General features: G+C 37.1%; 1 protein-coding gene across 1 annotated transcript; it reads right to left on the bottom strand.

Moving 5' to 3' along the window:
• Positions 1-38,712: 38,712 nt before the first annotated feature.
• LOC114117289 (histone H2B type 2-E-like) lies at positions 38,713-39,148 on the bottom strand. The gene has a single exon (XM_027976109.2). The coding sequence runs from the start codon at positions 39,091-39,093 to the stop codon at positions 38,713-38,715; it is 381 nt and encodes a 126-aa protein (XP_027831910.1). The 5' UTR covers positions 39,094-39,148.
• Positions 39,149-72,089: the final 32,941 nt, after the last annotated feature.

Genomic DNA, 72,089 nt, shown 5'->3' with positions numbered 1-72,089 from the left:
GATATGTGTATAATTACCACTGACTCGAGCTGTTCCATGGCAGAAACCAATACAACAGTGTAAAGCAATTTTCCTCCAATTAAAAAATAGATTGAAAAATAAAATTGTTTTAAAATGTAGGGTGAAAAAATAATCCTGCTGAAGATGACAACTTCTTTAAATTTCTTAAATATTTTACAATAATGATAGGATCAAAATTGTTGAGGGGCTTTATTTGCCTATAAATAAAATATATAAAAAGTAAAAATGTTTTAAACTGCAGGATGGTATAAGCTACTTTTAAAAAATCTACTCAGTGCCTTTCCATAGTCTGTGCAGTAAATACACAAAATTTGTAGATGAAACAACTTATAGCAGCAAAACTTACAGTGGTGAAAAATTGGAAGGAGTGTCCTTGGAAACTTGTGACTTAATTTTCACATAGCCATGACTTTAATTGTTGCCATGTAAATTACTAACGCATAATGTGTAGGCCAACACATTTCAATTTCGGTTTTCTTTCCTCCATAAGAAATAAACTCAGTAGCTTTATTTTCCATCAATTGCAATAAATATAATTAGTCTTAAATACTAAAATTACAAATCTTTCTTTTCAATCAAACCTTTCTAAACTTGTACCAAAAGAGTGCTTGTGTTCTGTGTACAATATCTAAACAAGTGTCATTATGACCTAAAAGCTTTGTGCCTTTTATGTACTTTAGTCTAAAACGTTTACTGCTACTGTTACATTTTGCAATTACAGTGAAGTGAGGCAGAAAATAGCAGTTCGAAAAATGTATTCAAGTAATGAAGTTTGAACCATTAGTTTCAAGGCTGTTGTTATTTTAGTAAATATTTAATCTTCCTAGCAGCATGGGTTCCTAATTGATCTTTAAGTATTATTGTTCCTGGACATTTCTAATCGACTCCTAATTGCTACATTAAGGCAGTTAGGGAATAAAATGTAATGGATGGTGGAGACTTTTATAGTACACTAAATCAACAGAATACAGTAAAATTTACAACTCATTTTTTGTCATTGAAAATTAAAACAGAGTACACTAATGCCCACATATATGCCCATCTTCTTTATTTTGAAGAGTTCAATGTAAAGAAAAGTATAGGTGATATATTATATTTATGTCAAATGAGATATCACATGTCCAATAAATTTTAAGGTGATTTAAAATCTCTTAAGAATAGCTATTTTTGGTTTACAGGTTTCTATGTATTTTATCTTAAGTTTTATTTGGATCATGTAAAATATATCTATTTGATAGCAAATGAAGAGCTTTCATTAATTTATGAGGACTTTATTGAATATCCACATAATATGCAAGATACTGCAAACTAGAAAGATATAACATAAACTCTTTCAGATATTGCTAACAAGAGTTACATAGACACATGGAGACAACTCTTACATCTCACATAAGATCCATTTCTCCCTTGCTTTAAATGCATTAATGTCACCAGTTATCTTTCCTGTATGCAGTAAAGATATGAAATAGGAAGGTAAGGTATACCTTACTTTCTTTTCCACTGTATGCAGTTATTATAGTTAGTAACACTCTTAAAATGTAATACTGTGAGTATATGACTCTTTTCCACAGGATTTCTAACTATTGGTACATGACAGCATCCCTTATTTGGTTAATCCTTGATATAATAATTCAAGGAATACAGTCCTTTAAAATAGTTACCTTTTGTTTCATGAAAACAAAACATTTTTCTGGAGAAACACTGCTCCCCAATACTCAGTCAGGAGGGGGCTCACCTCATGGGCATGGAGATTTTTTCAGAGACAAGCACATTATAGACTTAATGCCAGTCACAGCCATGCCTCTGCCTTTTTGTGCCACTATCAGAAAGACATTTTGTTTTTCCTAGGGTTACAATTTATAAAACTAAAGTGGCTGGAACCAATTTTGCCCTTACAAATAAAAAAACCTAAAAAGAAATATAACAAAGAAGGAAAAAGTTCTGGGGACACAACTAAACTGGGTGCTGTGGATTCTGTTTGATCTCCTATATTCAGCTCTGCTTGAAGATTATGAAGCACTCAACTTCTCAGTCCCATGAGTGAATCCATGAGTTCACTTTTTGAGACTTAAATTGGATTTTTGTTACATAAAAAGATTAGTTAATAAAAATAAATGAATTGGTAATGATGCATAGACTGTTGGTAGTAACAGATGTAATTTTCTAAAGTAACTAGTGTTGGGGATAGGAAGGTAGAGAGTCAGAAATCCCTATCAAGTAATAACAAAATGTCTGTGTGTTATGTGTGTGTTTGTCACTCAGTCATGTCTGGCTCTTTGTGACCCCATGGGGGTGTAGCATGCCAGGCTTCTCCATCCATGGGATTTTCCAGGTAAAAATACTGGAATGTGTTGCCAATTCCTTCCCCAGTGATGGAACCCAGGTATCCTGCATTACCGGCAGACTCCTTGCTATCTAAGCAACCAGGAAAGCCCAACAAAATGTCTAACTAATGCAAACTTGGTTGTTTCTTGTGGCTTAGATCAGAAACTTATTGATGCTACAGGTTTTGATGGTATCAGGGTAAATATCAAAATGTCAAGGGAGGTTCACTAAGAATTTATAAAAAAGAGAGAAATGATGGTAACTGGCACATGTGAATTGAAAGATGAATTCCGCCCTCATAAAGAAGACATTATACCTGAAGTTACTGAACCAGATGTTTGTAAGAGAGGGCCACACACCTTGTAGGGATTGAAAGTGAGATTCCCTTTCTAAAACTCATGTAGGTGTAAGAAAAGGCACAGAAGCTAGAAACAGTAGGAAATGTGACTGTGACCCATTCCAGCTGTTTCCTCAACGTGAAACTTCACTGTAAAGACTAAACCACCAATCTTTACCCTTTGTCTATGAGTTGGTATTTTTTTAAGAGTCTACATTTAAATGAGATCATGCAGTATAGTTGGGCCCTCCTATCCACAGATTCTACATTTGCAGATTCAACCAACCAGAGATCAAAAATATTTGAAAAAAAAAATTTCATGAAGTTCCCCGAATCAAAACCTAAATCTGCCATGCCCAGGCAACACTTACATAGCATTTACATTGTAGTGGGTAAAATAAGTAATTTAGAGATGATTTAAAGCATACGAGACAATGTGTAAAGATTATATGCAAATACTACACCATTTTACATAATGAATTGGGTGGCTCCAGATTTTGGTATCCATGGGGATATTAGTCCTCTGTGGAGACTGAGGGATGAGTGTATTTGTCTGTCTCTGATGTAACGGTGGTCAAAAGGCACAAACTTCTGGTATCAGATAAATACGTTTGTGGATGTAAGGCAAAGCACATTGATTATGGTTTCAAATTGTGTATTTGAAAGTTGCTACAAGAGTAGATCTTTCAAGTTTTCTTGATAAGAAAAATTTATAACTATGTGTGCTGATTGATGCTAATTAAAATCACTGTGGTAATCATTTCACATTATATACATGCATTCAATCATTATTGTGTATACTTAAAACTAATACTATATATTAATTACATCTCATTAAAACTGAAAAAAAAAAGGTTAAGCCATTAGAATATAGCAAAGGGAAGGAGGAAAACTATTCCTATTCTTTTAATAAAATGACCAAAATGATAGTGGCCAAGGTATCAGTGACTTGGCCTCAGGAAGAAAAGTGAGTGGCACACTAATACCTAAAAAGACATCTTACTTAAGGATGGAAAAACTGAAGCAATGGCTCCCAGGAGCACATGGACTGGAAAAAAATGAAAACTGACTAAAGACTACCGAGGTATTTTAGGGAGTCACAATTTGTCAAATGTTGGCTGGCATGATGGTGATGGAGTGTGAAAATAAGGCAACACAGGGAAGAAAAGAGATAGAGTGAAAGAGAAAGAGTGTGATGTCATCTTCAGAGACCTGTAGCCAGCTCTGCAACCAGGGTCCTAATTATAGAAACATTAATGCAGCCCCAGCCTTCCCCTTCCACACCACACTGAGTGACATTCACAACCCTCTTAACAAAACAATTGCATGAATACTTTTTTTAATCAACTACCTAATAATCTTTCTTCTTCCTTTATTTTCTCTCTCTCCCTCCCTTCCATTTTGCCTTTCCCTCCCTCCCTTGTTCTTCTTTCTTTCTCAGGCATACATCTTTGAATAGTTGAAATTTGAAAGAATATTAATATCTAGGCTTGAATGAATGATAAAAATTCAAAGATAAGCTACTTGACTGACATTGAGCCTGGAAGGAATGCACATAGTTTAGAAATTGTTTTCATTGCTTCTAGAGGTGAAAGAGGCTGAAGTGTAAATACAAACCTCTAATTCTAATAGTATTTCGGCTTAAATCAAGATAAAGTGGTTGTAGATGAATTCCATTTTTCCAAGATTTAGAAGATAATTTAGGTATGTTCAAGTATATAATGTCATTCCCTCTCCATGACATTGTTTGGTTATTATTATATCTCAGAAGTTCTAAACATGATATGGTTGGATGGCATCATCAACTCAATGAACACGAGTTTACGCAAGCTCTGGGATATGGTGGAGGACAGTGAAGCATGGCGTGTTGCAATCCATGGGACTGCAAAGAGTTGGACATGACTGAGCAACTTAACAACCACATATGTTAGTGTATTGTTGTATTACATTATTATAATCACAGTGAAGAACTTACCTTTTTTCTGATATAACTTACATTATTAATAATACTTTTGATACATATAAGATCCATGATACTTCTAAAGAAAAATATTTTAGTGTTTAATTTTCTTTGTAATTAATGTTCACAACTTTAATATGGATATATAAAGGTCCTTAACAAAGTATTCAATTATCTGTTTATTAAGTTAAGCATCAATTTTGTTTTTACCCTTGAATTATAATTTGTACTAATTTACTTGCATTAATAATTGTGAGTAAATCATATGATTAAAGCTGTGAATACTCATTTTTAAAGTATAGAGAGAAACTAGTTAACAGATTTTTCTCATTTTATTTGAGGTCACTGAACCTCTGATCTTGTTTGCATCCTGCTATTTTCTTCTCTGAAACTGTGAACAGTTTGCTAATTCAACCATTCATCACTAATGACCTTTTCATCTTAGGCTTATATTTTATCATACAAAATGGATAATAAAAAGTTTCTGGAAATGTGACAGTATATTATTTCAATAAAAATTCTACTATGCATATTTTACCAAACTTCAATTCAGATTCATGTTACCAGGGTAGCAGTTCATTATAATATTATGGCTAAAATAGTTTATGTTCAGTTTAGGGAAGCTCAGAATACTGTAAATATGAAATGATAAACTGGTCATATCCATTGACTATTAGAGTCAGGATAGATCTAGCCTTCATTGAAATTGCTTATTAAATCTGGTCAATTTCTAAAATGTAATTTATTTCCTCATTATAGTTGTGATGAGAATAGTAGCTACAGACCTGTTTAATTATGAAAAAAAAATATATGCTGAATAACTATCTAATTAAAGTCACTAAACTTCTTGATGTTTTTCTTAATTAAGCCTGCAGGAAATGGAGGAGGTATTTCCAATTACCATAAACCATGTAAATATACTGATTGCTGCAACTGGAATTTTCTCTTTACATTTAAAGACTTGGAAGGCATAGTGCACCCAAAGAGAAATAACACAATTTGATCATTTATTTTATGAAAAAATAAGCTAATAAACTGAGGCCAAAATATATAATCTTGAAAGAACAAAAAGTTGAAGAAAGTAAAGGTGATTTCAGATCATAAGATTCTTGACATCAATGACAATAAATTATGATTCTTTAAATTGTCAGTATCTAAGATAGGTAACTAAGGTCCATCTAGTCAAGGCTATGGTTTTTCCAGTAGTCATGTATGGATGTGAGAGTTGGACTGTGAAGAAAGGTGAGCACAGAAGAATTGATGCATTTGAACTGCGGTGTTGGAGAAGACTCTTGAGAGTTCCTTGGACTGCAAGGAGATCCAACCAGTCCATTCTAAAGGAGATCAGCCCTGGGATTTCTTTGGAAGGAATGATGCTAAAGCTGAAACTCCAGTACTTTGGCCACCTCATGCGAAGAGTTGACTCATTGGAAAAGACTCTGATGCTGTGAGGGATTGGGGGCAGGAGGAGAAGGGGATGACCGAGGATGAGATGGCTGGATGGCATCACTGACTCGATGGCATGAGTCTGAGTGAACTCCGGGAGTTGGTGACGGACAAGGAGGCCTGGTGTGCTGCGATTCATGGGGTCGCAAAGAATCGACACTACTGAGCGACTGAACTGAACTGAAGATATGTAATGAAGAAGGCAATGACAACGCACTCCAGTATTCTTGCCTGGAAAATCCCATAGATGGAGGAGCCTGGTGGGCTGCAGTCCATGGGGTCACTAAGAGTCGGACACAACTGAGAGACTTCACTTTCCCTTTTCACTTTCATGCATTGGAGAAGGAAATGGCAACCCATTCCAGTGTCTTACCTTGAGAATCTCAGGGACAGGGGAGCCTGGTGGGCTGCCATCTATGGGGTCACACAGAGTTGGACACGACTGAAGTGACTTAGCAGCAAGATAAGTAAGGTAAGAATTTTTTCCCCATTAAGTCTTAAAGGAAGAAACCTTGATTTGATTTCTTAAAATAATAAAAATGGGCAACATTTTTCTTTTAAAATTTTTAAAAGTTATAAAACTGAATGCTTTCTTTAGTGAAAAGTTTCTCAGTGGAAATATGTTAGGTAAAAGTTTAAATATTTTAATCAATTGATTAATTATTTTATCTCTCTCAAATAATACTAGAAAAACTGTTAATAGAATGAAATTAAACTTACAGCACTAAATAAGAAAACTATCCTGTTGCATTATCAGCATTCTCTCAGAAGGGAAAATCAAAAGTGGGAAATGCATAGCACTTTGCGGCTTGGGTTCAGGTAATTTAAGATAGGCTTTCCATGGTGGGCAATTGCTTGGCATTTGGTAAAACTGTGATACTATTTGTAATATTATTAGGATTGACAGAGTGAGGAAAGTGTCTTGAATGTTGATGAACAAACAGAAAGTGTTTAATAAGTGAGCTTTTTGCTACTGTCTTTGAAAGTTACTGGTCAAAATTTCTTCAAGTAAATTGTTATTTCTTGGTTGATGATTTAATCTTCCTTGGATATGGGCTTTTTGAAAGAAACATCTAACTCATGTTGATATGTGAGATCTACATATATCTCAGTCATAGTCTTATTGCGATCATGTTGACAAGGACCCTCTTGATTGTTGATATGTATGTCTTGTCTTGTTCTAAGTTCTTTTTAATTAACTAATTTAATTCTCATCCCAAATTTATAGATTCTGTTCTTTTTTTATATATATAAATATTTTATTTATTTAATTTTGTTTGCTCTGGGTCTTAATTGCTGCTCCTGGGCCTTTTCAGTTGCAGAGAGTGGGGGCCACTCTAGTTGTATGCAGAATTCTCTTGTTACCAAGCACTAACTCTAGATCATGGGTTTCAGGAGCTGTGGCTCTTGGGCTCAGTGGCCTGGTGACATGTGGGATCTTTCCAGACCAGGGATCAAACCCATCTCCCTCACATTTGCAGACAGATAATTATCCATTGAACCACCATGGAATTCCTACATTCTATACCTATCCTCACTTTACAGATGAGTAAATTGAAAATCAGAAATGTTAAATAACTTGCCTAGGATCAAACTAGAATATTAACATTTACACATTTATCTGTTAATAGTGTTATCTTTGAAGCAGAAGAAGTAGAGAGAAATGAGGAGAGGGAAGGAAATTTGGATAAAGAGCTATTACATTTGTTTTTCATTATAAAACTGTATAAAACATTAGATACCCTTATAAATGAAGCATATAAAAAAGTGAGACAAGGCACTGAGATATTCCTTTCAAACTTTACCTCCAATATTTGCAAACATTAAATTGATCAAAATTGTTTCTTTTATTGCAACTACATTAGTTTCAGAGTCAACTGAAAATATGGCTCAAAAGAACATTCTGCTAATATATGCCTGTGCAATTTCTGTATATTTTATTTTGAAAGTAACTGGAAAATATACATGTAACTGATGCTTTTGTTTGTTGAGTAGTCAAAGGGATTAATTTCCACATGTTTTAATATGTGATATGTGTTTGACAGGATTGTGTTTAAGAGCTGGTTTTCACAAATATCATTGCAAATGTATGGACTACTAGAACTAAGATGTGAACCTTACATTCTGAGAATTTAAAAATGAATAAAGAATAGAATGAATATATCTAAATTTTGTGGCAAAAGAATATAGGATATATTAATATAATGCCATAGAGTTATAAAAGTGCTTATTTACCTATAAATAATAAATAAAATATAATAAATTTTTGTTTTCTAATTACAATGGATATATTCTTACAAAAGACTCTTACTCTTTAATTTTTCAGTGTGTCTAAATAAAATTTATGATAGACATATCTTAGAGCTACATCTTTGGTACAATTAGATTGAAATGAAATTTTCTGACCAAATTAACAAGAAGGAGTTTTAATCTAGGCAGAGGAGAAAGACAATTTCAGGGAAATCAAAGAGACTGATCAGAAGCAATTAAAAATATCCTGGAGGTTTTTGAGGAATTACATGATGTCTAGGGTGCCTTAAGTATAGTATTTGAGCATGAGAAGAAATGGATCTGTGTAACGACAGATCAAAGAGAGCCTTGGAATATGGAGTTTAGACTTACACTGCTTAAAAAGAGCTATGAATATATTTGAGCAAGGAGGTAAAATTGTATTTGCATTTTAGAAGGATTTAAATATTAGGAAAATATGAAACTGCAGAGAATTGATTGTAGCATGGGAAGTTTCATGGAGATCAATTAGGGACAATTGAATCATTCTCATCAAGGGAAGTTGGTTCTGAACAAGACTTGAAATCAAACTGAACAGAATTCCAATTATACCTTTGCCACCTAGAAGCTACAAAAGACTTGAATACATTAACAGCATGAATGACATAGGATTACGTGAAACAATGCTTAAGATCAGAGTCCATGCTCATACGCATGCTAGATGGAGATGTGCTGTGAGGAATTTCAGGGTCAGTCCACAATTACAGTCACCAGTAGTGGCTGTGAGGAATAAAGGATGGGCAGTTTTTTAGTATTATGGTGAGAGTTTCAGTTTGCTCAGTAGGTGGGATATTGCAAACTCTTAAGTTAAAGAAGACATAAAAAAGCACAGGTTTGAGAAAAAAAGACAGGATTTAGTTTTGGATATGTAGAATTAGATATGAAAGACCTGCAGGATCTCATGAGGGGTCAAGAAATCTACGACAGAACAGCAGTGAGGAATGGAATGATGAAACAGGCCCTGAAAAATCAGTAGGTGTGGAATGAGTATGAAGTAGCTTGTGGATTATATATGAGGTTCTAAGTTCTAGAGGAGAGACTGGAAGTGCTCAAACAGCTCAAACCAGTGGTTGCTTTTCAAAATGTATTTGTAATAATATTGGATTAAAGTGAGTAAATGTTATCCAGGAGATCAGTTCAGTTCAGTGGCTCAGTTGTGCCCGACTCTTTGTGACACCATGGACTGTAGCATGCCAGGCCTTCTTGTCTATAACCAACTCCCAGAGCTTGCTCAAAAGCATGTAAATCGAGTCAGTGATGCCATCCAACCATCTCATCCTCTGTCATCCCCTTCTCCTCCTGCCTTCAATCTTTCCCAGCATCAGGGTCTTTTCCAATGAGTCAGTTCTTCCCATCAGGTAGCCAAAGTATTGTAGTTTCAGCTTCAGCATCAGTCCTTCCAAGGGATATTCAGGACTGATTTCCTTTAGGATGGACTGGTTGGATCGTCTTGCTGTCCAAGGGACTCTCAAGGGTCTTCTCCAACACCACAGATCACAAGCATCAATTTTTTAATGCTCAGCTTTCTTTATAGTCCAACTCTCACATCCATACATGACTACTGGAAAAACCATAGCTTTGACTAGATGGACCTTTGTTGGCAAAGCAATGTCTCTGCTTTTTAATATGCTGTCTAGGTTGGTCATAACTTTTCTTCCAAAGAGTAAGCATCTTTTAATTTCATGGCTGCAGTCACCATCTGCAGTGATTTTGTAGCCCCCCAAAATAGTCTGTCACTATTTCCACTGTTTCCCCATTTATTTGCCATGTTGTCACTCATCAGTTTGATAAACCTAAATAGAAACATCCAACATTATGTTCATAATGTATTATTTCCACTGATTAAAAGCAACAATTGTGAAAATATAAAGAAGTCTGATAAGTTAATATGTGGCTTATTTTATCGTATATGGCTTTGCTGGTGCCTCAGATGGTAAAGAATCTCCCTGCAATACAGGAGACCAGGTTTCCATCCCAGGGTCAGGAAGACCCCATGGAGAAAGGGAGGCTGATAGTCTATAATCCATGGGGTAACAAAGAATCGGACACGATTGAGTGACTAGCACTCTATTATATATTTAATAGTGTAATGTTTTCCTCTTAAACAACACTATAAATCTAATACAATTTAGAATGGACTCATCCTTGAAAATTGTGAAGTTTTTGCTCTACTACATTTGTATAGGAGAATGAATATTTCAACTACCAAATTTTATTCTGTTTGTTGTGACCTTATTACTCATTTGTTGTAAAATGTTTCTTGATAGGCATATTAATAAATATTTAATGAAAATAAATCATGTGGTAGGAAAATGAAAATAAAATAATTTTATTGATGTGATATTTGATACAATTAGTCAATTTTGGAAAGGAGTTATCATCATTTTCATCCATTAAAAGGTATTTTTTGAGTTGTCCCATCACTAGGTATTGTAGAAGGACCTAAATTATTATTAAAAATAATCAAAGAAACAAGGAAAAAAGCCTTGCTCTGTTGAAAAAGAGTTCACCAATAACACAAAGGAAGTAACTAACTGTTGAAACAGAGACACTCATTGATTACTAATCATAGACATAGATACTGCTTCAAATATAAAGGATTTGTTTTTCAACATTATTTAAGATTGAAGCAAACTGAATTTAGGGGTAGTCATTGGCATTCATGATTTTTTTTTTTTTACTTTCAAAATATTTAAAAAGGAAGAGATGTTTGTAAATTCTACCTCACTGAAATACTAGGGATTTGCAAAATATTTTCATAAACACTGTTTAACAAACAGAATCCATAGACTAGTGATGCAGTTTTATGGTATAAAAGGTATTTCTAAGGCAATTTGTAATGTTCAGAGCAAAAAAGAAAATTAGAATTTAAAACAAGTCTGAAATATATGAATAGCCATACTTCTACTCATTGAATTGCATATATAGGAATTGTGTTCTAAAGATTGTAAATGTGTTACAAGGAATGTGTTCACCATTTTGTTCAATATATGTCAACACAATGCATTTCATTTCAGCTTATCATTTTATCACATTATTAACACAGTTACTATTGTTTGTTAAACTTTATCTTTGTTAATATTATATTGCATCAGAGCTTCAACTCATAAAAATAAATCACTGAGTCAAAATGGTTTATTAAGTTATCCTAGCAGTGATGAAAATAAAACATAACTAGTGTAATGTAGAATTCAGCTGTAAATGTAAACAATGAAGAGAACTTAGGATAAACTTAGTTACCCTATATTTGCCTTCTGAAAGCCTTGGGAGATCACCTGGATTTTCCTTCCCTTCTTAAAGAAGCACAACCTCTTCTTGACCATCCCTGTAGTCAGAACATGTTCATTCACATTCCTGATGCATTTGGGGCTCAGGAAACTAGAGCTATCTGGCATATTCAGGAAACAGGATCCTTGAAAGCAGATGTAGATCCTACTATGACCTCCCTACACCACCCAGGACCCTTTAAAATCTGAGCAATAATAGTATTATTGAATATTATTATATGTATTTAAAATACTGAAAATGAAAGTGAAAGTAGCTCAGTAGTGTTCAACTCTTTGCCACCCCAGGGACTATAAAGTCCATGGAATTCTTCAGGCAAGAATATTGGAGCCTTTCCCTTCTCCAGGGGATCTTCCCAACCCAGGGGCTGAACCCAGGTCTCCCACATTGCAGGCGAATTTTTTGCCAGCTGAACCACAAGGTATAATTAAGTAATATTAAATATTATTGTCATTTAATAGTGATTATTATTACTACTATTAGTCTATTTTTCAAAGCCTCCTTAGCAAGGGGCTTCTTATTCCCACCTCCAGTGTCTGCAATGCACATGTTTTACCAAAAGGCAAAGGATTCTAACCAATTTTCACCAATTGGCCCAAGATTTGTAAGCTGTAAATTAAATCTTAAACCCAGATTCATTTGTGTTCCAAACACAAAAACTATTCTAACTTCCACACCCTCCACTGCCACTCCTTTTGCCACTGTTGACTTATACTGACTTCTTTCTCACACCACTTTGCCCCAACTCCCAACACCTATTTTTTTCCTTTCCATGGAAAATCATGAGTATATTGGGATAGTCACGGCCCAAGGGTTTACAGGAAGACCCAATTTATTTTGCTGGGATATTGTATGCATGTTTGAGGGATTTGGTGTTGCTCTGCAATTCGATTCTCAAACGGTATGCAGATAGCTTCATTCTTGACTTTTTTTGTTGTTGTTGTTGCCAGGTCTATGATATAGTTTTATGATAATTTACTGACAGGTTGTGTCGCAGAGTGCCGGCAGTTCTTTTTTGCAAAGCGTGAATATTTGCACAAATGCTGGGGGATCTCTGGCAAAATGATTTCTGACCACCAGGCTGGTGCTGCTCCAGGGCAAAAGTGCCTTCCTCTCTCTCCCTGGATCACAGTCCCACTGTCTCACTGCTGCTTTAGTGGGTGTTGCTCTCAACATCATCAAAATTTTTGGTTCACGTCCTGCTGAGACCAGCTCCCCGGAGTCTCATAGCTCTGACCTCCCAGGCTAGCATGTGCCCTGCAGCCGTGTGTGCTCAGGGCACACACTGCCCACCCTTACTCTAATGGCCCCATAACCACTTATCTCCACAGCCTGGGTCTACGTGTGCTTCCATCACCCAGCATCTCCTTGGCTCACAAGCATGCTCCACTGAGCAATTAGATTTCACTCAGAAAATTAATGTTCAAAGATGGAGTTTAGCATTTCCAAGGATGACAGAAAAACATTTCATGAAGGGTGGGGATGCTCCTGAAAATAAGGCTCTGTGTGACCACACCAGCTGCACACTCATGAAGTTGGTTATTCCAGAGAAGCTTTCCTAAGGATGAATTAGAGCCTCAACAAGGCAAATGCACCCCAGGGTAGGAGCCTAACCTGATCTCAGTCCCATGAGAGTTGACAGAAGCTACTGACAAGGGGCAGCTGTGACTCTGTGCTTCTTCTCTTTAATACAGGGATGCTTTTTTTTTTTTTTTTTAAGCTAATTCTATCTGTATTCCATTATTTAATAAGACGCAGCAAAAGAAAATCTTTTTTTAATTGGAAGTTGTCAGAATCAAGAAATATCACTTCTGGACTTGGATTTGAGGTTATTATGGACTGTAGCCCTATGGAGTGTAGCCCACCAGGGTATCTTCCTTAACCAGGGATCTTACCCAGGTCTCTTGTGTCTCCTGCGTTGGCAGGTGGGTTCTTTACCACTAGCAGCCCCTGGGAAGTCCAGCCCCTCTCCCCCCACCCCGCCTTATCCACAGGCAAATGGATCCAAGACTCCTGATAGATGCCTGAAATCCCAGATAGTACTGAACCCTATATATACTATATTCTTCCTATATACGTAGGGTAATGTTTAATGTATAAATTAGGTACAGTAAGAGATTAACAACAGTAACTAATAATAGAATAATTATATTTATATTGCAGTGAAAGTTATATGAATTTTGTATCTCAAAATATCTTACTGTATTGTACTCACTCTTACGGTGATGTAAGCTATGACAGCGTGGAAGTGCGGATAAGAAGAGTTACCCCACGTCCAAGGTCAGGAGCAGCAGCCATGCTTTACTGGAGCCGCCATGAAGAGATACCCAACGTCCAAGGTAAGAGAAACCCAAGTAAGATGATAGGCACTGAGAGAGGCATCAGAGGACAGATAGATTGAAACCACAATCATAGACAACTAGCCAATCTGATCACACAGACCACAGCCTTGTCTAACTCAATGAAACTAAGCCATGCCGTGTGGGGCCACCAAGATGGACTGGTCATGGTGGAGAGGTCTGACAGATGTGGTCCACTGAAGAAGGGAATGGCAAACCACTTCAGTATTCTTGCCTTGGGAACTGCATGAACAGTTGACAGAATATTACATAGGAACATGGAATGCTAGGTCCATGAATTAAGGCAAATTGGAAGTGGTCAAACAGGAAATGGCAAGAGTAAACATTGACATTCTAGAAATCAGTGAACTAAGATAGACTGGAATGAGTTTTTATCTACTACTGTGGGCAGGAATCTCTTAGAAGAAATGGAGTGGCCATCATAGTCAACAAAAGAGTCTGAAAAGCAGTACTTGAATGCAACCTCAAAAACGAACAGAGATCATTCTGTCTGAACAGAGATATTCCAAGGCAGACCATTCAATACTACAGTAATCCAAGTCTATGCTCCAACTAGTAACGCTGAAGAAGCTGAACAGTTCTCTGAAGACCTACAAGACCTTCCAGAACTAACACCCATAAAAGATATCCTTTCCATTATAGCAGACTGGAATGCAAAAGTAGGAAGTAAAGAAACACCTGGAGTAACAGGCAAATTTGGCCTTGGAGTACGGAATGAAGCAGGGCCAAAGCTAATAGAGTTCTGCCAAGAGAACACACTGGTCATAGCAAACACCCTCTTCCAACAATACAAGAGAAGACTCTAAACATGGGCATCACCAGATGGTCAACACCGAGATCAGACTGATTACATTCTTTGCAGCCAAAGATGGAGAAGCTCTATACAGTCAGCAAAAACAAGACTGGGAGCTGATTGTGGCTCATATCATGAACTCCTTATTGCCAAATTCAGGCTGAAATTGAAAAAAAGTGGAGAAAACCACTAGACCATTCAGGTATGACCTAAATCAAATCCATAATGACTACTAGTGAGAAATAGACATAAGCGACTAGATCTGATAGACAGAGTGCCTGAGGAACTATGGACGGAGGTTTGTGACATTCTACAGTGAAGACGAATCAAGACCATCCCCAAGAAAAAGAAATGCAAAAATCAAAATGGCTGCTTGAGGAGGGCTTACAAATAGCTGTGAAAAGAAGGGAAGTGAAAAGCAAAGGAGAATGCAGAGTTCCAAAGAATAACAAAGAGATAAAGAAAGCCTTTCTCAGAGATCAAGGCAAAGAAACAGAGGAAAACAACAGAATGGGAAAGACTAGAGATCTCTTTAAGAAAATTAGAGATACCAAGGGAATATTTCATGCAAAGATGGGCTCAATAAAGGAAAGAAATGGTAGAGACCTAAAAGAAGCAGAAGTTATTAAGAGGTGGCAAGAATACACAGAAGAACTGTACCAAAAATATCTTCATGACCCAGATAATCATGATGGTGTGATCACTCACCTAGAGCCAGACATCCTGGAATGTGAAGTCAAGTGGGCCTTAGAAAGCATCACTACAAACAAAGCTAGTGGAGGTGATGGAATTCCAGTGGAGCTATTTCAAATCCTGAAAGATGATGCTGTGAAAGTGCAGCACTCCATATGCCAGCAAATTTGGAAAACTCAGCAGTGGCCACAGGACTGGAAAAGATCAGTTTTCATTCTAATCCCAAAGAAAGGCAATGCCAAAAATGCTCAAACTGCCACACAATTGCAGTCATCTCACATGCTAGTAAAGTAATGCTCAAAATTTTCCAAGCCAGGCTCCAGCAATACATCAGCCATGAACTTCCAGATGTTCAAGCTGGTTTTAGAAAAGGCAGAGGAACCAGAGATCAAATTGCCAACATCCTCTGGGTCACTGAAAACTCAAGAGAGTTCCAGAAAAACATCTATTTCTGCTTTATTGACTATGCCAGAGCCTTTGACTTTGTGGATCACAATAAACTGTGGAAAATTCTGAAAGAGATGGGAATACCAGACCACCTGACATGCCTCTTGAGAAACCGGTATGCAGGTCAGGAAGCAACAGTTCGACCTGGACACGGAACAGCAAACTAGTTCCAAATAGGAAAAGGAGTACATCAACGCTGTATATTGTTACCCTGCTTATTTAACTTATATGCAGAGTACATAATGAGAAACTCTGGGCTGGAGGAAGCACAAGCTGGAATCAAGATTGCTGGAAGAAATATCAATAACCTCAGATATGCAGATGACACCACCTTATGGCAGAAAGTGAAGAAGAAATAAAGTCTCTTGATGAAAGTTCAGTTCAGTTCAGTTCAGTCACTCAGTCGTGTCCGACTCTTTGTGACCCCATGAATAGCAGCACGCCAGGCCTCCCTGTCCATCACCATCTCCCGGAGTTCACTCAGACTCACATCCATCGAGTCAGTGATGCCATCCAGCCATCTCATCCTCGGTTGTCCCCTTCTCCTCCTGCCCCCTATACCTCCCAGCATCAGAGTCTTTTCCAGTGAGTCAACTCTTGGCATGAGGTGGCCAAAGTACTGCAGTTTCACCTTCAGCATCATTACTTCCAAAGAAATTCCAGGGCTGATCTCCTTCAGAATGGACTGGTGGGACCTCCTTGCAGTCCAAGGGACTCTCAAGAGTCTTCTCCAATACCACAGTTCAAAAGCATGAATTCTTCGGCACTCAGCCTTCTTCACAGTCCAACTCTCACATCCATATATGACTACAGGAAAAACTATAGCCTTGACTAGATGGACCTTAGTCGGCGAAATAATGTCTCTGCTTTTGAATATACTATCTAGGTTGGTAGTAACCTTTCTTCCAAGGAGTAAGCGTCTTTTAATTTCATGGCTGCAGTCACCATCTGCAGTTATTTTGGAAGAGGAGAGTGAAAAAGTTGGCTTAAAGCTCAACATTTAGAAAATGAAGATCATGGCATCTGGTCCCACCACTTCATGTCAAATAGATGGGGAAACACTGGAAACAGTGGCTGACTTAATTTTTCTGGGCTCCAAAGTCACCGCAGATGGTAATTGCAGCCATGAAATTAAAAGACCCTTATTCCTTGGAAGGAAAGTTATGACCATCCTAGATAGCATATTGAAAATCAGAGCTATTACTTTGGCAACAAAGGTCCGCCTAGTGAAGGCTATGGTTTCTCCAGTGTCGTGTATGGATGTGAGAGTTGGGCTATAAAGAAAACTGAGTGCCGAAGTATTGATGCTTGAGCTGTGGTGTTGGAGAAGACTCTTGAGAGTCCCTTGAACTGCAAGGAGATCCAACCAGTCCATCCTAAAGGAGAATAGTCCTAGGTGTTCATTGGAAGGACTGATGTTGAAGCTGAAACTCCAATACTTTGGCCACCTGATTTGAAGAGCTGACTTATTTGAAAAGACCCAGACCCTGAGAAAGACTGAGGGCAGGAGGAGAAGGGGATGACAGAGGATGAGATGGCTGGATGACATCACTGACTCAGTGGACACGGGTTTGGGTGAACTCTTGGACTTGGTGATGGACAAGAGGCTTGGCGTGCTGCAGTTCATGGGGTCACAGATTTGGACACGATTGAGCAAATGAACTGAACTGAAGCTGATAAATGCCTGCCATGATGAGATGAAATGAGTTGACTGACTCCACACTGTAGGACTACTATTGACTTTTGGATGATACTTCAGTAGGAGCATCATCTGTTTCTGGTGATACTGGATCATTAACTTGTTGTGATGTCCATGGATCAATGTGAGGAACAGATGATGTTAATGGTTGGGGCCCCCAGGTAGGATGGAGAGAAAGACTTGCAATTTGACACTTGTGAATTATTTCTGGAATTTTCTATTTCATATTTTCAGACCACAGTTGACTGAGGGACACTGAGATTGTGGATAAGGTAGAGGAGTACTGTAATTTTAATATGAATATTGTTGGCCTAAAGTGTGATCACAGTGAAAGCTATTTTCAAGTGCCTTGGGCTTCCGTGATGATTCAGTTCATAAAGAATCTGCCACAATGCAGGAGAATATCCCCTGGAGAAGGAAATGGCAACCCACTCTGGTATTCTTGCCTGAAAAATCCGATGGACATAGGAGCCTGGCAGGCAGCAGTCCATGGGGTCGCAAGACTTGGTGATTGAACCACCACAAGTGCCCTTTTCTCTCCTGATGGAGACAATGTGAGATCACTTTTGTTGTTCACTGAAATTCGAGCAGTACTTTGAAGAAGTTAAATGTGAAGTGTTTGGGAAGAAGCTTTCAAAACAAGTCACAATATTCTCTTTTATTCTGTCTCTGATATGAAAACACATGTCCCACTGCAGCCTCTGTTAGTCAAGGTCTGTGGGAGATGATGATCAAGTTCCCAGGCCAATCTATATGAAATGAACACAAATAAAATTCTGATGTTATAAGCAACTGAAAATTAGTTTGTATCCTACATGTAATCTGGAATGATAGCAATAATAAATTATATAGCACAATGGAAAGAGAGCAAACTCTAAAAAAAAAAGAAGGGTCTGGTTGAATTTTAAATTGAGAATAAATGTCAGGGTATGAGTCACTGTAAAGATTTTTGAATCATCTTTATATAAAAACAGTTATCTCCTTAAAAAACAATTCATAACTTTTAAGGATAAACAGGAAATAAGGCTTTGCAGGCCTAATTTAGTAAATATTGTCATTGAAAGCAGTGAAGACATCAAATTTATATATATCATTTAAAGCTGCAGTCTATAGAGAAGAAAACTCAAAGCTTTGTACATCATACTGTTGGGAATATGTAAAATAAGACTTAAAGTTGGTGGAAAATACACAGGAAAAAGCAGGATGAGTGGTTGGTAATTTTTCTTATGTTTCACGTCTGATCTGTGTATCTAATCACTAAGATACAATTGATTAGAGTAATTAAATACCAACACTTTTTTTAAACAAATAATTTGCTTAGAATGGCACAAAACCATTATTACATACATATATTAGGGAGAAGGGCTTAATGGCTCTTTTTATATTTTTATTGCAGAAAATGCATAACACAGGAAGGAGATTTTCCCTCTAATTAATGACAATTTTAAAGACATGCTCTAGAATGGAAAATGATATTTCAGTGTAAAAGCCCCTGGACTATCAACTCTGTGGCAACAAAGAAGACTTTCCTACAAAATTAAAGACACTGCACCTGAATTCTAATATTTATTCTATGATTTGTTCATACAGAAAATCTGGAAGCTAAAAACCATTTCCATATATTTATTCAGTGTTGAAAAACATTCTAAAAATGTGATCACTATTTTATGTACTCATCAGCGTACAGCTCTTCAAGTGGAAGGTGTTTTTAAATACAGTAAGTACAGAGGTGGGATGACTTTGGAAGAAAAGATGCATTTAGATTTTTTAAAAATAAAAAATTTATTTTTATATTATTCACTAAATGATTATTTTCAGAGAAACCAAGTTCTACAATGTAAGGTAATTTCCTTCAGTTTACATCTCAGGTGTATGGTCAATACTTTGAGTAACCTGAACTGATACATTCAAATCATTTAGCTTTCAAAGGTTTTCATTTAAGAAAAAATATTTGCAGTTATTTAAACTTCAGTATGCAAATTCAGGACTTACATATAATCTACTTTAATTATGCATGTCTGACCTTTTAACTCACTTGATTCCTAATAAATTTTCTTCAGAGACACAACACTTAGCCGAGTTTTATTTATTTGAGCTATTTAGCTGTATGGAACAAAGCATAAGCAAAGATGAATTTGAACATGTAAAAAATGTGATGTGTGCTGTTTTTAGTCACTCAGTTGTGTCTGACTCTTTGCGACCCCATCAACTGTAGCCTGCCAGGCTCCTCTGTCCATGGGGATTCTCCAGGCAATAATACTGGAGTGGGCTGCCATGCCCTCCTCCAGGGGATCTTCCCAACACGGAGGTAGAACACAGGTCTCCCTCATTGCTGGTGGATTCTTTACCATTTGAACAACCAGGGAACCCATCTAAAAAATAACAGAGTAGTAATAAGGCACGAAATTAAAAGACACTTACTCCTTGGAAGGAAAGTTATGACCAACCTAGATAGCATATTCAAAAGCAGAGACATTACTTTGCCAACAAAAGTCCATCTAGTCAAGGCTATGGTCTTTCCAGTGGTCATGTATAGATGTGAGAGTTGGACTGTGAAGAAAGCTGGGTGCTGAAGAATTGATGCTTTTGAACTGTGCTGTGGAGAAAGACTCTTGAGAGTCCTTGGGACTGCAAGGAGATCCAATCAGTCCATTCTAAAGGAGATCTCAGTCCTGGGTGTTCATTGGAAGGCCTGATGCTAAAGCTGAAACTCCAATACTTTGGCCCCCTCATGCGAAGAGTTGAGTCATTGGAATACACTCTGATGCTGGGAGGGATTGGGGACAGGAGGAGAAGGGGATGACAGAGGATGAGATGGCTGAATGACATCACCGACTCAATGAACATGAGTTTGAGTGAACTCTGGGAGTTGGTGATGGACAGGGAGGCCTGGCATTCTGCAACTCATGGGGTCAAAGAGAGTCGGACATGACTGAGCGACTGAACTGAACTGATTGAATAAGGCTGATTAGCATTACTGAACTTTGTGGCAAAAGCTCTGCTAAGAGCATCACATCAAACATCAACTATGTGGCAACTTTATTTAACCATCGTGAAAACTGCTATTATGCCCTCATTGGTGGTGGTATAGTCACTAAGTCAAGTCCAACTCTTGCAACACCATGGACTGTCAGGCTCCTCTGTCCAGTAGGATTTCTCAGGCAAGAATACTGCAAAGGGTTGCCATTTTCTTCTCCTGAGCATCTGCTAGGACCCAGGGTGAAGAATCCCGCCCATGGCAAAGGTCATGAGGAAGAGGCCTGATGGGCAAAGGCGAGATCAGTACTCAAGGGACCTCCTGGACTTGCTTGAGCATCTACTCCCAAACCAGAATCTGTCTGTCTTACTATTTTATGTCTTTCACCAACTCTTCTGACATTAACAGGGGGCTGCCCCCGACCACCTTTCTCTGGAAAGAGTTAACTTAAGGTTCTAGTTGATAAATCTCCTGGGCATGAAAGGAGTGTTTCAAACCCCCTTTTAGCATTCTAACTTACTTGGCAGGTTTATCCAGACTCTTGCAACATTGTTGAGCCTGTGCTTGCTGCCAAGTTCGCACATCCCTTATCCATTGTGTTTCTGGGAGTGCATATAGTCAGGATGTAGAAGAAACAAGTAATAGCCTTAGCATTAGCAACATTAGACTTTGAGTTAATAAGTTCTTTCTTTGCTGTAACCCCCTGAATCTTTGCTCCATAAAAATGTAACTCTGTACTTTAAGAGTGACACAGGCTAGGAATTTAAGAAGAAACACTTTGCTGCTGCTGCTGCTGCTGCTAAGTCACTTCAGTCGTGTCTGACTCTGTACGACCCCAGAGATGGCAGCCCACCAGGCTCCCTGGTCCCTGGGATTCTCCAGGCAAGAACACTGGAGTGGGTTGCCATTTCTTTCTCCAATGCATGAAAGTGAAGAGTGAAAGTGAAGTCGCTCAGTCGTGTCCAACCCTCAGCAACCCCATGGACTGCAGCCTTCCAGGCTCCTCCGTCCATGGGATTTTCCAGGCAAGAGTACTGGAGTGGGGTGCCATTGCCAGGGAAGATTATTGTTCTGGCTGACCAACATTTATCAAAAAGAGGCCATGGAATATCAACAGGCCTCTGGGACAGAAGATGATGTACAAAAAATAAGACTCTTGCAGGAAGGAACCTGATATCGATAAACGTTATTGCTGATGGAATGTTGAGTTGACTCTGCTTTTTTCACCTTGCTGTATGTATAACTCAGGGTATAAAAGCCCCAAGGAAAATAAAGTAAACGGGCCTTGCTCACTGAAGAAGCTTGGTCACCCCATGTCATTCTTTATTTCTTTACCTATCTTTCTTCATTCACCAACGTCATCCATCCTGAAGATATCCCTGGACTCTGCTGAGGCTGGACCTCAGCATGCATCTTCTCAACCCAGGGATCAGACCTAGGTCTCCTGCATTGCAGGCAGATTCTTTACCAACTGCACCATCAGGGAAGCACTTAATGCCCTCTTTGGAGATCTGTAAACTTTGGTTTGGTTCAGTGAGGTAATGATGTTTGACATCAGTAGTATCAACACATTTTATTCTAGATGCTGAGTTTTGTGCTTCATCATAGTCATTTCATACTTATAGCTTATATCACCATTCTGTAAGTGCCTTTGCAAATAACCATACATTTAATACCTCCTTCATGTAGAGATATGAAAGCAGCTTATGAATTAAGCTAGAGTTTATTTCTATACACATCTCTTTATAAATGAGAAAACCTTTCCAAGAATTCTCACCAACTTACCTAAATTTCATTGGCAACAAAGGCATACTAGCCAATGCTAATATTTGTGCTAATACATGGTCCACCTATATATTCTCAAATATCCACATTAAAATAAACAGTATTTCCATTAGAAAATAATTTCTAGCTTTGTAGTACTTAATATTGCTGCCTAATCAAAGAGAACTGTATATCTTTTTTTACTGTTAAGTTCTATTTTTATTTTTTTAATTAAAAAAAATTGGAGTATAGCTGATTTAAAATGTTGCATTCGTTTCTTCTATGCAGCAAAATTATATCCACTCTTTTAAAGAGTATTATGCCATATATGTCCTTATATAGTGTTTAAAAGAGTTATATATTTTTTAAAAGAGTCTAGTTTCAACAGGTAGTTTTTTGGTTATTGATAATGTAAGAATGATGGTAGATAATGTCATATTGGTTTTTTTTAGGTTTATGAATATCTCTATATTTTTGTGTACATATGTATATTTATATGTATTTCTGATTTATAAGTAGCTGAAAAAATAAGTATTATGTATATAAAGCTAATCTGATCATTGGTTATGGCATTTATGTAAAAAAAGGAAGTTGTTAATTCCTAATTTGCTGTACATATATTAACTTTGATAGTGAGAGTTGACGAGTCACTTGGGACTAATTACTAAACACTAAAGTCCGTGTATTTCTACTTTTCCTAAGTAGTGAATATATTACAGTTCTACATAGTTTTATATTCATATGTAATCCTACACTGCTATGGTCAAAACATAACAAAAGTGCTTATGAAATTATAACACAAATTATCTGTAAACACTGATTTCTATTCTCTGACTAAGAGTAGGTAGCAAATATGTCATGTGTACATGTTCTAGGTGATCCATGGTATACTTCCAAATCACATCTCATAAATGTCTCATGAAATACTAGTGCCAAATATTTTTAGTATGTGTTTTTAAAAATAAAAATTTAATGATTACTTAAGACAAATAAGATAAGAAATTCTCCAGTTAAATAAAGTCAGGTACTTCTCCTCACCACAGGCATTCTCAGGGCCTTTAATACAAAACCATATTGTGAAGGAGAATATACTGGCAGCATTTTCAAAATTTATTTTCCCTTAGGAAACTTTTTGGTTCCTAAACAAAATGAAATGTTTGTTAGATCTATGTCCTATAGAACACATTTTTATAAACGTTACTATAGTAATGGTCACAGTGTAAAAATGAATTTCTTTTCTCTTCAGAATTTACCTGCCAGTGGGTGCTCGATCAAGGTTAAATAACTGCTTAAAATCATTTCATACAATGAAGCTAGTTAGAAGGAGCAGTATATTACCCCTGAATGTTAAATAGGTCAGCTACCAAGAAGAAATGACTTACCTACTTGAAAAATAGGCAGCTAATAATTAGATCACATGACAGTCACCTAGTTTATATTGTCAGTGCAGAAAGACGTCTATTTGAAGAGGACATACATGTGGCCAATATGCAGATGAAAAGATGTTCAAAATCACTAGTAGAGAAATGCAAATCAAAACTACCATGAGATATCACCTCACACCAATCAGGATGGCTATCTTCAAAAAAATCCACAAACAACAAATCCAGGAGAAGGTATGGAGAGAAGATAATGACAATTTAAAGGGAATGAAGATTCTTTTATAGTAACCATGCATTTTATTGGAGACTGAAGTTGGTTTCTCAAGCACATTCAAACAATTGATCTCCCAGTAAGACTATTTAGGACCCTAATGTTTTGTTCAGTGAAAAACTATGTTTAAACCAGTTTTAATTTGTGATATGTAAAAGACAGAGATTTGAGCACTATGAGAACTGTGATAAAAAATGGAGGGGAAAAACTTGAAGAAACTGAGACGAACTATAAAAGTTAAAATGTCAAGTCTTAATAGTAGTGCATTTCTGATTCGAGGCTAATGAAAGGATGAATTTTAAGGTCAAGGAAAATTAGCAGAAAGGAAAGTGTAAAAGAGGTCAGCAGTTGGGAGACCAGTTGCTCCATTAAACTAGAGACTATATCACCTTGGTGACCCTCCAAATCAAGAGAATGAGAGCAAGATTCTTTAGAAAATTACAGAAAAAAAGGGACCTCTGTTCTCTCCTTAAACTTATTATTATTACTACAAAAAGAAGGCTAAGGAACATATGAATGTAAGCAAAAGAGAAACGCAGTTTTAAAATAAATCTAAAAAGATAAGAAGTTATGGGGAGGCAAAAGAACTCCCTATTAAATAACAAAATGTGATTAGATAAAAAAACTCTAGGATTAATTGTTCTATAGATAAAAATATAAACAAAGAAACTCTTATCTCAATAGAGTTTCTGAAAAATCATAAATGACAGCACACTAGCTTCAAGGTCAATTCATTTTACATCAACAGAGTGGAAGAACCAATCATAAAAGGCTTTCCCCCACTGGAGTAGTTATTCCTTTGACTTAGCTGTAAGAGGAAATCAAGGGAAATTCAGAAGACCCCAACTCCTGTTTAACCTCATTGGCTTCATCCTCTTCAATGCTATACTCCACCCATCATCTCGCCATGAGTCATGAACTGGAAAACAATATAAAACTCGCCAGTTCAGTTCAGTTCAGTTGCTCAGTCATGTCCGAATGTTTGCGACTCCATGGGTTGCAGCACACTGAGCCTCCCTGTCCATCAACAACTCCCAGAGTTTACTCAAACTCATGTCCATTGAGACAGTGATGCCATCCAACCATCTCATCCTCTGTCATTCCCTTCTCCTCCTGACTTCAATCTTTCCCAGCATCAGGGTCTTTTCAAATGAGTCAGTTCTTTGCATCAGGTGGCCAAAGTATTGGAGTTTCAGCTTTAGCATCAGTCCTTCCAGTGAATATTCAGGACTGATTTCCTTTAGAGTGGACTGGTTTGATCTCTTTGCAGCCCAAGGGACTCTCAAGGATCTTCTCCAACAGCAAAGTCCACAAGCATAGATTCTTCGTTGCTCAGCTTTCTTTATAGTGTAACTCTCACATCCATACACGACTACTGGAAAAACCATAGCTTTGGCCAGATGGACTTCTGTTGGCAAAGTAATGTCTCTGCTTTTTAATATGCTGTCTAGGCTGGTCATGTCTTTCCTTCCAAGGAGTAAGTGGCTTTTAATTTCATGACTGCAGTCACCATCTGCAGTGATTCTGGAGTCCAAGAAAATAAAGTCTGTCGGTGTTTTCATTGTTTCCCCATCTATTTGCTATGAAGTGATAGGACTGGATGCTATGATCTTAGTTTTCTGAATGTTGAGTTTTAAGCCAACTTTTTCACTCCCCTCTCTCACTTTCATCAAGAGGCTCTTTAGTTCTTGGCTTTCTGCCATAAGTGTGGTGTTATCTGCATATTGAGGTTATTGATATTTCTCCCAGCAATCTTGATTCCAGTTTGTGCTTCATCCAGTCCAGCATTTCTCATGATGTACTCTGCATATTAGTTAAATAAGCAGTGTAACAATATACCGCCTTGGCGTACACCTTTCCTGATTTAGAACCAGTCTGTTGTTCCATGCACAGTTCTAACTGTTGCTTCTTGACAGCATACAGATTTTTCAGGATGCAGGTCAGATTGCCTGGTATCCCCATCTCTTTAAGAATTTTCCACTATTTGCTGTGATCCGCATAGTCAAAGGCTTTGACATAGTCAATAAAGCAGAAATAGACGTTTTTCTGGAACTCTCTTGCTTTTCTGATGATCCAACGGATCTTGGCAATTTGATGTCTTGTTCCTCTGCCTTTTCTAAATCCAGCTTGAACATCTGGAAGTTCTCATTTCATGTACAGTTGAAGCCTGGCTTGAAGAATTTTGAGCATTATTTTGCTAGCGTGTGAGATGAGTGCAATTGTGCGGTAGTTTGAGCATTCTTTGGCATTGCCTTTCTTTGGGATTGGAATGAAAGGTTTATCTCTAAATATTTTGAGAGTTTAACTTTTTGTCTAAAGAACTGATCCCTAATCAGATTCTTTGGAAACAATCATTAAAAAAAATAATACTGCCAATGTAAATACTTCCAAATTGGAAAAAGAAGGGACAAAATTTGTACAAAATTAAAGGATGATTTTTTAAAATATAAAGTTATTTATTTTAATTGGAGGCTAATTACTTTACAATAGTATATTGGTTTTGTCATACAGCAACATGAATCCCCATGGGTGTACATGTGTTCCCATCCTGAACCCCTCTCCCACCTCCCTCCCGATACCATCCCTCTGGGTCATTCCAGTGAACCAGCCCTGAGCATCCTGTATCATGCATCGAACCTGGACTGGTGATTCATTTCACATATGATATACATGTTTCAATGCCATTCACCCAAATCATCTCACCCTCACCCTCTCCTACAGAGTCCAAAAGACTGTTCTATACATCTGTGTCTCTTTTGCTGTCTAAAGACTGTTCTATACATCTGTGTCTCTTTTGCTGTCTTTCATAAAGGGTTATCATTACTTTCTAAATTCCATATATATGTGTTAGTATACTGTATTGGTGTTTTTTTCTTTCTGGCTTACTTCACTTTGTATAATAGGCTCCAGTTTCATCCACCTCATTAGAACTGATTCAAATGTATTCTTTTTTATGGGTGAGTAATACTCCATTGTTTATATGTACCACAGCTTTCTTATCCATTTGTCTTCTAATGGTTGTTTCCATGTCCTGGGTATTTTAAACAGTGCTGCGATGAACATTGGGGTACACATGTCTCTTTAAATTCTGGTTTCCTCAGTGTGTATGCCCAGAAGTGGGATTGCTGGATCGTATGGCAGTTGTATTTCCAGTTTTTTAAGGAATCTCCACACTGTTTTCCATAGTGGCTGTACTAGTTTGCATTCCCACCAGCAGTGTAAGAGAGTTCCTTTTGCTCCACAACCCCTCTCCAGCATTTATTGCTTATAGATTTTTGGATAGCAGCCATTCTGACTGGCGTGAAATGGTACCTCATTGTGGTTTTGATTTGCACTTCTCTGATAATGAGTGATGTTGAGCGTCTTTTCACGTGTTTGTTAGCCATCTGTATGTCTTCTTTGGAGAAATGTCTGCTTAGTTTTTTGGCCCATTTTTTTGATTGGGTCATTTATTTTTCTGGAATTGAGCTGCAGGAGTTGCTTGCATATTTTTGAGATTAATTATTTGTCATTTGCTTCATTAGCTATTACTTTCTCTCATACTGAAGGCTGTGTTTTCACCTTGCTTATAGTTTCCTTTGTTGTGCAGAAGCTTTAATTATAATTAGGTCCCATTTGTTTATTTTTGCTTTTATTTCCAGTATTCTGGGAGGTGGGTCATAGAGGATCCTGCTGTGATGTATGTCGGAGAGTGTTTTGCCTATGTTCTCCTCTAGGAGTTTTATAGTTTCTGGTCTTACATTTAGATCTTTAATCCATTTTGAGTTTATGTTTGTGTGTGGTGCTAGAAAGTGTTCCAGTTTCGATCTTTTACAAGTAGTTGACCAGTTTTCCCAGCACCACTTGTTAAAGAGATTGTCTTTTCTCCATTGTATATTCTTGCCTCCTTTGTCAAAGATAAGGTGTCCATAGATGTGTAGATTTATCTCTGGGCTTTCTATTTTGTTCCATTGATCTACATTTCTGTCTTTGTGCCAGTACCACACTGTCTTGATGACTGTGGCTTTGTAGTAGAGCCTAAAGTCAGGCACGTTGATTCCTCCAGTTCCATTCTTCTTTCTCAAGATTGCTTTGGCTATTCAAGGTTTTTTGTATTTCCATACAAATTGTGAAATTATTTGTTCTAGCTCTGTGAAAAATACCACTGGTAGCTTGATAGGGATTGCATTGAATCTATAGATTGCTTTGGGTAGTATATTCATTTTCACCATATTGATTCCTCTAATCCATCCATGAATACAGTATATTTCTCCACCTATTAGTGTCCTCTTTGATTTCTTTCCCCAGTGTTTTAGTTTTGTATATACAGGTCTTTTGTTTCTTTAGGTAGATATATTCCTAAGTATTTTATTCTTTTCATTGCAATGGTGAATGGACTTGTTTCCTTAATTTCTCTTTCTATTTTCTCATTACTAGTATATAGGAATGCAAGGCATTTCTGTGTGTTGATTTTATATCCTGCCACTTTACTATACGCATTGATTAGCTCTAGTAATTTTCTGGTGTGGTCAAATAAATGAACTAACTCTATACCTAAAGCAACTAGAAAAGGAAGGAATGAAGGACCCCAGGGTTAGTAGAAGGAAAGAAATCCTAAAAATTAGGGCAGAAATAAATGCAAAAGATACAAAAGAGACCATAGCAAAAAATCAACAAAGGAAAAAGCTATTTCTTGAAAGGATAAATAAAATTGACAAACCATTAGCCAGACTCATCAAGAAATAAAGGGAGAAAAATCAAATCAATAAAATTAGAAATGAAAATGGAGAGATCACAACAGACAACACAGAAATAGAAAGGATCATAAGAGACTACTATCACCAACTATATGCCAATAAAATGGACAACTTGGAAGAAATGGACAAATTCTTAGAAAAGTACAACTTTCCAAAACTGAGCCAGGAAGAAATAGAAAATCTTAACAGACCCTTCACAAGCACAGAAATAGAAACTGTAATCAGAAATCTTCCAGCAAAAAAAAAAAAAAGCCCAGGTCCAGACGGCTTCACAGCTGAATTCTACCAAACATTTAGAGAAAAGCTAACACCTATCCTACTCAAACTCTTCCAGAAAATTGCAGAGGAAGGTAAACTTCCAAACTCATTCTATGAGGCCACCATCACCCTAATATCAAAACCTGACAAAGATGCCACAAAAAAAGAAAACTACAGGCCAATATCACTGATGAACATAGATGCAAAAATCCTCAACAAAATTCTAGCAATCAGAATCCAACAACACATTAAAAAGATCATACACCATGACCAAGTGGGCTTTATCCCAGGGATGCAAGGATTCTTCAATATCCAGAAATCAATCAATGTAATACACCACATTAACAAACTGAAAAATAAAAGCCATATGATTATCTCAATAGATGCAGAGAAAGCCTTTGACAAAATTCAACATCTATTGATGATAAAAACCCTCCAGAAAGCAGGAATAGAAGGAACATACCTCAACATAATAAAAGCTATCTATGACAAACCCACAGCAAACATTATCCTCAATGGTGAAAAATTGAAAGCATTTCCCCTAAAGTCAGAAACAAGACAAGGGTGCCCACTTTCACCACTACTATTCAACATAGTTTTAGAATTTTTGGCCACAGAAATGAGAGCAGAAAAAGAAATAAAAAGAATCCAAATTGGAAAAGAAGAAGTAAAACTCTCACTGTTTGCAGATAATGTGATCCTCTACATAGAAAACCCTAAAAGAGGCTTTTGAACTTCAAAACTACTTTGGACAGGGATGAGGCTGGGAAAACAACTCAGTTGTAGAGAAGACTTTCTTTTGGAAAAGAAGCAATGGCTCAGAGAGAACCAGGGTTCTGAGAGTGGAGCCCAGAGCCACAGAGAATGATTGTTAGGCAGCAGAACTGAGCAGCTATCCAAGGAACTGGAAACATCGATCCGGCTGGATTTCAGAAATGCTACAGTCCAATGACCTCCTACTCTTCCTATTTTCTAAATGAAAGTGCCTATAATGGTTGCATTACGGTTTGCTGTGTTATCGTATTGGGGGTGTGTGGTGGCAAATAACTTGTCTCTTTAATCTTCAAATCCATACTTGAGAATCTGCATTCATATCTGAACCTGATGTATTCAATAGGTAAATCATTTATTCCAAGACAAACCATTTATTCCATCCCACAGGCTACTCATATAATGTGACACTGACATTTCATCCTTGCAACTTACAGAAAGTAGAAGACATCTTTCTCTCTCTCTCTCTCTTTCCTTCCCTCCTTCTCTCATTACCAGCAACTGGAATACAACCAACATATGTTTTTAGGAAGTCTACACCATATGGGTTGGGTAGATCTCTTGTAGGAATGGGCTTCCCTGGGGGTTCAGATGATAAAGACTCCACCTGCAATACGGGAGACCTGGCTTCAATCCCTAGGTTGGAAAGATCCCCTGGAAAGGAGAACAGCTACCCACTCCAGTACTCCTGCCTAGAGAATTCCATGGACAGAGGAGCCTGGTGAGCTACAAGCCATGGGTTCGCAAAGAGTCCGACATGACTGAATGACTTTCACTCCATACGGAGATGCCATTTGCTAGTGCTCAGGCTGACAGTCTCCTTGATGAGCAGAGATAAGCTCTCCCTATTAGATTTACAGACATAATTGTTGTTCATAGAATCTGTCAGCATAAACTAAATGGTGTACCTTCATCATTACATTTGGGGATCATTTTTTAAGAGCAACAGCTGAATAAATTTATTATAATATTGTGGTATAAGTTAATTCTATATAATAAATGAATTGGAAGAAGCAATAGCTATGCGCAACAACATGAAAGAATCTCACAAAGAAAAATTTTAGGGCAGGAAGTCAGTCTATCTTACATATAAACACTCTACTGAAATGTCAAGAAATAAATCAATTATATTCTCATTCAGACAACTTTAGAATTAAACATTCAAAAACATTACAATCAAAAGGGATAAAAGATCCACTCAAAGCCTCATTTAATCTTTACTGGCTTCCTTAAGTAAATGTGCTCTCTACACACACTGCTTAAAAATTTTTACCATCTCCTTTTTTTTTTCATATAAAATACAGATATTATTTGTCTCATGTTCTATTATATATTATACATTTCCTGAGAGGAGAAAATGTATCTTTATTGTTTTATCTTCCCCACAATTCTCAGCTTAGTACTTTACATTGTTATTGTTCAATCGCCAAGTCATGTCTAACTCTTTGTGACCCTGTGGACTGCAACACACCAAGCTTCTATGTCCTTCACTATTTCCTGGAGTTTGCTCAAACTCACATCAATTGAGCCAGTGATGCAATCCAACCACCTCATCTTCTGTTGCCCCCTTCTCCTCATTGCCCTCAATCTTTCCCAGCATCAGGGTCTTTTCCAATGAGTCAGTTGTTTGCATCAGGTGGCCAAAGTGTTGGAGCTTCAGCATCAGTCCTTCCAATGAACATTCAGGGTTAATTTCCTTTAGGATTGACTGGTTTGATCTCTTTCCTGTCCACAGCAGTATTTTACATAGTATATGCTTACTTCTAAGTGAATAAATGGCTTATAGCTTTAAAAGTTACTAAATTAATTCCTTTTAGTTATAAATTATTTACAGATACTATTATTCTAAAATTAGAATTCATGAGGTCATAGTTCAATTTTTTATAAATGTTTTAAAGTAAACCAATTACATTGTAGCCATTGATATCATTGTCATATAAGTAGTTTCAAGAACAAATAGAAATTTAGACCATTAGCAGATGAATTTAAGTTATTTAAAAGTGGTGCTTCAGAAGAATCTGTGTATTAGGAATTATAAGTCCTATTCATTTCATGTAAACTTAAATTGAACACTAACACCACAATACTGTAAATATTCAGTGCATTACTTACTAAGGGAAAATATTCTTGCTTTTAAGCATACACACTAATGCAGGAAAATTAAGTAACTAAATGTATTTGAAATATGCCAACACAAAATTTAGTTATTATTGTGCACTTTTAATTGGGACTAATTTATCTCTCCAAAATGAAAGTTTCCTTGCCTCAACCACATTTAATTAGACTCACCATGGTGCTTCACCGGTCCTCTGGTTATACATCTATGAAAGCAAGTTTTTATATAGTGCAATTTCAAAATATTTACTCATAAATTTTAATGAAAACATCTCTGTAGCACATGAATCATAGTTGTTGAATACCTGAAGCTACTTCTTTCTTATAAAGAAAAACACTGAAATTTTTAAATAATGCTGTCTGATACTACTGATTGTTACATCATTTAAATTCTTTTCAATTCATATTCATTAAGACTAAGCCAAATGTATACATATGCATGGGTTTCCTGGGTGGCGTTAGTGGTGAAGAACCCACCTGCAAATGCAGGAAACATAAGAGAGGTGGGTCCCATCCCTCCCTTGGGAAGATCCCCTGGAAGAGAGCATGGTAACCCTCCGGTATTCTTGCCTGGAGAATCTCATGGTTTTTCAGTCAGCCACGACTGTAGTGACTTAGCGTGCACATACACCTACGCATGCACACACTCTGCTGTCTTCATTCCTTTATCTTAGTGGCAAAATTTGACATATTAGTAGTCTCTCAAAAATCAAAAATTATTTTTAACTGCATAAAACTTCAGTTGTAAAAATAAATGATTCACTGATTATTTTGCTCAAAAATTCTAAAGTTTTAGTCTCACTGCTTATATTCTAATCTCTGAACTATCCCAAATGTTCCAGGTCACTCGTTTATGCAATTATCTCTTATTAAGCATTAGTATATCCAATATTCTGCTTGTCTAACCTTATCAAACAATCTCAGCTTTAAAAAGTTTTATTCACTGTTTCCCATTATCTAATGTATAAAATTATGATTCTTTAGTGTGATGTATCTGCCCTTTAATCTCTGTCCCTAATTTAAGAGCCTGATTTCATATCTAACTATGTCATGTGAGATACCCTGTGTTCTATTCATACTTGCATATCATCACACCCATAAAAATATATTTTTCATATTTGATTACAAGATCAAAAGGCAATTATAAGATATAAGCAGAAAAACAGACAAGACGAAAAATTTTATATCAGAGCAAACAAGAACAATAAAATAGGATAAATGTAGGACTATATTCCACGTTCAATGTCAGGAAGGGCGGCTGTAAGGAGATATCCCTCATCCAAGGTAAGGAGCAATGGCTGCGCTTTGCTGGAGCAGCCATGAAGAGAAACCCACGTTCAAGGTAAGAGAAACCCCAGTAAGATGGTAGGTGTTTAAGAGGGCGTCAGAAGGCAGACACACTGAAACCATACTCACAGAAAACTAGTCAATCTAATCACACTAGGACCACAGCCTTGTCTAACTCTATGAAACTAAGCCATGCCGGGGGGCCACCCAAGTCAGGGAGGTCATGGTGGAGAGGTCTGACAGAATGTGGTCCACTGGAGAAGGGAATGGCAAACCACTTCAGTATTCTTGCCTTGAGAACCCCATGAACAGTATGAAAAGGCAAAATGGTAGGATACTGAAAGAGGAACTCCCAGGTCAGTAGGTGCCCAATATGCTACTGGATATCAGTGGAGACATAAATCCAGAAAAATGAAGGGATGGAACCAAAGAAAAACAATACCCAGATATGGATGTGACTGGTGATAGAGCAAGGTCTGACGCTGTAAAGAGCAATATTGCATAGGAATGTCAGGTCCCTGAATCAAGGCAAATTGGAAGTGGTCAAACAAGAGATGGCAAGAGTGAACGTCGACATTCCAGGAATAAGTGAACTAAAATGGACTGGAATGGGTGAATTTAACTCAGATGACCATTATATCTACTACTGTGGGCAGGAATCCCTTAGAAGAAATGGAGTAGCCATCATGGTCAACAAACGAGTCCAAAATGCAGTACTTGGATGCAATCTCAAAAACGACAGAATGATCTCTGTTCATCTCCAAGACAAACCATTCAATATCACGGTAATCCAAGTCTATGCCCCAACCAGTAACACTGAAGTAGCGGAAGTTGAATGGTTCAGTGAAGACATACAAGAGCTTTTAGAACTAACACCCAAAAAGGATGTCCTTTTCATTATAGGGGACTGGAATGCAAAAGTAGGAAGTCAAGGAAAACCTGGAGTAACAGGCAAATTTGGCCTTGGAATATGGAATGAAGCAGGGTAAATATTTATAGAGTTTTGAAAACAAAATACACCGGTCATAGCAAACACCCTCTTCCAACAACACAAGGGAAGACTTTACACATGGACATCACCATATGGTCAAATCTGAAATCAGATTGATTATATTCTGTGCAGCCAAAGATGGAGAAGCTCTATACAGTCAACAAAAACAAGACCAGGAGCTGACTGTGGCTCAGATCATGAACTCCTTATTACCAAATTCAGACTTAAATTGAAGAAAGTAGGAAAAACCACTAGACCATTCAGGGATGACCTAAATCAAATCCCATATGATTATACAACAGAAGTGAGAAATAGATTTAAGGGCCTAGATCTGATAGATAGAGTGCCTGATGAACTATGGACTGAGGTTCGTGACATTTACAGGAGACAGGGATCAAGACCATCCCCATGGAAAAGAAATGCAAAATGGCTGTTTGGGGAGGACTCACAAATAGCTGTGAAAAGAAGAGAAGCAAAAGCAAAGGAGAAAAGGAAAGATATAAGCATCTGAATGTAGAGTTCCAAAGAATAGCAAGAAGAGATAAGAACGCCTTCCTCAGTGATCAATGCAAAGAAATAGAAGAAAAGAACAGCATGGGAAAGACTAGAGATCTCTTCAAGAAAATTAGAGATACAAAGGGAACATTTCATGCAAAGATGGGCTGGATAAAAGACAGAAATGGTATGGACCTAACAGAAGCAGAAGATATTAAGAAGAGGTGGCAAGAATACACAGAAGAACTGTACAAAAGAGATCTTCACAACCCAGATAATCACGATGGTGTGATCACTCACCTAGAGCCAGACATCCTGGAATGTGAAGTCAAATGGGCCTTAGAAAGCATCACTACAAAAGCTAGTGGAGGTGTTGAAATTCCAGTTGAGCTATTTCAAATTCTGAAAGATGATGCTGCGAAAGTGCTGCACTCAATATGCTAGCAAATTTCGAAAACTCAGCAGTGGCCACAGGACTGGAAAAGATCAGTTTTCATTCTAATCCCAAAGAAAGGCAATGCCAAAGAATGCTCAAACTACCACACAATTGCACTCATCTCATATGCTAATAAAGTAATGCTCAAAATTCTCCAAGCGAGGCTCCAACAATATGTGAACCATGAACTTCCAGATGTTCAAGCTGGTTTTAGAAAAGGCAGAGGAACCTGAGATCAAATTGCCAACATCCTCTGGATCATTGAAAAAGCAATAGAGTTCTAGAAAAACATCTATTTCTGCTTTACTAACTATGCCAAAGCCTTTGACTGTGTGGATCACAATAAACTGGAAAATTCTGAGAGAGATGGGAATACCAAACCATCTGACCAGCCTCTTGAGAAATCTGTATGCAAGAAGGGAAGCAACAGTTAGAACTGGACATGAAACAACAGACTGGTTCCAAATAGGAAAAGGAGTATGTAGGCTCATTATTGTCACCCTGCTTATTTAACGTATATGTAGAGTATATCATGAAAAATGCTGGGCTGGAAGAAGCACAAGCTGGAATCAAGATTGCTGGGAGAAATATAAAAACCTGAGATATGCAGATGACACCACCCTTATGGTAGAAATTGAAGAGGAACTAAAAAGCCTCTTGAATAAAATGAAAGAGGAGAGTGAAAAAGTTGGCTTAAAGCTCAACATTCAAAACTGAAGATCATGGGATCTGGTCCCATAACTTCATGGGAAATAGATGGGAAACAGTGAAAACAGTGTCAGACTTTATTATTTCGGGCTCCGAAATCACTACAGATGGTGACTTCAGCCATGAAATTAAAAGACGCTTACTCCTTGGAAGAATAGTTATGACCAACCTAGATAGCATATTGAAAAGCAAAGACATTACTTTGCCAACAAATGTCCATCTAGTCAAGGCTACGGTTTTTCCTGTGGTCATGTACGGATGTGGGAGTTGGACTGTGAAGAAGGCTGAGAACCAAAAAATTGATGCTTTTGAACTGTGGTGTTTGAAAAGACTCTTGAGAGTCCCTTGGATTGCAAGGAGATCCAACCAGTCCATTCTGAAGGAGATCAGCCCTGGGATTTCTTTGGAAGGAATGATGCTAAAGGTGAAACTCCAATATTTCGGCCACCTCATGTAAAGTGTTGACTCATTGGAAAAGATTCTGATGCTGGGAGGGATTGGGGGCAGGAGGAGAAGGGGACGACATAGGATGAGATGGCTGGATGGCATCACTGACTCGATGGATGTGAATCTGAGTGAACTCCGGGAATTGGTGATGGATATGGAGGCCTGGAGTGCTTCGATTCATGGGGTCACAAACAGCTGGACACGACTGAGCGACGGAACTGAACTGAACTGAACCGATAGTCATTATGTAGATGCGTGTACACAATAATGCTATAACCTGGGTAGAGAATGGAACTCCATGAACTCTTAGTTTTGTTCACAAGAAATAAAAATATATACTAAGTACTTAAGAAAGCTAAAGTTTTTCTGGACATTCAAATCTAAGTGCAATTGTAAAGTATTAATGGAAAATCTCTTTGAAGAAGTTCGAAAGTCCTCACAGTTTGACATGTATGGATTTGACATACAGTTGGGACACTTTGGTAATAGAAACTTCTCATTTTGTGGAAATATTAATTTGAATAACTTTGGGGAAATTTTTCTAGTGGTAAATTTTGTTTATGGAACTGAATTATCTAGGTTTTGAGTGAGTCTAAGTGAGGAACTTACATTTTTTTTTTCTACTTACCTTTATATATGCATTTACTGGGAAAATAGTGATTTCTTAAAATGTTCCCAAATTAATGTAACTGTCATGAATATCATGTCATGTTCTTTGTAACTGACCTAGTAATGCTTTTCGTTTCAAATGAAAGTATTATTTTTAAAATGCAAATACAATGAAGGCAAATTCTGCATTCCAAACAAACCTATCCTAATGGTTACATGTGTAATATGGCTTGATCTTTAGACAAAATAATTAACATGGAAGCAGTATACTCTCATTTCATCCTCCACAGATACCAAAATTAATATTTATCACCTACATATCAGAAATACAGAAATACATATCAGAAATATGTTTCTGATTCATGTGTTTATATTAGATGGCTTGGTGCTGATTTACTCTTAAAGTCTAGGTTATGAAATGGCAAAAAGTAACACTTGAATGGAATCAGGAGTGAAAATAAAGGAGAATAATGGGTAACTCTAAAGCTGCCAAATTACACAGTAAGGAATCAACAGGAGAGAGTTATTTTTATCATTATCATCATCATTAGTATCTTCATTTGTTATGAGACTGAAAACTTATTTGTAAGGCCTCTTTATGTGGAAAAGTTTAGTAACAAATCCTCAATAATCATATATTCTCTTCAGTATTAATGATTTCTTTCTTCTGGCACTGAGCAAAGCAGTTTTTTTTTTCATTATTTTAATTTTTTTATTTTTTTCCAGTTATGCATGTGCTTTTATTTTTATTTATTTATTTATTTTTATTTTTTTAATTTTAATATCTTTAATTCTTACATGCGTTCCCAAACATGAACCCCCCCTCCCACCTCCCTCCCCATAACATCTCTCTGGGTCATCCCCATGCACCAGCCCCAAGCATGCTGCAACCTGCGTCAGACATAGACTGGCGATTCAATTCTTACATGATAGTATACATGTTAGAATGTCATTCTCCCAAAACATCCCACCCTCTCCCTCTCCCTCTGAGTCCAAAGGTCCATTATACACATCTGTGTCTCTTTCCCTGTCTTGCATACAGGGTCGTCATTGCCATCTTCCTAAATTCCATATATATGTGTTAGTATACTGTATTGGTGTTTTTCTTTCTGGCTTACTTCACTCTGTATAATCGGCTCTAGTTTCATCCATCTCATCAGAACTGATTCAAATGAATTCTTTTTAACGGCTGAGTAATACTCCATTGTGTATATGTACCACAGCTTTCTTATCTATTCATCTGCTAATGGACATCTAGGTTGTTTCCATGTCCTGGCTATTATAAACAGTGCTGCGATGAACATTGGGGTACATGTGTCTCTTTCAATTCTGGTTTCCTCGGTGTGTATGCCCAGCAGTGGGATTGCTGGGTCATAAGGTAGTTCTATTTTTGGTTTTGAGCTCAAGAAAAATGGACTTGAGTTGACCCACTCTATCTGCTGTAAAGTAACTAATGCTTAACTTTCCACCCTCCCTCCCCATCCTCCTGAATAGATTTACACTGACCACCCATCTCTCACGGTTTTACTGGAAAAGGTAAGTTACTTGCATGAGTGAACAGTTATTCTAGCTAGTTCTGGACTGATCCACAAAACTTGGTCTTTTCTGGAGTACCTCCTCTTCATCCTAAGAGACAGGCCAGTTCTTACTAGAAAAAAAATCGGCGGTACAGAAAAAGTACCATAACAGACAACAAAAGTAAAGTAAAAAGGTGAGTTTATTCCACTGAGAAGGTGGGTGGCTCTGAAAAGAACCTTTAGAACGTCAAGTGGCTGGGCAACTCGTGCGAGTGCCGAGTCCCCACAGGGACTCACTTGGAGCTGGTGTACTTGGTGACCGCCTTGGTGCCCTCGGACATGGCGTGCTTGGCTAGCTCGCCGGGCAGCAGCAGTCGCACGGCCGTTTGGATCTCCCAGGAAGTGATGGTTGAGCGCTTGTTGTAATGGGCTAAGCGCGACGCTTCGCCGGCGATGCGCTCGAAGATGTCGTTGACAAATGAGTTCATGATGCCCATGGCTTTGGACGAGATGCCGGTGTCCGGGTGCACCTGTTTCAACACTTTGTACACGTAGATGGAATAGCTCTCCTTGCGGCTGCGCTTGCGCTTCTTGCCATCCTTTTTCTGGGCTTTGGTCATGGCTTTCTTGGAACCCTTCTTGGGCGCGGGAACAGATTTTGCCGGCTCAGGCATAACGTCAAGCACAAGCTATAGGGCCTACCGGGAACGCCGACGACAACAGGCAGCCGCAAAGCAGTTTAAACATAATATTTAGTATTCATAAAACATTTGGAGCTAATTATTAACATCTCACCAATTATAAAGTGAATATCTATTATAAGGTCTTTTTTTTTTCTAGATGTAATAATAGTAAATACCATCAAGTACATCTATGGTATTTACTGTATACCAGATACTCTCCTAAATATTTTGCGTAAATTGACCTAAGTTAATCCTCATAACAAACTAATCAAATAGTTAATTTCATTAACTTCATTTTACAAATGAGAATATTGAGGCAAACAAAGAATATAAATTATTTTCCAGAGTCATATGTGGGGAAATGAATTATATAATAAACACATCATCAAAAAATATTATTGCATTTTCTGATCTTCTTTTATAAGGTAGACTTCAAAAGTTATAATGAATAATAATAATGTTTAAGGCTTGTAGCTCTGGCTTCTTCTCTATTTTAAAGGAATTTATTTTGACCTTCCATGATTCCATGTGATATTGAGGTTGTTTTTTTTATAAAGGTCTACTATATTAAGATCATTTTAATGCAAATATTTAGTATTAATATTTAATGTGTGAATATTTTATCTATTATTGTCATTTAATATTTTAATATTGTCAGTATTGTCAATATTGTTTTTAATATTATTATCATCTAACATTTTAATCTATTTTTGTCATTAAATGATAATTTTGTCATTTATATCTATTTTTTTTTTGAAAGTTTAATGCATTACATTGCTGGTTGTTTTATGCATGTTATTTTTTCATTGTAAAACTAAAACCTATTTAACTATGACTTCCAAAGAATCTGCCTGCAATGCAAGAGACCTGGGTTCAGTCCCTGGTTTGGGACGATCCTCTGGAGAAGGAAAAGGCTATACACTCCAGTATTCTGCCCTGGAGAATTCCATGGACTCTACAGTCTATGTGGTCACAACGAGTCAGACACGACTGAGTGACCTTCACTTTAGTCTTTCTTTTCATTACTGCATTCAATTTACTAATATTTATCTATAATTTTTTGAGGTAAACTTTATATGTAATTTTTTGTTTTACAATTTGTATTATTCAGTCAGATCTTACTATTAATAAATTAATAGATGTCTCTTCCATGTTTTATCTCTGTTGTATGATTTTTAAAAATTTAAACAAATTTTGAAGTATGTGATTTTTAACATTTATAAGGTAATATGGGCGTGATTACGTCTTTAATGGCAGGTACTTAATGTTAAAATATTGTTTGTAGACTATTCAAATTATACCTCTTGTAGAACGAATAGCTTATGTTACTAGAAAATTAAATTCACTGATTTGTTGTTGTTTAGTTGATCAGTGGTGTCCGACTGTTTGTGACCCCATGGATTACAGTGCACCAGGCTTGTCTTTCACTGATTACAGGTTTTAAAATTTGATGTCACCAAAAAAAAAAAAAAAATTGATGTCACATAATTGCACATGTACTTTCATTATTAATTTAGTTTTCTTTCTTTCTTCTTCTTCTTCTTCTTTTTTTTTTTTTTTACAATTTTTGTTGTGTTTCTTTCATATATTGGGGCATGTTTGTTTCTTTGTATTTTTTTTTTGTTGAAAGCTTGACATAATGTTTGGTAAAAAGAACTGAAGTAAACCAATCGTTAGGTGAGTTTTTCATGTTTACTTGGCTAAGAAACATTGGCTGTTTGTTTTTGCTGTTCCTGTAGGAATAAGAGGCTAAACTTTCCTCTGATGATCTAACTTTTGCTGGTAGATTTCCCTAAAGGCTATTTCATGTACAGAGTGTGAGCCTTGCACTTCCTTACAAATGTAATCCTCTCACATGTAAAAGTCTTGCTTATGTGATGGCGAAGTGTGGAGGGAGAAGCATTCCACAGCCCTATGATTAGATCTCAGTCTTTCAGTGAACTTGCGCCTCTTGAGACCTTCAGAAGGGCTTCTCAGCTTCCCTACTTCCCAGCTACATGAGATAGAAAGTCTAGTAGGACCTGGAATTGGCTATTTCCCCTCCTTTATGTTCAAAACTACAGGGGGTTCAAGGTGGGTATTTCCTTTTCTCCACATTAAGTAGGCTCAAGAAAATTAATTTCTCTTGAAGTCAGGCCTTTGTTAATGAGAAAATAATTCTTGAAGTTTATTTCAAATTGGTTACTTTCCCCTCTCCCTGCTGGAAGCACTAGGGAAATTTTACTTGCTCTTCACCCTGAAAACCCAGTGCTAATTCTCGAGGTAAAAATCATGACTATGCATGTGGATATAACTTAAAGCTTGACACTCAATTTTTTTCCTCTGCTCCGAATTCAGTCAATAACCCTTTATGTTCCTCCAAAGCTCTGACCTAAGAAAAGCTCTGATTTTCTGTATTCACTCTTTCTCCAGTTTTCAGGGAAGAGGTTCACCTGTGACCTTAACAAGAACTACTGATTTTCAGTTTGTTCAGATTCTCTCTTCTTTAGAAGATGGAGTGATCAATTTCATTTCAAAGTAAAAATATCTCCTTTTAAGATGTGTTAATGCTTTTTTCTTAGTATTTATTTCATTTGTTTATTTATTCAGCACTTATTATTTGCAATAATCTTATTCTGAAATTTGGATTACAGCTGTGACAACACTTCCCAGGGGCATTTTCCTTTTCCTCTTACAGCTGGCTTCCAAACTCGATGACTGTGGTTTGCTTAGTCAGAACTGTAGTCCTTTCCCATTTGGAAGGAGATGTTTTGACCCCTGCTGTATTTAGTAGGGACTAAGGAAAATGGGGTCATGGAGATCTGGGCAAGTCTAGGATTTAACATGTAAAAACCAATGTAATTTTTATCCTAGCTCAATCATTATAAAACTAGATGAACTGGATTACATGTATGCAAAGATGACTCACAGACAAATTTTAACGTACATGCAAAAGAGGAAAATTGCTGATCTGCACTCTCAATTTTGATATTATAAAATTAGGAAAATATGCCTAATGTAACAACAGAATTGCATTGGAAAATATATGAAGCTGTTCCAATACAATGGTTAGATGAGATGACTGCTATGAAATAAATAATCTGAAGGAAATAAGTAACATGAAAAAGCATTTTCAATAAGTTTAACCAAATACTATTTTTCAAAGCTTCCTTCTTGTCTTCTCATGCAATCTGATACACTATATGCAATAAAATTTGATTAAAAAAAATGTGGATGGTATAGAAAAGTCCTAAGTGTTGCTTCAGAATTGGCACAGGTTCAATGCAGAAAATTCTCTTGGGTGATACCTTTTGCCCCTGTACACACAACCATTTAAAAAAGTGATTTGTGGCTAAAAACTCAGAATATTCATGTTTTTCCAACTATGACAATCTTTTCTAAAACATACTTGAGAATTCTTTCTTAAGAACATTTACAAAAATAACTATGGCTACCAGTTGATAGATATTTGGAAAGTTTGTAATACATTTTTCTTGCAATCATAAGTAATACCTGCCATATGAAAGAAAAGGAAATGAGAAAAAGTAGGTGTATTAAGTATAGGTCAAATATAATGTTTTTAATTAACTTCAATCATTAATACAAACAAAAAAAGTGTGCAAAACATAGGTGAAGCAAAGTCTAGAGCCAATAATTATTTACCTAAAGCTCTAGATATGACATTGTGTACTTTAAAAATTTTAAAATATCAATCCATTTTAAAATAAACACATCATGGTTTTAAAAGCACTGTCAAATACCCAAAGTTTGGAAAAATGAAAATAGGAAAGAAACATGCTACTGAAAATGACAGCAAATTCTTACTAATCCCAGAAGAAATTTTTCCATGCAAGGTGTCTGCAAAGGTTTTACTGGGTCTTGTCAATGTTCAACACTACCTATTTTTCACTGACAGGCAGTATCAGGGTGGCCTGTCCTTGGAAATGTAGCAGAAGTTGAATTTAAATGCCCAAGGGCTGTTCCTGGTGCAATAGCTTGTTTAGTTAATGCAACAATTCTTCCCAAAGTATATTTTAACCCTGGTCTGTCAACATTAGTATAGTCTCCACAATATGTCAGTTTTGGGAAAAAATAAAAACATAACTAAAATTATTGCAAGCCCTGACTATGAAATATAATACAACTTTTGTAATCAAACCTTCTACATTTTGTTTGTTTCACTTGAATTCTTGTGGTCATCAAATCACAAAAGTACTCTCCATAATTTAAAAAAAAGTAGCATCATTAAATATATACTCAAGGTATTCTATTACTTGAATTAAAATGTGTTTTCTTATCTTAACATTTTTCCATGAGAAGTTAGCTAACATTACCCTAGAAGATATTGTCTATAAATGTTAAATAAACTTTTCTTCCTGGATGCTTTTTTTTGCAGTTGAAAAAGATCAATCAATTATATAAAAACTTTTGCTAAAAGCAAAATATCTTAATATGAAATAAAGCTTGTGGCATGTTCAAACTGCAGTACCTGGTAAGGCAAAGAAAACTGATTAAGTATTATTTTGCCTTTGTCAGAAAGACCCTTAAATGTATTATTTCAATTGATTTTCTTTATGAATTTTTCATTAAACATTTGCAATTTATATTCATAAGTTCTCTGCATGAAGATAATTTTCTTAGTGAAAAGTAATCAGTTAACTCATGGGAATATAACAATAACAAATAAACCACAATCTTCATAAAGCCTACCTCTCAGTGGTGGGAGGCCAGAAAACACCTATAATACATATGTAAAATACATTCTAGCCCCACAACTATTTTTTACTTTCTACACTTTTTTTTTCATCTATGCCATCTGGCCACTGGCTGAAGTTAGTAACCTAGGTTTGCATTATTAAACCTGAAAAACTGATATTCATTGCAATATCATGATAAATTTGAGCAGTTCTTTTGAAATTTTTGCCTTCACTCTAGGAATCTCTGCTTTTTCAAGACAAGTGATTCATTAATCTTCTTTGTTTAAATTTATTTATTTTTAACTAAAGGATAATTACTTTACAATATTGTGTTGGTTTCCACCATACATCAACATGAATCAGCCATAGGTAAATATATGTCTTCTCCCTCTTGAGCTTCCTTCCTACCTTCTATTTCTTCCCATCCCTCTAGATAGTCACAAAGACAGATTGGAGCAACCTGAATCATACAGAAATTTCACTGGCAATCTATTTTGTATATGACAATACATATGTTTCAGGGTTACTCTCTAAATTTGTCCCACTCTCTCATTCCCCTATTGTGTCCACAAATCTGTTCTATATTCCTGTGTCTCGAGTGTTGCTCTGCAGATAAGTTCATCAGTATCATTTTTCTAGATTTTCTGTGTGTGTGTGTGTGTGTGTGTGTGTGTGTGTGTGCACGTGTGTGTTTCTCAGTCAGTCATGTCTGGCTCTTTGCGACCACATGGACTGTACCTGGCAAGGTTCCTCTGCCCATGGAAATCTTCAGGCAAGAATACTAGAGTTGATTGCCATTCCTTTCTTCAGGGGATCTTCCTGACCCAAGGATCAAACCTGGGTCTTCTGCATTACAGGCAGATTTTTTACTGTCTGAGCCACTAAGGAAGTCCCTAGGTTTCATATATATGTGTCAACACACAATGTTTGTTTTTCTCTTTCTGACTTACTTCATCCTGTTGAACAGTGTCCAGGAGTCTCCACAGAGGTATGGGTCAACAGTGGCATGCCTCAGGGTCAGGGTCACTGAATATAACAGTTCAGGGAGGCACAATATGCTGGCATAAGTCCTTTCGAAGGAGGTCACCATTACCAGCATTTCACTACCATAGTTTGCCTTCATGCCAAACTACAGGGAGGGAATAAATCCCTACCCATCGGCATAAAATCAGATTAAGGACTTATTGAGCAGGGCCTTGACTGTATGGATCACAATAAACTGTGGAAAATTCTGAAAGAGATGGGAATACCAGACCACCTGACCTGCCTCTTGAGAGACCTATATGCAGGTCAGGAAGCAACAGTTAGAACTGGACATGGAACAACAGACTAGTTCCAAATAGGAAAAGGAGTATGTCAAGGCTGTATATTGTCACCATGCTGATTTAACATATGCAGAGTGCATCATGAGAAACACTGGGCTGGAAGAAGCACAAGCTGGAATCAAGATTGCTGGGAGAAATATCAAGAACCTCAGATATGCAGATGGCATCAACCTTATGGCAGAAAGTGAAGAGGAACTAAAGAGTCTCTTGATGAAAGTGAAAGAGGAGAGTGAAAAAGTTGGCTTAAAGCTCAACATTCAGAAAACGAAGATCATGGCATCTGGTCCCATCACTCCGTGGGAAATAGATGGGGAAACAGTGGAAACAGTGTCAGACTTTATTTTGGGGGGCTCCAAAATCACTGCAGATGGTGATTGCAGCCATGAAATTAAAAGACACTTACTCCTTGGAAGGAAAGTTATGACCAACCTAGATAGCATATTAAAAAGCAGAGACATTACCTTGCCAACAAAGGTCCATCTAGTCAAGGCTATGGTTTTCCAGTGGTCATGTATGGATGTGAGAGTTGGACTGTGAAGAAGGCTGAGCACTGAAGAATTGATGCTTTTGAACTGTGATGTTGGAGAAGACTCTTGAGAGTCCCTTGGACTGCAAGGAGATCCAACCAGTCCATTCTAAAGGAGATCAGTCCTGGGTGTTCTTTAGAAGGAATGATGCTAAAGCTGAAACTCAAATATTTTGGCCACCTCATGCAAAGAGTTGACTCATTGGAAAAGACTCTGATGCTGGGAGGGATTGGGGGCAGGAGGAGAAGGGGACGACAGAGGGTGAGATAGCTGGATGGCATCACTGACTCGATGGACATGAGTTTGGTTGAACTCCGGGAGTTGGTGATGGACAGGGAGGCCTGCCGTGCTGCAGTTCATGGGGTTGCAAAGAGTTGGACACGACTGAGCGACTGTACTGAACTGAACTGAACTGAACTGAGCAGGGCCCTGCCCACCAGAGTAAAACCCAGGTCTCCCCACAGACAGGCCCACCCATCAGAAAGTTTCCACAAGGCTCTTATCCTCATCTATCAGAGGGCAGAGAGAATGAAAACCACAATTACAGAAAACTAACCAAAACTGATCACATGGTTCACAGCCTTGTTAAACTATATGAAACAATAATCCATGCCATGTAGAGGCACCCAAGACAGACAGGTCATGGTGGAGAGTTCTGACAAAACATGCTCCACTAGAGAAGGAAATGGCAAACCACTTCATTATTCCTGCCTTGAGAACCCCATGAATAGTATGAAAAGGCAAAAACATATGACACTGAAAGATGAACTCCCTGGTCAGTAGGTGGCAAAATACTACTGGAAAAGAACAGAGAAATAGCTCCACAAGGAATGAAGGATCTGAGTTAAAGTGGAAACAACACCCAGTTGTGGATTTGTCTGGTGGTGAAAGTCAAGTGTGATGCTGTAAAGAACAATATTGAATAGGAATCTGGAATGTTAGGCTTATGAATCAAGGTAAATTGGAAGTGATCAAATAAGAGATGACAAGAGTGAACATCATTTTAGGAATCTGTGAGCTAAAAGGGACAGTAATGGGTGAATTTAGTTCAGATGACAGTAAAATCCACAACTGTAGGCAAGAACATCTTCGAAGAAATGGAGTAATCCTTATAGTCAACAAAAGAGTCTGAAATGCATTACTTGGGTGCATCCTTTAGTAATGATCAATAACAGAATGATCTCCATTTTGTTTCAAGGCAAACCATTCAGTATCACAGTAATCTAAGTCTATGTCCCAACCACTTATGTCAAAGAAGCTGAAGATGAAAGGTTCTATGAAGACCTACAAGACCTTCTAGAACTAACACCAAAAAAAAGATGTCCTTTCTAATTACAGAGGACTCGAATGCAAAAGTAGAAGGTCAAGAGATACCTGGAGTAATAGGCAAGTTTGGCCTTGGAGTAAAAAAAGAAGCAGGGCAAAGGTTAACAGAGTTTTGCCAAGAGAACACATTGGTCATAGCAAACACCCTCTCCCAACAACACAACAGACAACTCAACACATGGACATCACCAATGGTCAATACCAAAATTATGCTGGTATATACTTTGCAGCCAAAGATGGAGAAGCTCTAAAAAATCAACAAAAACAAGGCTGGGAGCTGACCGTAGCTCATAGCATAAACTTCTTATGGCAAAATTCAGACTTAAATTTAAGAAAGTAGGGAAAACCACTAGATTATTCAGGTATGACCTAAATCAAATCCCTTATGATTATACAGTGAAAATGACAAACAGATTCAAGGGATTAGATCTGATAGAGTGCCTGAAGAAGTATGGATGGATGATCATAACATTGTACAAGAGACAGTGATCAAAAAGATCTACAAGAAAAAGAAATGCAAAAAGGTTGTCTGAGGAGGCCTTACAAATGGCAAAGAAGCAAGGCAAAGGAGAAGTGAAAGGCAAAGGAGAGAGAGATATACCCATTTGAATGCAGAATTCCAAAGAATAGCAAGAAGAGATAAAAGACTTTTGTAAGTGATCAATGCCAGGAAATAGAGGAAGTAATAGAATGAGAAAGACTAGAGATCTCTTCAAGAAAATTAGATACATCAAGGGTACATTTCATGCAAACATGAGCACAATAAAGGACAAAAATGTTATGGACCTAACAGAAGCGAATATATTAAAAAGAGATGGCAAGAATACACAGAAGAACTATACAAAAAAAAGATCTTCATGACCCAGATAACCATGATGGTGTAATCATTAATCTAAAGAGAGACACCCTGCAGTCTGAAGTCAAGTGAGCTAGTGGAGGTGATGGAATTCCAGCTGAGCTATGTCAGATCCTAAACCATGATGCAGCTAAAGTGCTACACTCAATATTCCAGCAAATTTGGAAAACTTATCAGTCACCACAGGACTGGAAAAGGTCAGTTTTCATTCCAATCCCCAAAGAGGCAATGCCAAAGAATGTTCAAGCTGCTGCACAATGGCACACATATCGAACCCTAACTAAAGTAATGCTCACAATTCTCCAAGCTTGACTTCAACAGTACGTGAATTGAGAACTCCAGATGTTCGACCTGGATTTATAAAAGACAGAGGAAACAGAGATCAAATTGCAAAAATCCACTGGATCCTAGAGAAAGCAAGAGAATTTCAGAAACAAACAAACAAACAAACATCTACTTCTGCTTCAATGACCATGCTGGTTTAAAACTCAACATTCAAAAAACTAAGATCATGGCATCAGTCCCATAACTTCATGGTAAATAGATGGGGAAACAATGGAATCAGTGACAGACTTTGCTTTCTTGGGCTCCAAAATCACTGCAAATTGTGACTGCAACCATGAAATTAGAACGCTTGCTCCTTGGAAGAAAAGTCATGACCAAACTAGACAGTATATTAAAAAGCAGAGACATTATTTTGCCAGCAAAGGTCCGTCTAGTCAAGGCTATGGGTTTTTCAGTGGTCATGTATGGATGTGAGAGCTGGAGTATAAAGAAAGCTGAGCACTGAAGAATTGATGCTTTTGATCTGTGGTGTTGGAGAAGCCCCTTGAGAGTCTCTTGGACTGCAAGGAGATCAAACCAGTCAATTCTACAGGAAATCAGTCCTAAATATTTATTGGGAGGACTGATGCTGAGGCTGAAACTCTAATACTTGGGCCACCTGATGTGAAGAGCTGACTCATTTGAAAAGGCCCTGATGCTGGAAAATGTGAAGGCAGGAGGAGAATGCGATGACAGGGGACAAGAGTGTAGATGCAATCACTGATTCAGTGGACATGAGTTTGAGCTCCAGGAGATGGTGAAGGACAGCGAAGCCTGGCAAAATCCATGTGGTCGGATAGAGTTGGACATGACTGAGCAACTGTTCAACAAATGTCATTCATATTATTAGAACTGAGCCTAATGCTTTCCTTAATATAACTGAGTAATATTCCATTGTGTATATGTACCACATCTTCTTTTTCCATTCACCTGTCAATGGACATCTAGGTTCCTTTGAATTTTTCAGGCAAGAATATTGAAGTGTGTTGTCATCTCCTTCTCCAGGGTATCTGTCTGACCCAGGGATCAAATCTTGGTCTCCTGCATTGCAGGCAGATTCCTTACTGTCTGATCCACCAGGGAAACCTTTCTATTTTCTAGTTGCTGTAAATTGTGCTGCAATGGTCATTGAGGTTCACTTCAGTTCAGATTAGTTCAGTGGCTCAGCCAGGTCTGACTCTTTGTGGACCCAGGAACTGCAGCATGTCAGGCTCCACTGTTCATCATCAACTCCCAGGCCTTGATGTCCATCAAGTCGATAATGCCATCCAAGCATCTCATCCTCTGTGATCTTATTCTCCTGCCTTCAATTTTTCCTAGCCTCAGCGTCTTTTTCAATAAGTCAGTTCTCTGCATCAGGTGGCCAAAGTGTTGGAGCTTCAGCTTCAGGATCAGCCCTCCATTAAATATTCAGGACTTATTTCTTTAGGACTGACTGATTTGATGTTCAGACTTGACTCTCAAAAGTTTTCTCCAATACCACAACAAGTTCAAAAGCAACAGTTCTTCAGCACTCAGCTTTCTTTATGGTCCAATTCTCACATCCATCCTTGACTACTGGAAAAACCATAGCTTAGACTAGATATACCTTTGTCAGCAAAGTAATGTTTCTGCTTTTTAATATGCTGTGTAGGTTTGTCATAGCTTTTCTTCCAAGGAGCAAGGGTTTTTAAATTTCATGGCTGCAGTCACCTTTGGCAATAATTTTGAAGCCCAAGAAAATAAAGCCCATCACTGTTTCCATTGTTTCCCCATCTATTTACCATGAAGTTATAGGATTGGATGCCATGATCTTTGTTTCAGCTTTTTACTCTCCTCTTTCACCTTCATCAAGAGGCTCTTTAGCTCCCCTTCACTTTCTGCCAAAAAGGTTGTGTTATCTGCAAATCTGAGGTTATTGATATTTCTCCTGGCAATCTTGATTCCAACTTATACTTTATCCAGCCCCTCATTTCACTTGATGTACTCTGTATATAAGTTAAATAGCAGGGTAACAATATACAGTCTTGAAGTACTCCTTTCCCAGTTTGGAACCAGTTCATGTTCCATGTCTGGTTCTACCTGTTGATTCTTGACCTGCATAAATGTTTCTCAAGAGGCAGGTAAGGTGGTCTGGTATTCCCATCTCTTTAAGAATTCTCCATAGTTTGTGATCCACACAGTTAAAGTGAATGAATCGGAAGTAGATGTTTTTCTGGAACTCTCTTGCTTTTTCGATGATCCAACGTATGTTGGCAATTTGATCTCTGATTCCCCTCTCTTTTCTGAATCCGGCTTGAACATCTGGTACTCTGAAAATTATTTGGCATTGCCTTTCTTTGGGGTTGGCATGAAAACTGACCTTTTCCAGTTCTGTGGCCTCTACTGAGTTTTCCAAATGTCTTTGAAATGCGTCTTTTTCAATTATGGTTTCCTTAGGTTATATGTGCAGTAGTGGGGTTTGGGGGCCATATGGTTTATGGCCCAAAAAATTTATTTCTAATTTTTTAAGGTAACTCCATACTGTTTTCCATACTGGCTGTTTCAATTTGCATTCCCACCAAAAGTGCAAGAAGGTTCCCTTTTCTGCACACCCTCTCCAGCATTTATTGTTTGTAAATTTTTTAATGATAGCTATTCTGACCAGTACGAGGTGATGTTTCATTTTAGTTTTGATTTGTATTTCTCTAATGAGCCATGTTGAGCATCTTTGGTTTACTACTCATCTGTATGTCTTTGGTGAAATATCTGGTTAGGTCTTCTGCCCACACTTTTACCTGTTTGTTTTTCTGGTATTGAGCTGCATGAGCTGCTTGTATACTTTGAAGAGTAATCCTTTGTCAATTGTTTCATTTGCTACTGTTTTCTCCTATTTTATGGTTGTTTTTCCACTTTGTTTATTGTTTCCTTCACTGTGCAAAAGTCTTTAAGTTTGATTAGGTACCATATTTTTATAATTAGATCCCATTTGTATTTATTTTTATTTCTATTACTCTAGAAGTTGCTTACAGTGGATCTTGCTGTAATTTATGTTAGAGAATGTTCTGCCTGAGCTTTCCTCTAAGAGTTTTATAGTTCCTAGTCCCATGTTTAGGTCTTTAATCCATTTTGAGTTCATTTTTGTGTCTTGTGTTAGGAAGTATTCTACTCTTTTCCACATAGCTGTCCAGTTTTCCTAGCACCAATTATTGAAGAGACTATATTTTCTCTATTGTGTATTCTTATCTCATCAAAAATAAGGTGCCCATAGGTGCATGTGTTTATCTCTAGGTTTTCTATGATGTTCCATTGGTCTATATTTCTGTTTTTGTGCTGGTACCAAACTATCTTGTTGACTACAGCTTTGTAGTATAGTCTGAAGTCAGGCAGGTTGATTCTGTCAGTTCCATTCTTCTTTCTCAAGATTGCTTTGGCTATTCAGGACCTTTTGTGTTTCCATACAAATTGTTATATTTCTTGTTCTTGTTTTCTGAAAAATACCATTGATAGTTTCATATGGATTGCACTGAATCTATAGATGGCTTTGGGTAGTATAGTCTTTTTCACAATCTTGATTCTTCTAATCCAGGAACATGGCATATCTCTCTGTTTGTATTGTCTTTGATTTCTTTCTTCAGTATCTTATCATTTTCGGCATACAAGTCTTTTGTCTCTTTAGGTAGATTTATTCCTAGGCATTCTATTCTTTTTGTTGCAATGGTGAATGAGACTGTTTCCTCAATTTCTCTTCCTGACTTATCATTGTTAGTGTATAAGAATGCAAGGGATCTCTGTGTATTAATTTTATATTCTGCAAGTCTGCTATATTCACTGAGTAGCTCTAGTAATTTTCTGGTGGCCTCTTTAGGGATTTCTGTATATAGTATCATGGAATCTGCAAACACTGAGAGTTTTACTTCTTCATTTCCAATCTGAATTCCTTTTATTTCTTTGTCTTCTCTGATTGCTGTGGCTAGGACTTCCAAAAATATGTTGAATAAAGTGGTGAGAGTGGTCACCCTTTTCTTGTTCCTGATCTTAAAGAAAAGGCTTTCAGTTTTTAACCACTGAGAATAATGTTTCTTGTGGGCTTGCTATATCACCCACTTATGATAGAAACTCCCCAGAAAGTAGGCATAGAAGGAACATACCTCAACATTAGGGCCATATATGACAAATTGTTAATCTTCTATCTCTCTTACTCCTTCCTCTCTGGTTTTCCTTGCATTAATCCTTCCTCCTTGGTACTTCTCCCTGTGTTCAGAATTTTTTTTTTTTTCTCCTCACTCTACATATACAACATAGGTGATCTCATTAACTCTCATGCCTCATTTTCAATCCATATTTTCCTAAGCAATACACTTCTATACCTGTCCTGGATCCAGAGATTTTCTACTCACTAGAGCCTCATCTCACCCCCTTCCCCCTAAACACAAAGCTCTTTTCTGTTCTACCCATTATTATCCCATAAGTAAATCTGACTCGTCCCTTTCCTCAGCCTCATTCCTTCAAGATATTCACTGACTAACATTCTTCCTATCTTATGTTTCTGTAATCCACTTACTTCCTGCCATGAGTGGGACTGTCTCAGATCAGGCCACCAGTATCCCTCAGCTGGATCATATCATGTTAATATGTAGCTTCTTTGTACTAGTCCTTGCCTCTAAGCCTTTTCCACTCTATTTTTTTCTGCATTCCAGTAGGGTGAGCTTTCAATGTAAATCTTGCTCCCATCATCTTTTCAGCCTGAAATTCTTTGGATATAGTCCAGGTTCATTAAAACAGTTCATTAGCTGACCCTTGGTTATTTCTCTAGCTTCATCTCTTCTCATTTCTCTGATTTATATGCTAATGTCCAGATGTACATATCTCTCATATATGAGTCTCCTTACAAGCTCTTTCCTCTTCCTGAAATACATTTTCCAACACTTTCCACATATCTAATTCCTACTTAATGAAGTGTATGGCTGAAGAGTGCAGAATTCCATGCCAGACAAATCTGAACTCAAATATCAACTTTGTCATTTGTATTGCAATATGAGTTGGAAAAGATTCTGAGACTTTGTATGTCTTTAAAATGAGGATATTTATAGAACTTATTTGGTAGGGTTGTGGAAAGAGTTAAGTGTCTTAGGTATGTCAAGGTCTAAGTGCAGTGCCTTGTGAAGGAGGACAAAATATGCCACTGCAAATATGCCACTTTGACATAAGGATTATTTCGAATTTAAGGCAACTGAAAAGTAACAGACACAGGAGGTGTTCTCCGCCATCCCTTTCTCTATCTCAAAGCAGGACATAATTTCCCTCTGTGAAGATGTATTTCCTATATTAGGATGAAGAACGCTCATCATTCGACACTGATGAGAGAAGGATACAGGAGTTTGCAAAAGCAGATTTTACTAAAATAGAGATAAAATAACCTTGATCTCCCATGAGCTCCCCCATATATTTCCTGTCCCCTTCCCCATGATTTCTCATCCTCTGAAGCCCAAATCCCCTTTCCTTTGTTAAAATGATATATAAGTCCCCAGATCTACCTGTTTCTTTGAAGTTCATTTCTTTTGTGAACTTCTGTGAACGCAAAATATTAATAAAATTGAATGTCTTCTTTGTCCTTTTGATCTGCTTTTTGATAGTTTAATTTGCAGGCTCCCGTTTTCAAGCCTAAGAAAGTAAGGAAGAAATTTTCTCTTCAACACTGGCTTAGAGGGCAGGTATCAGATTTAACTGACAATTCCCAGTGCTTGCTGTGCAAAAGTTAATATATATGTATGTTTTATTAGATATCAATTCTTTAAAAATTTAACTGTTATTTGATAATGATTATGTGATATTAACAATTCTTAAAGACCATTTTATTCCCAGGATTTTCATTTTTAGTTTGCTTGTACAAACTCAAAAAGTCTCAAAATACTTTCAATGAACACATAATAAAAAAATAATTCCACTTAAAAATCTAAAATCCATATATGTAGTATGGTCTGCATTATTTGAGATAGAGAAATTATTTAATGGCTTTAAATTCTGACATTTAATCTTACTCTTGCTTATACTATCTTTGAGGGATAAGAGTTCTCTGAAAATTAAGTGGTCCCTGAATTTAACATAACTTGGATGATTTCTATGATACTTAAAAATAGCTAAAGGTATCTTTATGTCTTTTCCTTCCTGCCAATCAACACTGACTAAGGGTTTTCTAACTACATGACTACAATGTAAGTAGATCAGATCAGCAGTGTAGTATCACTCATATATGAGGATAAATAACCATTATTATAATCACTGGCAACTGCTGTTGCTGCTAAGTTGTTTCAGTCATGTCCAACTCTGTGCTACCCCATAGATGGCAGCCCACCAGGCCCCCGTGTCCCTGGGATTCTCCAGGTAAGAACACTGGAGTAGGTTGCCATTTCCTTCTCCAATGCATTAAAGTGGAAGTGAAGTCGCTCAGTCGTATCCAACTCTTAGCGACCCCATGGACTACAGCCTACCAGGCTCCTCCTTCCATGGGATTTTCCAGGCAAGAGTATTGGAGTGGGTTGCCATTGTCTTCTCCACTGGCAACTATTCTAACATAAAAGGTGAGAAAATGATTGTGCTTCTTGATAGGATGCACCTATAAATCATACTCTTTTCCACAACACATAAACAGTGGGCAGAAAAGAGATAAGGATAGAAAAATTGAAGACTATACACATCTCTTTCCAATTCCCCCATGGCAATAAAAAAACATTATGATATGGTTAATGCAAACATCTTGTAGAAATTTCACATTTAGCAGCACTTCCGGTTGGTAGTCCATTCAGCAGCTATACATTTAGCTGCTACAAACAAGATGGGAACTATGATCTGACATGGTAAGTGAAATTAAATTAATATCAAAATTTCATGTATAAACTCTAACTATGGCTCAGATGGTAAAGAATCTGTCTGCAATGCAGAAGACCTGGGTTTGATCCCTGGGTTAGGAAGATTTCCTGGAGAAGGAAATGGCAACCCAATCCAGTATCCTTGCCTGGAGAATCCATGGACAGAGGAACCTATTGGGTTACAAAGAGTCAGATACGACTGAGCAGGTAACACTTAAGAAAATAATAATTTATGATTGGGTGATTTGGTTTTAGCAACAAAATGTTCTACAAATTTTATCTCATATGATCTCTTATCCTTGAGGTAATTATAATGCACAGAGGGGTATCTTATTTGTAGTAAAGTCAGTAAGGCTGTTCAAATGCTTTCAAAGATGTACAGCAGGTTTTCAAAATTCATGAGGTAATTTTTGATATGACTGCATATCTCTAAGTTTGCACTTGTTTCCTATTGCTGTTGTAACAAATTGCCACAAACTTAGTGCCTTAAAACAACACAGATTTATTACCTTGAAATTCTGTAGATCACAGGTCAACACAAGTCTCACTGGGCTAAAATGTAGGAGTTGGCAGGTTTCTTGTTCTTTTCTCTAGGCCATATAGGAGAATTTGATTTTTTTTTTGTTTGTTTGAAGCTTCTAGTGGAAATAGTGTCAGACTTTATTTTTGGGGGCTCCAAAATCACTGCAGATGGTGACTGCAGCCATGAAATCAAAAGACACTTACTCTTTGGAAGAAAAGTTATGACCAACCTAGATAGCATATTGAAAAGCAGAGACATTACTTTGCCAACAAAGGTCCGTCTAGTCAAGGCTATGTTTTTTCCAGTAGTCATGTATGGATGTGTGAGTTGGTCTGTGAAGAAGGCTGAGTGCCAAAGAACTGATGCTTTTGAACTGTGGTGTTGGAGATGACTCTTGAGAGTCCTTTGTTCTACAAGGAGATCCAACCAGTCCATTCTGAAGGATATCAGCCCAGGGATTTCTTTGGAGGGAATGATGCTGAAGCTGAAACTCCAGTACTTTGGCCACCTCATGCAAAGTGTTGACTCATTAGAAAACACTCTGATGCTGGGAGGGATTGGAGGCAGGAGGATGAGATGGCTGGATGGCACCACTGACTCGTTGGACATGAGTTTGAGTGAACTCTGGGAGTTGGTGATGGACAGGGAAAAACAGAACAAATAAGATAGGTATACACATACATGGGGAGAAAGGGAGAGAGATTCATTTTTAAGAATTAGCCCATGCAATTATGGGGGCTGGCAAGTCCAAAGTTGTTGGCAAAGCCCACAAGATGTAGACCCAGGGAAGAGTTGACTTCAAACTTCAAGACTGAAGGCAATCTGGAGCAGAATCTTCTTTTTCTCATGGCATGTAGACTTTTCCTTATGGTCTTTAACTGATTGGATGAGGTCGAACTTCATTATGGAAATTAACCTGCTTATGCTAAATCTATTGAATTAAATGTTAATCTCAACAGAAAAACACTTTCATTGGACATCTGGATTTATCTTTGACCAAATATTTGCATACTGTAGCCTAGTTAACAAAGCTGACATACACAGTTAACCATCACAAGTGTTAACCTTAATTCCATCTGCAAACTTAATTCCCATTTGTTGTAAAATTAATTTATCTTTGGGTTCCAGGTGTTCACATCTTTTGGCATTTACTATCATGCATACCACAGTGTGTGCATTTCCGTGTATGTTGTAGTTTGTGTTTTTTCTTTGCTCATACTTTTGTTTGTATTTGTCCTCTGTACACAACTTACGTTACTCATTTGTACAAATACTGTTGGAGAAGGGAATGACAAATCACTTCAGCATTCTTGCCTTGAGAACTCCATGAACAGTGAAAAGGCAAAAATGTATAACACTGAAAGATGAAACCCCCAGTTCAGTAGGTGTCCAATATGCTACAGGAGAAGAGCCATGACACAGCTTGAGAAGGAATGAAGAGGCTGACCCAAAGCACAAACAACACTCACTTGTAGATGAGTCTGATGATGAAAGTAGAGTATGATGTTGTAAAAAACAATATTGCATAGGAAACTGGAATGCTAGGGACATAAATATAGGCAAATTGGAAGTAGTCAAACAAGAGATGACAAGATTGACACTTTAGGAATCAGTGAACTAAAATGGGCAGGAAAGGGTGAATTTAATTCAGATGATGATAAACTCTACTACTGCGGGCAAGAATCCCTTAGAAGAAATGGAGTAGCCATCATAGTCAACAAAAGAGACCAAAATGCAGTACTTGGGTGCAATCTCAAAAATAAAAGAACGATCTCCATTTGCTTCCAAGGCAAATCATTCAGTATCATAGCAATCCAAGTCTATGCCCCAACCATTAATGCTGAGGAAGTTGAAGTTGAATGTTTCCATGAAGACTTACAAGACCTTCTAGAAATAATGCCAAAAAAAGATTCCCTTTTCATCATAGGGGACTGATATGCAAAAGAAGGAAGTCAAGAGATAACTGGAATAACAGGCAAGTTTGGCCTTGGAATATTAAATGAAGCAGAGCAAACACTAACAGAGTTTTTGTTGTTGTGTTGTTGTTGTTGTTGTTTTGTTTTGCTAAAAGGATGCACTGGTCACGGCAAACACCCTCTTTGTACAACACAAGAGAGGACTACATAAGTGGACAACACCAGATGGCTAACACTGAAATCAGACTGATTACATGCTTTGCAGCCCAAAATGAAGACGTTCTATACAGTCAGCAAAAACAAGACCGGGAGCTGATGGTGGCTCAGATCATGAAATCTTTATTGCAAAATTCAGACTTATATGGAAGAAAGTCAGGAAAACCACTAGGCCATTCATGTATGACCTAAATCAAATATATGATTATACAGTGCAAGTGACAAATAGGTTCAAGGGATTAGATATGATAAGAGTGCCTGAAGAACTATGGACAGAGGTTCGCAGCATTATACAGGAGATGGTGACCAAAGCCATGCCCAAGAATAGGAAATGCAAAAAGGCAAAATGGTAGTCTGAGGAGGCCTTACAAATAGCTGAGAAAAGAGGAGAAGTGAAAGGAAAGATATACCCATCTGAATGCAGAGTTCCAAAGAATAGCAAGGAGAGATAAGAAAGCCTTCCTCAGCGATAAATGCAAAGAAATAGAGGAAAATGACAGAATGGGAAACACTAGTGATCTCTTCAAGAAAATTAGAGATACCAAGGGAACATTCAGAGAAGGTAATGGCACCCCACTCCAGTACTCTTGCCTGGAAAATCCATGGATGGAGGAGCCTGGTGGGCTGTAGTCGATGGGGTCGCTAAGAGTCGGACAAGATGGAGCGACTTCACTTTCAGATTTACTTTCATGCATTGGAGAAGGGAATGGCAACCCACTCCAGTGTTCTTGCCTGAAGAATCCCAGGGATGGGGAAGCCTGGTGGGCTGCCATGTATGGGGTCGCACAGAGTTGGACACGACTGAAGTGACTTAGCAGCAGCAGCAGCAGCAAGGGAACATTTCATGCAAAGATGGGCACAATAAAGGACAGAAATGATATAGATCTAACAGAAGCAGAAGAGATTAAGAGGTGGCAAGAGTTCACCGAACTATACAAAAAAGATCTTGATCTAGATAACTATGATGGTGTGATCATTCAAGTAGAGCCAGACATCCTGGAATGTGAAGTCAAGTGGGCCTTAGGAAGCATTACTATAAACAAAGCTAGTGAAGGTGATGGAATTCCAGCTGAACTATTTCAGATACTAAACAATGATGCAGTCAAAGTGTTACATCAGTTCAGTTCAGTTCAGTTCAGTTCAGTCGCTCAGTCGTGTCTGACTCTGTGTGACCCCATGAATTGCAGCACGCCAGGCCTCCCTGTCCATCACCAACTCCTGGAGTTCACTCAAACTCACGTCCATCGAGTCGGTGATGACATCCAGCCATCTCATCCTCTGTCGTCCCCTTCTCCTCCTGCCCCTAATCCCTCCCAGCATCAGAGTCTTTTCCAATAAGTCAACTCTTTGCATGAGGTGGCCAAAGTACTGGAGTTTCAGCTTTAGCATAATTCCTTTCAAAGAACACCCAGGAATGATCTTCTTTAGAATGGACTGGTGGATCTCCTTGCAGTCCAAGGGACTCTCAAGAGTGTTCTCTAACACCACAGTTCAAAAGCATCAATTCTTCGGTGCTTAGCTTTCTTCACAGTCGAACTTTCACATCCATACATGACCACTGGAAAAACCATAGCCTTGAGTAGACAGACCTTTGTTGGCACAGTAATGTCTTTGCTTTTTAATATGCTATCCAGGACTAGATGGACCTTTGTTGGCAAAGAAATATCTCTGCTTTTTAATATGCTATCTAGGTTGGTCATAACTTTCCTTCCAAAGAGTAGGTGTCTTAATGTCATGGCTGCAATCACCATCTGCAGTGATTTTGGAGCCCCCCAAAATAAACTCTGACACTGTTTACACTGTTTCCCCATCTATTTGCCATAAAGTGATGGGACCAGATGCCATGATGTTCGTTTTCTGAATGTTGAGCTTTAAGCCAACTTTTTCACTCTCCTGTTTCACGTTCATCAAGAGGCTTTTTAGTTTCTCTTCACTTTCTTCCATAAGGGTGGTGTCATCTGCATACCTGAAGTTCTTGATATTTCTCTTGGCAATCTTGATTCCAGCTTGTTCTTCTTCCAGCTCAGCATTTCTCATGATGTATTCTGTATATAAGTTACAGAAGCAGGGTGACAATATACAGCTTTGATATACTCCTTTCCCAATTCAAAACCAGTCTGTTGTTCCATGCACAGTTCTAACTGTTGCTTCCTGACCTGCATATAGGTTTCTCAAGAGGCAGGTCAGGTGGTCTGTATTCCCATCTCTTTCAGAATTTTCCACAGTTTATTGTGATCCACACAGTCAAAAGCTTTGGCATAGTCAATAAAGCAGAAATAGATGTCTCTTGTTTTTTCCATGATCCAGCGGATGTTGGCAATTTGATCTCTGATTACACTCAATATACCAGAAAATTTGAAAAATTTAGCAGTGGCCACAGGATTGGAAAAGGTCAGTTTTCATGCCAATCCCAAAGAAAGGCACTGCTGAAAATTGTTCAAACTACCACACAATTACACTCATTTCACATGCTAGCAAAGTAATGTTCATAACTTTCCAAGCCAGGCTTCAACGGTATGTGAACCATGAACCTCCAGGTGTTCAAGCTGGGTTTAGAAAAGGCAGAGGAATCAGAGATCAAATTGACACCTGTTGGATCATTGAGAAAGCAAGAGAGTTCCAGAAAAAGCATCTAATTCTGCTTTATTGACTATGCCAAAGCCTTTAACTGTTTGGATCACAATAAACTATGGAAAATTCTTAAAGAGATAAGAATAATAGACTACTATACCTGTCTCCTGAGAAACCTATATACAGGTCAAGAAACAACAGCTGGAACTGGACATGGAAAGGACTGGTTCAGAATTGGGGAAGGCTACCTCAAGGCTGTATATTGTCACCTGCTTATTTAAATTATGGGCTTCCCTGGTGGCTCAGTTGGTAAAGAATCTGCCTGCAATGTGGGAGACCTGGATTCAATCACTGGGTTGGGAAAATCCCCTGGAGAAGGGTATGGCTACCCACTCCAGTATTCTGGACTGTAGAGATCATGGGATCTCAAAGAATCAGACATGAATGAGTGACTTTCACACACTATTCAGCTTTTATGCAGAGTACATCATGTGAAATGCTGAGCTAGATTAAGTCAAGCTGGAATCAAGATTGTTGGGAGAAATATCAACAACCTCAAATATGCAGATAACACCACCCTAATAGCAAAAAGCAAAGAACTAAAGAGCCTCCTGATGAATGTGAAAGAATAGAATTAAAAAACTGACTCAAAAAGGTCTGTTCATATCGTCAAAGCTATGCTTTTTCTAGTAGTGATGTATGGATGAGTGATCTGGACCATAAAAATGGCTAAAGTGAAAAGGAAAGTGAAGTCGCTCAGTCCTGTCTGACTCTTTGCGACCCCATGGACTGCAGCCTACCAGGGTCCTCTGTCCATGGGATTTTCCAGGCAATAGTACTGGAGTGGATTGCCATTTCCTTCTCCAGGGCATCTTCCCAACCCAGTGATCGAAACCAGGTCTCCTGCATTGTAGACAGATGCTTTACTGTCTAAGCTACCAGGGAAGTCCCACCTGAGCACCAAATAATTGATGCTTTTGGACTGTGGTGCTGGAGAAGACTCTTTGATTTCCGTAGACAACAAGGAGATCAAACCAGTCAATCCTAAAGGAAATCAACCCTGAATATTCATTGGAAGGGCTGATGGTAAAGCTGAACCTTCAATACTTTGGCCACCTGATGCAGAGAGCCAACTCATTGGAAAAGTCCCTGATGTTGGGAAGGATTGAGGGCAGGAGGAGAAGAGTGTAACAGAGGATGAGATGGTTGAATGGCATATCAATTAAATGGGCATGATTTTGAGAAACACCAGAAGATAGTGAAGGACAGGGAAGCCTGGCATGCTGCAGTTCATGGGTTTGCAAATAGTCAGACATGACTGAGTGGCTGAACAACAACCATTATTGTTGTTGTTGGGCACTCGTGCCCCAAACTCATAGCATAAATTGTAACCATATCCTTCCCTGAATTTTCTCTAATCTCTTGTTTCCTAACCTTCTCTAATAGTCCAAATTCTTTTTTTAGCAGTATGTTGTTTGGTTCATTTGTTTTTCTGAAGTCTTGCACAGACAGGAAAGTTGTATTCATAATCAGTTATTTCCAGTTATATACCCAGTGCTTAATTTATGTGCAATTTTACAAAAATGGATAATCAAAAGAGAGTTATCCAACAAAGATGAAACTGCAGTAAATAAAAGTGATAATGCTGGATTTCAAATTTAAATTGAAGGTATATGAAGTTATAGAAGAAATAGTTGACCATGGGAATGTTGACACAGTTGTCATTCTACAGAGACTAGATATGCATACAGAGAAACTTAGTCTAGGCAACATTATCAAAATAAATGAGAAAAATGATTGTGACAAAAAGATGAAAATGTTCCAGAGGAAGTGACACTGGCAAAAACTTCTCATTAAAGGAACTGAGATATATTTCATGACATTTAAAACTGCAAAGGTTAAATTGTTGAAAGCTTATCCAAACTTAGGAAGGAGTCATAATTCATCAAAGCATAGAAAGATACTATGTTTCATAAATCTTATGTTGAGAAAAGGAGAGTGTTTTTCAAACTTGATAAGATTAAAAACAACAGAAAAGTAATACTCTAATACTCAATATTTCTATTGTTTAGTATTAGAGTATTCTAAATACCTATTAGCTGTACTGGGCTTTTTAAATAATTCTGTGTATTTGATCAGCAGTTAGAGAGCTTTTCCCCATCTGTTAGAGAGTTTTTAGTGTTTTAACAACTATAACAAACAAAAGGGTCACAGAGCAATTATCATTATCCCATTGATTTTTAAGATTACTTGCACTGACATTTTTAGAGTCTACATATTGCCATTCTATTCATACATATTCATATATAAGTTGTTTTTGTTTAATGTTAAGGTTTTCTTTTTCCCTGACATATGATTAACAGTCTCAACATAGTTTTAGATACTGTAATTTAAAGAGAAAAAAATAAAAGCAGATTACAGAGACATGAAAAAACCTATAATTTTGAATAAGGGAATATTATACTTTATAAAATAATAACAGCTTATATACAATGAGTCCACACCAACACCACAACATCTTTAAAAATCGCAGTCAGATAAATCCTGATAGTTTAATTAATGCTTTTTCAATATGCTGGTAATTTTCTTATGAAAACTTGGAATTTTGAAAATAAAATGCCTGTAAAAAAACTAAGACTTTCTTGGCCCTAACAACAATATTGTATGCAATATGCCTCAAAAATCTGTAATTAGACAAAAGGAAACTCTAAATAAAATTTTTCTTTATATAAGCAGAATAGAAAGAATAGAAATAACTTTTTTTAAAAAAATACAGGATATACAGCAGCCAATACAGATTTTGGGCACTGCTTGCGAACAACAATAATAGCTTGGGTTTAATAAAATTTTACAACCAATTAAAGGATAATTTAACTAAACTTTTTAATCAAGTTATTTGTTTCAATAGTTTGTTATATAATCTATTAAAATAAGAATCTTATTTTTAACAAACCACTTAAATTCCTCTATGCTGATTTTCACCAACTTAATCGAATAGGAATTCCTAAATGCATTCAAATTATTAATTGCTAAGTTGTGTCTGACTCTTGTGACCCCATGGACTACTGTAGCCCGCCAGACTCCTCTCTCTATGGAATTAGCCAGGCTAGAATACTGGAGTCGGTATTTCCTTCTCCAGGGGATCTTCTCAATCCAGGGACTGAACCTAGGTCCCCAGTATTGCAGGCAGATTCTTTACCATCTGAGCCACCAGGGAATCCCCTTATATATACATATTTATATGTAACTACTTATAATTATGAAAGCATGTAAATGTATATAAAAAGACTTTGGCCACCTGATGTGAAAAGCCCAACTCGCTGGAAAAGACCCTGATGCAGGGAAAGACTAAAGGAAAAGAAGAATGGGCATCAGAGCATAAGATGGTTAGATAGCATCACTAACTCAATGGACATAAATTTGAGCAAACTCTGGGAGATAGTGGGAAATAGAGGAGCCAGGCGTGCATTAGTCCATGGGGTCCCAAAGAGTCAGACACAACTTAGAGACTGAACAATAAGAACAACTTATAATTATGACTACATGTAAGTTTACATTGGAGAAGGAAATGGCAACCCACTCCAGTGTTCTTTCCTGGAGAATCCCAGGGATGGGAGAGCCTGGTGGGCTGCCGTCTGTGGGGTCACATAGAGTCGGACACTACTGAAGCAACTTAGCAGCAGCAGCAGCAGCAGTAAGTCTATATGAGCTCAGTGCTGTCTACTGATGTTTCATATGCCCATCATGAAAATAAATGCAAACTGACAATCTGAATATATATTTCCAATACAGACATAGTTTATTTTATTGAACTTTGATTTATTGCACTTTTCATATATTGCTTTTTTTTTTTTTTAATAAGCTGAAGTTTTGTGGCAACCTTGCATGGAACAAAGCTATTGGTGCCATTTTCCCAACTTCACTTTTTAAAAAATTAGGGTATGTTCTTTTTTTGGCTTAATGCTATTTCACACTTAATATCATACTGTAAACATAACTTATATGAACTGGGAAACAAAAAATTATATGATTTGCTTTATCATGAAACTCATTTCATTGGGGTGGCCTGGAACAGAATGCACAGTCTCCAATGTGTGTGTCTGATTTTGGTACAACAAATTTACTCAATTAAAATAAAATAGCTCTTCAATAATAACTGCCAATAGCTTTCATTATTCTTTTTCTGTCATTCACTATCTCAGCTTTGGGAAGCTTTTCAAAATAGGCCTCTTGTGATCCTTGTGGCTGGAGTAAAGGGTTTGTATAAAATATATTTTCTATAAACCCTTGCTGTATTCAAGCTGCTATTTTCTAATTTATATTATTTTGAAAGATTATGCTTTGATTCAAAATAGCATAAACATACCAAACAAAACATTAACATTATTTCATGCATTCTGGTCCAATATAAAATTAGTATACACATATGTTTATGTATTCATTATAGATATTTAACATACATCTGTACACACATTGTGTGTATGTTTGTGACCCCATGGACTGTAGCCTGCCAGGCGCCTCTGTCCATGGGATTCTCCAGGCAAGAATACTGGAGTGGGTTGCCGTTACCTTCTCCAGGAGATCTTCCCATCCCAGGGATGGAGCCCTGGTCTCCTGAATTGCAGGCAGATTCTTTACCATCTGAACCATCAGGGGAGCCCTTATATATATATATACACACATGTATAATATATACATATGTATATGCATGTATCATATATAATACAAGGAATAAAACCACATTTTTTGAAATCTGATTTGTGATTCAGTGTAAGAATTTGCAACTAGAACTGTCTGGTGTTCATATTTCTCCTGAAAACTAAGATTGTCATTCTTTTGTACTAACCTATAGAAATGTATAAATTCACAATAGTTTGTAGGATTTAAAAATGAGTTTATTATTACTACATTTGTATTTTATAGCATTATATTAGCAACTTTATAGTAGCTTTGGAGCCTGGTTTCACTAGGATCCTTTGTACTGATGTCTTGAACAACCCAAACGTGTTCACTTGAAACACTCAAAGCTTTCCAACACATGAAAATTTACGGAATGCAGTCTGTTGTATTTAAATTATTCTTTAAGACTATTATCTAAGTGAAGTCAAAATAATTAAATGCACAGTGTACTTATCAAATGATTCCTAAACCATTGATCGAATAAATTGTTATCTTGGCAATACTGCTAAGATGTGTGATTTTTGCTTTTAGTAAACAATATATAGCAGTGAAGGAAAACAAATTCTGATTAGAATTTAGAGGACTTTGTAAGGCTATCAAATTTCCATTGAAATGTGACTTATGGTATTAGTATCTTTAACCCATGAAGAAGATCTAAAAAATAGACGTAATTTCAGTTGAACAAACTACACCAATTAACTGCTTGTCAACAGTTGACAAATCATTTATATTCACAGTTCAATGTGATGGTAAAAGAGAAAAATGTCTGACAGTTCAATATGATGGTAAAAGATTAAAATGTCTGTTACTGTAATCAAAGTGTATTGCTGTATATCTTCCAATGACAATATGGAGCAGTTTTCAATTACTCTAAGGACAGATTTCTTTTGACAATGGACTCAAAACAAAGTGTGAGAAAGATGTAGAAAATATCTTGTAAGTGCAGAGCTCAGAACTTAGCACCAAATATTATCTATCTATATCCTCCAGAGACCGGAAGACTCACCAAAGAGTTCTATTAAACTTAGATGCACGCTATTAGGGTGTAGCATAAATTCCTGGTATTTGTGAAATACCTGTATTATTAATGGCTTAAATTTTAACAATGCTTCTATTGACCACTTGCTTCCTTGATTAAATTATAAATAGTGGGAAGCAGAACTTTTATCTCTGTAAATATGGCATTTTGGTAAGAAGTACTATTAGAATTCCTTAATATGGAAATTTTACTGCAAAAAATGTTAAAGCAAATTAAAGGGCATATAATCATATAATGTTTGGTCATAAAAGGACATTATTCTAATTAGCATTCCTTTACCTTGTTTTACTATGATAGAAATGGTCAGTTCTGTGATTACCTTATAGCTTTATTCAGAATTAACAAAAGATAAATGTAAGGTGGATAATTCTTATTTTTAGTGATATGAAATATTAGCATAAAATCCCATTGAGTCTACCTGGAAATACAGTAAACTTGGCTAGTTTAACAATAGGAAATTAGATACTGGTTTCAGCTTTTAAACAATGCTTGACATCTTTATTTATTTAATTGAAAAATATAAATCAATACAAATCTCTCTAATTTCCAGGTTTCCAACTGCCTCAAGTATAGGCAATCTAATTTTTTTTTCTTCTTGAAATTATCTGGACCTTACTTCATTTTTAAATCATATTGTTCCAAATTCAGAAACCTGGACAGTTTTACATGTGTTGCTGCCACAACACATTTGTATTAATGACAAAACTACACATAACAATGAATACTTAGGCACAGATGTAGCAACACTCTGATTATGTCCAACCAAGGCCTGCATGTTTATACTCATTACTTCACAAGAACATGCTCTATACTTCTTAAGAGAATAGAGCCTGCTGGATTCAGCAGAAAGACTTTGAACTCTGCGCTGGTAACAGGCAACATAAGGAATGCCTAGGCTCTTGCCTTGAGCCTGGAGTACTAATTCAGGCAATCTCATCCCATATAGTGATATTTCTCTAAGGGAACCAAGATTTATTTTCTTTATACACAGCCTCTCTGATCTACTCTGACTGAATCCCAAGAAAAGAAAAGCAGATTTTCTTAAGCCATGGGGGAAGGAATGGGTTGAAAGTCTTTTCAGACTTTTTCTGCAGGTCGAGTGTGCCTAATAGCTGTACTGTTACAAAAGTTAAGAGAAGTAACTTACTTGATCTTATGCACAATAGGAAAAATTATAAGCTAACCATATGTCTTGTGTAAAAGCAACTCTCCTAAATTACCAATACAGAAGGTACTGAATGCAATGCAGTTCCTATTAATGCAGCATTCTGTATTGGGCATGGTTAGATGCCAACTCATATTTCAGCTCCACAGCTGCAAAAGCTGGGCACACTCATGGGGCAGAGAAGAGAACACTGAACAGCTGGAGCACCACTGATACTGAAATGTCAGGGGGACATTTTCATTTTCGTTAAATAGTATCTGAAACTTGTTATTACAGGTATTGAATTACTAAATAAGAGGGATTTACTTCCTTGTAAATGAAGGTTGTTTTAATAATAACAAAAAACTCAAGTTGCAAATATCTAACGGTCATTGAGAACACTTTGTAATGATATCACTAAATACTTCGATTTTATTATTTTTGTGTAAATGGACTTTCTGGAAGGCAGTGTCACAAAATAGTTACAAGCACACCCTTGGGTGAGGCAGAGCAGACGTGAATCTTGGTTTTGCAAATTTGTAAACTAATTACCTAAACTATTTAAATAGCTTTCTTATCTGTAACATGAGGGAAATATCTCACGGAATTTTAAGAAATAAATAATATGTATATATAATGTATTCAGTGCAAGTTAGTTTTCAGTAAAAGTGCATTAATCTTTCTGCTTTTATTTTTAACATAAGGTCCATTTTCCTGGATATAAAAATTTTATGTAAATATTGAGAGTTATAGTCCCATGAAATTCTGTGACAAATTCTCATGAACTATCCATGATTAATATATTGACAATAACTACAGCTGTTATTGGGGGAAAAAGAAAAGAATGGAATGACAGTTTAAGATAATTTAATAAAATACTTTTATTTCCTATATCTGTATTTATGCTTGCATGAGAAAAAAATATATTTTCAACATTGCTGTAATCCAATGATAGTATGAGTCAAGAGAAAATAGGTTTATTTTTTTAAATACAGTAGACTAAACTTATGACCTGTCCAAATGAGTAACAGAGCTGCTTAATTCATTTTTCCCTCTTGATTAAACAATAGAGAAATTTATCCTAAAATCTTAACTGGAATTAACATCAAAAGACATAGTTCCATCTAGAAGAGTATTGATTATGGTAGATGTTATATTACTGGCTACTTGCTGTTTTACCTGTCAGTCTCCTTAATTATGTTTTTCAATATGTTTTCTATACAAGAAGAACTGGTCTCTTTAGAATGTGCTTTTTCTTCATTTCTGAGAGTTCAAAGTTTATTTATGAGAAGTATTAGTGACAACCCTACAAGTGCAACAACGTGTTCATATCTAATAATAAATATTAACTTCACCACAGTTATGCTAGAAGTGAAAGGGAGGAAAAGATACATTCCATTTCATACGTACCATAACCTCACACGTTAAGGACTTATATTGTCAAAACATTCAGCAGACAGTCTATGAAATTTGAAGAGCACACTCGTTAACAACCATTGGTTATAAATTAAATGCATTGTAACATACCCTCTCATCTTGAATTTTGTCCAGGATAGACTGTTTTTTCAAATTCAGCTTTAAAATGACTATTTTAAGAGATATCAGGGAAGAACTTCTACTCATTGGCTCCAGATGCCTAATTCCCTCATTTGCTGACTCATCTCATAAGCAGTCTCAAAGTGTCAACTTATTCAACAACAGCCAAAAAAAAAGTGAGCCCTGCAATCTTTGATGAAAAGTTTTTTTCCCCTAAACATCTGTTTTCAAATGTTTAATTAATGAATCACAAAACAAAAGTTATAAAATATTATCAAGAACATCACCATTGAGCTTAGTTTTGCTCCAAAGAATCTGAGCCCTTCCAGACACTGAATTTAGCAGGAAAATATAATTACTTCTGTCAGTGATGCCAATACCTGATTTAAGGTATACTTAAGATAAGAAAAGAACACTGAAATTGAGTTAAACCTTGCCCAAGATCACATATTTCAGAAATCAATGCAGATACTCTATTTGCTTTGTGTCACAATTCTCCAACCAGAATAAGACAAAGCAAACAGGATTTTTATGAATAATTTGTAAAATTGTCTCTTTTCTGTGAACTCAATTTCTTGAGCATACCTAAAGGGTCATAAAGAGGATATGGCGCAGTTCAGAGCCACTGAAGGAATTAATACAAAGTTCTCTCTGGAGTTTAGTTATCCCAAAGAAAGCTGCCTTAAAAATGAAATTAAAATGCAGATGGATTACAATCCCTTGTTGTTTCCAAGGATACAACTTAAATATGAGTTAAATGGAGGCTTGGCATAATACTCAGTATTTATACCTACTGTTGGGGAACTTTTTATTTTTCTTAACTTTCTCCATGACTTTAAGAAAAGAGAAAATCTAAGAAATATGATATCATGTACAATAATATTGTAAACCAGAAGGAAGAATGTAGATAAAATTTTATTTGCTTTTAACATCATTAAATTCACATTAAAGAAACAATGATGGACTGCTCTTTGAATGGGTTATAATTTTCGGTAATAATAGGTATTTACCACCACAGTTGTTCTATAGCAAAGCTTACCTGAAGATTAGTGAATACTTGTTATTTCTATGCTAGAAGAGTTTCATCTAGATACAGATAGAGTCCACAAGTCAAATTCTGGTTTGGTTAACGCTGGTAACACCATATTTCATTTTTAGATGTGAACTTCATTTGATCAACTATGGTTTCTCTTAAAGAATTAACATAACATGTATTTAAAACCAAAATATTTGTGAGTGATTGCCATAATTAATATTAGTCTATAGTATTTTATTCCAACTTTTGTTAAACGAAAGATTAATTCAACTACTTTGGAAATAAAGCATTAAGTTCTGCTTGAAATAAGCACTGTTTAATAGGTGTCAGGTTTATAAGAGTACTTGCACACTACAAAGGCACACAAACAAATGCACAAATGAAGAAAGTTCCAAGGTTTTACAACATATTTCTTACTGTTGGTAGAGCCTGAATGGCAGAAATACAGGAAGAAAAATATTTTAAAATATTTATAAGAACATTCAAAAACAAAGTTTCAAAGTAATGATTTCCCAATCTTTTAAATTAACTTATTTATTTTATTTATTTAAATAATTTTTTAAGTTATTTAAAAAATAACTTATTTTCAGAAAGCAATTTACTATATATTTTCATGTAGATACAACACTTTATAACAGAAAAGGACCCCCAGAAGTAAAGATTAAAAAATACATTTTAATAGAGTTTAGCTTTAGAGAAGCTTAGGATTCACGGCAAATAGATGGAGAAACAGTGAAAATCGTGACAAACTTTATTTTAGGGGGCTCCAAAACTCACTGCAGATAGTGACTGCAGCCATGAAATTAAAAGACACTTGCTCCTTGGAAGACAAGTTACAACCGATCTAGACAGCATATTAAAAAGCAGAGACATTACTTTGCCAGCAAAGGTCCATCTAGTCAAAGCTATGGTTCCAGTAGTCATGTATGAATGTAAGAGTTGGACTATAAAGAAAGCTGCGCACCAAAGAACTGATGCTTTTGAACTGTGGTGTCAGAGAAGCCTCTTTAGAGCCCCTTGGGCTGCAAGGAGATCCAACCAGTCCATCCTAAAGGAGACCAGTCCTGAATATTCATTGGAAGGACTGATGCTGAAGCTGAAACTCCAATATTTTGGCCACCTGATGCAAAGAACTGACTCATTAGAAAAGACCCCGGGAAAGATGCTGGGAAAGATTGAAGGCAGGAGGAGAAGGGGATGACAGAGGATGCGATGGTTGGTTGGCATCACCGACTCAATGGGCATGAGTTTGAGTAAGCTTCAGGATTTGGTGATGAACAGGGAGGCCTGGCATGCTGTAGTCCATGGGGTCACAAAGAGTCTGACACGACTGAAAGACTGAAATGAGGTTTACAGAAAAGCTGCACAGAATGTTCCCATATATATCCACTTTCCTCACACACAGTTGTTTCTATTATTAAAATATTACATAATTGTTGGGAATTTAGTACAAATGATGTACCAATACTCATCCATCATTTTTAGTTAAAATCTGTTATTTATGTAAGCGTTCACTCTTTGTGTTATACATTCTATGGTTGTGACAGACACACTATGCCATGTATCCACCATCACAGTGTTACACAGAAGAGATTCAGTGCCCTAAAACTCCCTGTGCTCCATGTACTCATCCCTACCTAACTCCTCTTGAACTCCTGGAAGATCCTCATCTTCTACATTGCTATGGCTTTTCCCTGTAAAGAATGGCATAAAGTGGAATCATACAACATGTAGGTCTTTCACACTGGCTCCTTTTTCTTAGCATTTCTATGCATTTCAGATTCCTTCATGTATTTTCATGGTTTGATAGTACACCTTTTTATTTCTTTTAATCATATTGAATTGTGAAGGGGATGGTCCTAAGATGGCAGAGGAATAGGACAGGGAGACCACTTTCTCATGTCCATCGAGTCCGTGATGCCATCCAGCCATCTCATCCTCGGTCGTCCCCTTCTCCTCCTGCCCCTCAATCTCTCCCAGCATCAGAGTCTTTTCCAATGAGTCAACACTTCCATTGAGGTGGCCAAAGTACTGGAGTTGCAGCTTTAGCATCAGTCCTTCCAAAGAAATCCCAAGGTTGATCTCCTTCAGAATGGACTGGTGGGATCTCCTTGTAGTCCAACGGACTCTCAAGAGTGTTCTCCAACATTACAGTTCAATATCATCAGTTCTTTGGCACTCAGCCTTCTTCACAGTCCAACTCTCACATCCATACATGACCACAGGAAAAGCCATAGCCTTGACTAGATGGACCTCAGTTGGCAAAGTAATGTCTCTGCTTTTGAATATAATATCTAGGTTGGTCATAATTTTTCTTCCAAGGAGTAAGCGTCTTTTAATTTCATGGCCGCAATCACCATCTGCAGTGATTTTGGAGCCCCCAAAAATAAAGTCTGACACTGTTTCCACTGTTTCCCCATCTATTTCCCATGAAGTGATGGGACCGGATGCCATGATCTTCGTTT

This window comes from Ovis aries, chromosome 12 (assembly GCF_016772045.2).
Source record: "Ovis aries strain OAR_USU_Benz2616 breed Rambouillet chromosome 12, ARS-UI_Ramb_v3.0, whole genome shotgun sequence".
NCBI lineage: Eukaryota > Metazoa > Chordata > Mammalia > Artiodactyla > Bovidae > Ovis > Ovis aries.
This window is presented reverse-complemented; position numbering and strand designations above follow the sequence as displayed.

Excerpts from the sequence above, each read along its gene's own strand:
- LOC114117289 (XM_027976109.2), bottom strand. The coding sequence starts at position 39,093 with ATGCCTGAGCCGGCAAAATCTGTTCCCGCGCCCAAGAAGGGTTCCAAG.